Source organism: Homalodisca vitripennis, chromosome 3 (assembly GCF_021130785.1).
Source record: "Homalodisca vitripennis isolate AUS2020 chromosome 3, UT_GWSS_2.1, whole genome shotgun sequence".
In the NCBI taxonomy this organism is placed as follows: domain Eukaryota; kingdom Metazoa; phylum Arthropoda; class Insecta; order Hemiptera; family Cicadellidae; genus Homalodisca; species Homalodisca vitripennis.
Window position 1 is genome coordinate 9291687 of NC_060209.1, and position 72089 is coordinate 9363775.

At 34.1% G+C, this 72089-nt stretch overlaps 1 protein-coding gene across 1 annotated transcript; it reads left to right on the plus strand.

The window, feature by feature from the left end:
* The first annotated feature begins 27841 nt into the window (after positions 1 to 27841).
* On the plus strand, positions 27842 to 48138 carry LOC124358605 (gremlin-1-like). Its single transcript, XM_046810910.1, has 5 exons — positions 27842 to 27950; positions 41989 to 42096; positions 44791 to 44987; positions 46253 to 46487; positions 47142 to 48138. Exons 3-5 carry the CDS (start codon positions 44791 to 44793, stop codon positions 47322 to 47324), a joined length of 615 nt encoding a protein of 204 aa, XP_046666866.1. The 5' UTR covers positions 27842 to 27950; positions 41989 to 42096; the 3' UTR covers positions 47325 to 48138.
* The last annotated feature ends 23951 nt before the right edge of the window (positions 48139 to 72089 follow it).

Genomic DNA, 72089 nt, shown 5'->3' on the forward strand with positions numbered 1-72089 from the left:
TTAAGTACTTACAGTTAACAAAGAAGAGATCATGAACAATCGTTATATGAACATTAGGGGTTATATCCATTATCAGTTTATCCAACTTGTTAACGATGGTCACGTTTCACTATTGCTATTTCAAATCCTTAAACATATCGACTAAAGTGGATGTAACTTATTACTGTTTTAAAGTCGGTATACATGAAGATGTGAAGATCAAGGTGTCAAGGTGAAGATGTTAACAACATATTCTGTAGCTAGAGATATATCATAGTTTAATATATTGACTGCGGTGGACACAACTTACTACTAATCTGCCTGTCCGAAAGTCAGTACATGACTCGTGTCGAAGTGAAGATGTTAACAACATATTCTGTAGCTAGAGATATATTATAGTTTAATACAATGACTGCGGTGGACACAACTTACTACTAATCTGCCTGTCCGAAAGTCAGTACATGACTCGTGTCGAAGTGAAGATGTTAACAACATATTCTGTAGCTAGAGATATATCATAGTTTAATACAATGACTGCGGTGGACACAACTTACTACTAATCTGCCTGTCCTAAAGTCAGTACATGACTCGTGTCGAAGTGAAGATGTTAACAACATATTCTGTAGCTAGAGATATATCATAGTTTAATACATTGACTGCGGTGGACACAACTTACTACTAATCTGCCTGTCCAAAAGTCAGTACATGACTCGTGTCGAAGTGAAGATGTTAACAACATATTCTGTAGCTAGAGATATATTATAGTTTAATACAATGACTGCGGTGGACACAACTTACTACTAATCTGCCTGTCCAAAAGTCAGTACATGACTCGTGTCGAAGTGAAGATGTTAACAACATATTCTGTAGCTAGAGATATATCATAGTTTAATACATCAACTGCGGTGGACACAACTTACTACTAATCTGCCTGTTCTAAAGTCAGTACATGACTCGTGTCGAAGTGAAGATGTTAACATCATATTCTGTAGCTAGAGGTATATCATAGTTTAATACATTGACTGCGGTGGACACGACTAATTACTATTCTGCCTGTCCTAAAGTCAGTACATGACTCGTGTCGAAGTGAAGATGTTATCATCATATTCTGTAGCTAGAGGTATATCATAGTTTAATACATTGACTGCGGTGGACACGACTAATTACTATTCTGCCTGTCCTAAAGTCTGTATATGACTTGTGTCACCGTGAAGATGTTAAACATATTTTACCTCTCATCTTTGTTGCTGACAGAGTCCTATAGTGTAGCCTATAATTATGTCCAAATTATTACATTTACCATTTGATATAATAGCCTAATCTAGCTATTATTATACAGCTACGTTGTTCTATTTCAGATGTTTAAAGTACAAAATGTATACATATATTTATTCAATATTTTATTATTACTCTAAGAAACCCATAATAAAATCGGTTTTTACAATTTAACAAATAATATGGCTTAATACAATCATCGGTATAATTAGGTAATACTGATTATTTCATCCGAACAGTTATCTTAAATTATCTGTAGGCCTATCAACTGTAAAGTATATAAATTTTCAAATTCTGTATGTAATATTTGATTTTAAAGTGATTTCATCTAAATAAAAAAGACAGTTAACGTTTAGAGAAATATAAAACATAGTCTTAGTTGTTTGGGTTAAAGCTGTTTCCTTTATTATTTATATGAGATTTTTCATATACCCTGTCTAAATTGTTTGCTTAATAGTTATGGTTCCTTTGTTATTTATGTAACACTTACGATAATCAGATTTATCTTGTGACAAAAAATAAATTTAATTAACAAATTTATAGGCTTGTTCACACTAAACCTTACTTACAATTCAAATAATTTAGTCATATGGCTTATTTACATTCAGTAGTCTTCAAAGACATACATATTAATGTTTTGTAGGCTATACAATATATAATGAGAAATTTACAGCAGTGAAATAATTCAGACCACAGTAGTTATAAACACAGTACTGTAATAAATAACATTATTGCTTTTATTGACACTGACCACAGTAACTGTGCATAATAATAGACTTCATAATGTAAACATAACCTCACTCCACATGTAAACAGAATTCTGTTATGTCAACTTATGGGTCAGAACATATATCTTAAGATACACACTACACTGCATAACATTATTTTTAACTTCCAATTCCATAATACAACAATAAAGTTAAAATAAATCATCATTTGATTAAATTTTAAGAATATGAATTAGGCCTACATTATTTTCATACCTCAACTTTATTGTAATTGACTTTTCATCCACTTTAACTGATATTTTAAAGCTACCTGAAAATCAAACAAATCTAGGTTAATATGTTGATTTCCTATAAATAAAACTCCCGAGTGTCGTAGTTTATTTAATAGGCTAATAGCAGCTGATAGAAGGTGAATCAACGTATCAACGTCAAAAACTTAAGTATTTGTCATGAATTCAAGGATGGAAAAAGCAGTAAATATGTACTAAAAAGTGTGTAAAGGTGAGTAATTAAAATAGACTATAAATAATTATAAGTTGATCCCACCTTATCATCTCTTGAAGACTGCAGATAGTACACTATGACAAACATCCAGGTGATGGAAAATAACAAGAGCATTTTCACGTTTCGCCGCATGATTTAAAACCTATTTAAAACAAACTAATAAAACTAAAAATATGAAACAACAGTCACCACACCTATCTCATAATACAATAAACACACTTAACCAACAACCACCGGACACTCCACCGTTGATTACCGATAGCAGAAGCTAACTGGACAGACTTTGACAGCAGCTCGAAGTACCAGCTGATTTTAGTATTAAAGCATCCCGCTAGGTCGCAGCACTAGGTGGGTCCTCACCAGTTGGCGTTTGGGTAAATCTAACAGCCAATTACTTATAACCTATATTATTACGTGCGTTGGTATATATGTCCAAATTTTAAACTCATTTCCTTAAGCTATTACATATGAATACTGTGTCTCAATTTCCAATGTAACTCGAAGGGAAAAATACGACTGGCGCTATTTTTATATTACATTTGTTTTACGTTTTTACGATCAGCCAACATTCAGTCACTGTGTGTTAAACATTACAAACTCAATACTAATCCATAGCAAAACCAATACATACGTACGTAGTATGTTGAAGATATATCGGTTGATAAAGTTCAACAGATTACTATTCTTACTTAAACACAATGTATACATTTAACTTCACATTAACAATACTATATCCTCCATTTGTGTAAACAATGTTTAAGATGTGAATTCCCATGTAACATATTCCACTAAGCCATTGGGGTGTGAAGGGTAAAATATTACCCAGCAGCAATGATGCTTCATGAATAATGGCTTCGTCGTCAATAAACTCCACTCACGAAAAATGTTAGACAATTATCTTCTAGAAATTATAAATTTCTTATTACCTATTTCAATTGTGAATTGAGTTTAAGTTCTCATATTTGGGAAAGAAAATGCCCTTGGAGTTTTACTCCCAGCTACCTACTTATACTCTTAAGATAAGACTTTGTTTGAACCTAAACCTAACCTAAAATACTGAATCAACTTTTCTTTTGATTTTAGTAGGCTACGGGTAGGTATACCCTGACCGAAGAGAAAATGGATCACTTATATTAGCCTTTACATTGAGCGATTTACAATGTATGTTATCACAAGTCACATGCGTTTAGAAATTAAATAGTTTAATGTTTGTGTTTCTAACCCTTTTAATGCATGCACCGAACACTCGAGGAGACGCGGAAATACACTGTTAAAAGTGGGCCTAATGATATGGCGAACTCGGTTACGCTGAACTGTGACCACCTATCATCCTGTCATACATTTCTTGACTTAGTGTTCCCGAACAAGCTCCTCCCCCTCGCGACTAGAGTACTGTGCTTTTTTTACGTCTCAAACTACGATGTCATCTAATAGCTTCACTAAATAGCCGGCATTGTTTGAAGCTTTGCTTCTCATCCGAGGTTGATGCCTCCACACTCTTCCGAAGTTTCGACTCGAAGAAAGGCTCAAATGAGGATTTCAATGGTGTCTCTCTTGCCCCGTGATCGAACTTTGAAAGAGAGACAGTATCTCTCTGAATTGCGAAACACTCTTAAAACCCGTACGGAATCTGGTGAGCAGGACCTGACCATAAAGTATATAAATGGAATCCCTAAGATCGTGCAAAAAAAACTAATACTTTTCAACGGCAATAACCACTTAAATTTATACTTTCAAAATGTAAATGGGCCTCCGAACCAAACTGCTGGATTTAAAAAATGCTTTGGCTTGCAACACATATGATGTACTATTACTTTGTGAAACAAACTTATCCTCGGATATATTCAGCTCAGAACTTCAGGCAAACAATAACTATACGATCTATAGGAAGGATAGAAGCATTCTTTCAAGTAGCAAAACGTCTGGTGGGGGTGTTTTAGTTGCAATCAAAAATAGTATACAGTCGCATGAAATTCATTCATGACTCTTTCATTTGAGAGCCTCTTCATCTCCTTGCCCACTTACAAAATGGTGCTGAATTGTGTCTACATTCCTCCAGGACAACCTATCACCATATATAAAGCATATTGTGAGTTGGTGGATGAAGTAGTATCTTCTTTACCTCCATCATCTTCCTTGCTGCTGTCTGGTGACTTTAACATCGCCTCCTATGACTGCACTACCTCCGAACGTTCCATCACTGATCGACCAAGAAGGAACTCCTAGAAAGCCTCGCTGAACTCCACTCCTTGGACCAAATAAATCACGTCAGGAACTTTAGACAAGTAACATTGGACCTTGGTCTTCTGCAGCCTAAAGGTCGGTCCCCCGTCCATGCTGCAGATGAGTATCTGGTTCAAGCCTATCCCCATCATCCTCCTCTATCTTTCTCGCTGCCAGTTACTCGAGGTATCCCTCCTGCTAGATTTTACACCTGTCCTAATCTTCGTAAGTGTAACCTATGTGCTGCTTTTGAGATGCTCTCAGCAGTAGATCTTTCTTTTGTACGTGATTTGTCTGACGTCCAGGAGGGCTTTGGAAGAATGATCTCATTGCTTGGTGAAATTTGCGTTAAATGCAGTCCCATTAAAACGGATCGGCATTTCACCCTTCCCTAAGTGGTTTTCTGTGGAGCTTATCAATCGGGTCATTCAGAAGAAGATAGCCCACAAACGTTACAAGCAAACATTTCCTTCCTGCACACTACACAAGGTTTTGTGGGTTGCGTAATATCTGCAGGAATCTTAGTCGCACTTGTTATAGAAACTATCTGAAGCACATAGAGGACTCAATTCCGCACAACCCTAAAAGCTTCTGGAGTTTTGTTCGTTCCTCTGGCGAATCTCCTGTTATTCCATCTATTATTAGTTTTAATGGCCACTCCTCATAAATGATCCACAAGAGAGAGCTAATATGTTTTCAGCATTCTTTTCTTCTGTTTTCTCGGAGCCCGTAGTTTCACCACCACCATTTAACTTTAATACCAACTCCTCCCTGTCGATGATCTCGTTCTCTGTATTAGAGGTCTTGGAAGTCCTCAGGAATAATTGATGTCAGGAAGGGTGCTGGCCCAGATAATGTATCTCCGTCCTTCTTGCAGCACTGCAGTGACACCCTGGCCCAACCTCTGGCTTAAACTATTCAACTTGTCCATTTCAAAAGGAATATATCCTGAAAATTCTCAAGATGGGGCATATTGTTCCTATTCATAAAGCGGGCTCTCTATCGAAAGTCGAGAACTACCGTCCTATTACACAATCCTATCAGCGGTAGGGAAGGTGTTCGAAATGCAAGTGCTCTCTCGTCTTAAAGCCTTTCTGAAACCCCCTAATCTGTCCTAGTCAACATGGCTTCACCACCTCCAGATCTACCGTCACCAACCTAATGATATTCGTAGAGAGTATATTATCTGCACTGGGAATCACGTAAACAGCTGGACGTTGCCTTTATTGACTTTGCCAAAGGCCTTTGACAAGGTTGACCACTCCATCCTCACCAATAAGTTAGAGGGATATGGAATCAATGGCCCGTTACTCTCCTGGTTCCGCGACTATCTGCTTGGCCGGCACTTAAGGGTAAAATTACCTGATGCGCTCTCCCAGGAATTTCTGCAAACTTCCGGTGTACCTCAAGGATCGCTTCTTGGCCCATACCTCTTCATCATTTTCATTAATGGACATAACCTCCGTTCTTCTGGTGGATGCTCTACTCTTTGCTGATGATGTGAAGATTTACACCGTGGTCTCCAGCGATGAGGACTTTGCACGTCTACAGACAAGTCTTCATAATGTATTGGATTGGTGCGTTTCCAATAACATGAAGTTAAACTCTTCAAAGTGTTTTGTCATGACCTTTGGTCGTTCGCACAACCTGCACCATTTTCAGTACAGTATTGAGCAGGATCACCCCTGGGAAGAGTGTCCTCGATAAAGGATCTGGGTGTTACATTTTCATCTGACTTCTCATTCAATGAGCATGTTGACGACCTATGTAGAAGAGCGTACAGGATGCTGGGCTTCATCACTAGGTCAACCGCGGTATGACAAGTCCCCTTGTCTTGAAGACTCTCTATTCATCCTTTGTGCGTCAACTCCTGGAGTATGCTAGCCCAGTCTGGTCTCCCTACCAGCTGGGTCTTATTGAGAAACTGGAAGCTGTGCAGAGGAAGTTCGTTAAGAATGGTGGGGCGTTCGACAGGGGCTGCTCTACAGGGAAATCCCTATTGCTGGACTGCAGGCTGATCTTCTTCTCCCTGATCTTCAAGCGAGGCGGTGCGTCGCGGATGTTCTGTTCCTACGAGACTGGTTAGTGGACAACTGGATTGTCCGTTGCTCCTATCACAAGTGGACTTCCGTATTCCCTTGGCAAGACTCGATCACGCGACTTGTTTAGTAGACGCCATTTCCAGCGTTCCTACGTCTTCCACGGTCCACTCGCCAGAATGGTCAGGCTCGGAAATGGTTTCTGCGACAGGTTCGACGTCTTCAATGATAGGGCAGCAATTATTAGAGGGACGTGTGCTGGCTGCTTTCCAGTATACAGTAGAATAGATAGGGGACTTGTTGAGTGGATGTGGGCATGGCATAAATATGTTTTTCTTTTTTTTAAGAACTAATTAATTTATTTCATAGCGCTATGTAGTTGTCACTTTTGCCATAATTGTAGCTGTTCGTATTTATTATTTATATGCTTTGTGCATTTGTTATTTATTTATTCATTATTATATTTGGCATTTGTTTTGTATGTGTTTTTTCACTCGTTACTGTTAAGGATGGTAGTTTGTGTTGTGAAATGTTTTATTTATTTTTTTTTTTTACTTTGTTGGTGTTTATGGATCTTGTTACTTGTTATTCATTCTTAGTTTTTTTTGCATTGTCACTTATTTAAAACTTTTTTATTAACATTGTTGTTTATTTATTATATTTCTTTTTTTTTTGTTCTTGTTATCCACTTATAGTTTTCTGCATTGTTACTTTTTATGGATAGATTGTTTTTGCACTGTTATTTATTTCTAGGTTTCTTATCTGCTCAACAATTATTATCATTACTGTTTATTATTTATTATAATATATACTTATTATGTACACTGTCAATCATGTCTAGGAGTATAGAGTCCAATCGCATGTTTGGCTTGTCCCTGTCATGTCTGGGCACTATAATGGTAATGAGCTACCTTGCACTATGTGTATTGTTATAAAGTGGTCGTTGACCGTTGAAAGGAAATAAAATAAAATAAAGTGTACAGAAAATCATAATCTCTCATCATGTTCTATATGTTTTGTAGGCGAAATACTTACCCATTTTAGTAGAGGACGTACACCTATAGTCTTCTAGTCCACAGGTTAGATGAGATAAGGTTTTGGACTCAACTGAATTGTCCGATGGACAATTTATTCTGCTCAACGAATGCTTTATGATTAAAAGCCTTACTTTGGAAAAGGATGTTTTCTAACAGGTATTAGGACATAAATAGTCACAGTCACCTTTAAAAAGGGAGACACCTCTTAAAGAATTACCACCCAATACCGATTCTGCGTCTTTTTAGTAAAGTGTTTGAAGTTATATCTTGTTATTTCCCGAACATTTTACATTCCGAAACAGTTATTGAATGTGACTTTAGATATGTCCAAAGCTTTGACTGCGTCTATCATGGAAAAGACATTGTTTATATACTTCCACATTAAATTTAATGTGGAAGTATATAAAAAATGTCTTTTCCATTAAAACCTACTCACTTCCACCAAGGATACAAAGCAGAAAATGGGTCTATCATGTAGTGTTTACAGGATCTTGAGATGTGTGGTGAACGTGGACTACCACAAAAGTGGATAAGGTCTTAACTTATTCATTCTTTAAAAAAATCAAGTGCTGCTGGTAACAGCTAGCTATTAGTGAACCCAAATCAAGCAGAACCTGTCCCAAAAACTCAAATGTATTATAGTGTCCCAAAGAATTCTATTTTTGGCCAAATTGAATAAAACTATTCATAATGGATAATATGGTGCAATATGCGGACGACAAAACTCTAAGAAACCAATCGAAGGTTGAATTTGATACCGAGGCGTTTAAAAATCTAAATGTATGCGTCTAATTCTCTGTTAAGAAAATAATTTGTCGACGAACAGTCTCGTATCATCAATTTAAATTTAAAACTCCAGATTCATTTAAAACGATCAGATAATTGCATACCCTTATTGTACATTTTCGTCGACTGATATTGCTGTCTTGTATTACACTTTCAAATTTATTTCCGAGAAACAGTATTACCTTAGTTTATAATAAAAGTCTAATTTGTCTCCGTTCATGTCAGTAACTTGCAGAACAATACTTACGATATAACTTTGTGGCTGATCGTTAACATAGGTATTCTCATCTAGCCTATAACAGGTTTATTCGTCATCATACAATTGGAAGATACCAACTCACCAACTCAGTGTCCAAAACCAGAAAAACTATTATATTTTCAGGTTTATTTAGAAAATGGTGCTTGAGAAACAAGGAAAAATGGTTAGAACTTGATCGCTCTTTTTTTATATAAAGTTTTCCTATGGCGAATTAAAAGGAGTGCGTTAAAAGTAGCATTTTGGGTAACTGCTAGTAGTTGTAGAACAATATTAAGTTATAACACTGGTGAGCAGTTCATTCGAAATCAATGAATGGAGGGTGCTCATCCTACACGCATTATCTGTATTAATTATACTTTACTTATTCAAGATATTACAGTACCGTCCATTCAAAGGGCAACCAAATCCGATGCTATTTATGAAAATTCAGCACGCACAAGACAGTGTTGGTATTTATATAAAATGCAATTTTATTGTGACCGTAATAACGAATGAAACGAGGCTGTGATAATGAATTCTCAGTTACATGTTATTATTTGTCGACTGTTTGTTGTTATTACGTTAGTTATTTATTGTTATTTGTTGATTAATACTAGATACAATTTATATAAAGAATAATGTCGTAATTTATTTAAATGAAAAAACAGATAAAACTATTTATATATACTCGTATGAGGATATAAACTTGTTTATACTAAACAATTTATTTGAAACCATTTATATAAGTTATGTTATGGAAAGTGTTGAATGTATATTCTGGAATAGATATAAACAAGGCAAATATATTGAATCTTTTTACATTCTTAAGTAAAGTACATTACAATAAACAAAGTATTTATATTAATATAAAACTGTTTATATCACGAATTTGTTTGAAACAATTTATACATTTTATTATGAAAAGACTTTTGGATAACAGTTTGACTTAAAAATAAACGGTGTTAACGTTATTAAGTCTTTTTAGCGATCCTGAATTAATTAAATAATTTATTAAACAAATTAAAAAACTTCTGTTATATGTTTGAGAGATAAAGAACATGACATACCAAAGTCGGCATAGGTAAGAATGGATCGATATTGTTGAACCGCTGCACAAGTTTTTGTCCCACAACGAAGATATCATGATGGCTGTGTCCGACTACTTGAACTTCACTATTGATTGCACTCGAAATATTTAATTCATGTAAAGTTTTACAATATTTAGTAGAGGGTAATATTGTTTTTTATTTGGACTGTGTGAAAAGTGTGACGGACTACTAACTCCAGTTGTGAACTTTTATTAAATTACAAACCATGTAATGAATTGGAGTTGAAATGGGGACTTAGTGACATTTACAGCATACAACTCAGCATTAATGAACAATTTGACTGATGTATTGTTATATTTTAGGAAGCAACGTAATCGGAATTCAAAATTAAAAGGATACTATAGGAACCATAAAGTATTCAAAGTAGAAGATATTGTGTATTGTAGAATCCCACGACACAGACACTACAGAATAAATATGAAGGACAATTTTAACATTGTGGAGGTGATATCTGGTTGGAGGATGAAATAAAACTTTTAAATAAAATAAATTATAAATGAATCCATAACTTACAAGATATCAAACCAAGCCCCATTATTGTGTTTTTATTACTAATAATGTAAAATAAATAACATAAGGTGGATATCACGAATACGTGAAGAGGAATATGGGGCTCAGGAATATAGTTTAATATTTGCATAATAATGTTGTGTTCCAATGAGATCAATGTTTGTTTAAGAGACAAAATTCTTACTGTGTTATAGATTACAGTATATATTTCTTACATTGTTGGGTCATGTTGTGGATAGTAATTGAAGAAATGTCTATGAAGAAGTGTCGAATAAATTTTAAATTATTTTGTAACAATTTTTGTTACAGGTGTAACAAAAGTATTTAAAAATATTTGAGCTTTGGTCAGGCAACAAATTTCAAAGAATAGATTTGTACGGTTTTAATGGTAGGGGGTAAATGTTACATGTACGACATAATGACGATCAGACTTAACCAAACCATTGCTCAACGAACAATATGCAGCGAGACACAGAAACATTGTCGGGGCACTCCCGTCGGACAGGACCTGGACCTTGGTCTTATCAGCTGTTCTAGGAAAATCAATAACTGGTGGATAAGGGTCAACCGTTTATCGCTCTGAACATTGTAGTGGTTAAGGTAGAATTGTTAGGCTATATTGCAGGGACGTGGTATTGAAACATCAGATAATGGACAACAGTCTTCAACACGTTTTATTTTCTTAGTTTTTGCTTAATAATTTGTTAAGGATAGGTTTCTGAATTGGGTTTTCTTTTCTAAATGATGTTATTTAATATCTAACTTATAATCCAATAAACTTATAAATTCGAGCGCTATCATGTAAGTGGAGTAGAAGTACATTACTTTGCCTCTCTGTTATTTTGTTTTTAAATAAGGCTATAGTAAGAGTTATTCGGAAAATCGGTGTGATTTTTTTGTCTGTGCGAGGATCTTATCAAACAGAATAAGGGGAAGAGTCGATACAGTACAAGGTCGATGGTACTGATAAAAAGTGCTTCGGTCACAGACAGGATTTGGACCTGTGCTATCTCTAACTCGGACTCAAAAGTCCAACGTCTTAGACCGCTCGGCCATCACGCTCATCTATCTATCACTTTTGAAGTTGATATAGTGCTTAATTCTTTCTAAGATAGATAACTCACATTTAGTCAGACATCGCAACATTGAAATCTGATATTGGTGCAATTAAATAGGACAATAAGGAGTTTAAGTATGATGTAACAAGGACTTTAGATTTTTATTTGGAACAATTAAGTTAAATGAAGAATGATTTGTATCAAACTAAAAACAAAAGTACATCCCCAAGATAATAAAATAGATGAATTGCAAAGTGAGAAACATTTTCTTTAGTATGATTTGATCAGTTTGAAGAATAAGCTTAACGCTAGTTCCCAATATTTGAAGAGTAACTGCCTAGAGATCCAGGGTATTCCCCTGAAAGAATGCAAATGTGACTGATTTGGTGATAGCGGTTACTCGGGTGTCAGGGTTTGAGTGGTACCGACAATGATTGTTGCTGCGCATCGTCTTATTGCCATCCCTGGGACTTCTGGACCGCGTAACATCATTGTTAAGTTCTAGCGCAAAATGTTATTATTTCTAGCGCAAAATGTTATTATTTTTTACTATTTATTAGATAACTTTGTTTTGTCAGTTCGGTTTGATTTTAAAGATTTGGGTATATTATACGATAGTACTGTATCATTTTCTAGTCATATCATCGAGGTATGCAAAACCTCTTACAAAATATTTGGGTTTTTATATACATCTAGCAATTTTCTTTTACAGATACTTCAACTTGTATTTTATTTTATGTTTTTTAGCAAGATCGAAACTAGTTTTGATTCATGATTTTGTATCCATTCCATTGAAATTTGATTGAAATGATTGAAGCAATGGAAGTTGATTTTTATCTGTTTTGCAGCATGTGAAATTATGTAAATAAATAAATAAAACAAAGGAGGGAGGGGAGAAATGTAGAATTTGCTATATAGGTAATTTAAAATTCATTTACTAAGTATTGATGGGAGAAATAACATGCGAAAAATTTTTGAATGAATAAATGACTCACGTTTTCAAGAGATTACAATATGTCGTTGCAAGTATTGTTCAAAGTAAAGTCTTCAATTGTAATATTTTATAAAAGTTACTGGTAATAACGATTTAGTATACAACGGTCGGAATTTCTATACATCAAGGTACAGAGCTTTTAATAAGTATTTCGGGGTGAAACATAGCTAAATTACAGTTTGAACTTTAACAGGCGTTCTAAATTTTATTTGAAATTTAGAAGAAAGTTACATTTTTAGTTTTATTTTATTTTTTAAATCAAACATTTAACAATTATTTTATTTATTTTATTTGAAAGAAGAAACCCTTCCATTCAGAAAACCTTTACAACATAATATGTGGTTGTATACACTTTTGGGAATTAAATTAATTAAATATCTAACAAGTACAAGTATTGTGATTTTAAGTCCAAATTAATGAACTACTAATTAATAAACAGTTTTAAAATGGTTTAAGAAAGTATTCTCCTGTCTATCTACCCTAATAAAATAATTAATTTCTAAACTATCTAGTTTAGTGCAGTTAACTAATCGAAAATTTATGTAAAGATATTTTGTGAAACCTGCGGATCTCTCTACAGCTATCACAAAACACACACAATTATTTGTTTTCCATGTAATGGCATCTGGTCCAGCACAAGTTCTACGAAATAATAATAACTTCGACACGTCCTATCCATTGTACAGTGCGCGGTACAATCACAAAGTTTGATACAACGTTTAGACGTTTTAGATAGGAATCTAAAGGAATCATGCTTTTCAGTGCGCGCACAATTTGATTTTTTCACAATTGATTTTTTTAGCGAGCCTTATATCACAAGAAAGATATTTTCAGTAGGAAAATATCACAAGAAATTCCTTTACAATTTTTTATGAAATATTCTCAAGGACTGTATTGTTAGTATAATTAGTAAAATTGAACCTCCACTGTTTACTTGAATAAAATTAGTTGCACAACTTACTTAACTCTTAGAAAAGAATTTAATGTGGGCAAAGTTTCTCTACACATTATTTAATTGGTTAACTAGCAACTTAATGCATGTTCCCTCAATCTATTGACCTAGTAAATCTATCATGTTGTTTAGGCTCAAAAGTTATTAAATAAATGTATTGAATATTTATAAAAAAAACTGTTGAAGAGTTAAAACATTTTCCATCACTACTGCCTTTAAAATGGTTGAGTAGGTGCCGCTGAACTATGTAACTACATACTGTTTTTCTTAGAACAAGAAACTGAGAAACGCCTCGTAGCACATAGTCTATAATTACCTTTGTACTTGCTTCCGGAGTGACAGGATATTCAGGATAGGTGACTGGTGGTGGGTGTTGTCTCCTGCCTCGGAAGAAGATAAGGCCAGCTGTGTTGGTGTCTCCAGTAAAAATGGGCGAAGTCTCAGTACTCTTTTACGCCAAGACCAGCTCCAGCCTTTAACATAAAGCAACTTCATACACTTCCGTCAGCCATTCTCCGCAATAGCCTAGACCTATCGATACACCCTTGCACACAAATATCTCTCAACATTCGTGGTTAGTGATGTGCTGCTCCTGGAAACGCACAGGGTTGCCCAAATATGTATGAAACATCGTTTTTGGTGCACCCTGTGCAGATTCAACCGGAACGTATAAAAGCATTCAGAAGTTACAAAAGCCCTCCTGGGGAAGTTACATGTCATAAAATAGACTCAACCCGAGATAATTCTGGTCTATTAACAGGTTTGAAAACTAATATATATATATATATATATATATATATATATATATATATATATATATATATATTAATGCTGGATTAGTTTTTGGAAAGTTTGACTCAAAAAATCAAATTACAAATATTTTTTATTTTGCTAATGTTCAAGAAACGTTAAAATGGGATAGTTTACTTGGATTTATACTTAGAATTAAAACCATTGGCCTAGGGGTGCAGAAGTTATTAAAAAAAACCAGGAAATGTCCATACCAGTAGGAAATATAACAATGCAAATAATGGGGTAAATGAAGAAGAGAAAAACATCCAAAACAGAATTTGGTAAATTAACTCTAGAGCGTTATCCACTCCGTTTTAGCTCCTGCCTCAAAGTATTTGTAAACTATGTTGCCGTGGCTTATAACGTGTGGTTTCAGTTTTTTACTATGGTATAAAAAATAGACAACTTTTTCACGGCACCTACACATGGTTGGGCTGAAAATTGCGTTTTAACCAAACGTTTACATTTTGGGAAACAGGTGGAAAAGTAGGTTAGAAGCGATATCGAAATTTAATGTTGTCAAATGATAATAAGAAAGAATATCAGAATTCCCACAGTGAATAGCCTATCAAGTTGCGTACCCAAACTAATGTGTGTTTAATAAAAACACATGTTTGCATATTGGAATTACTTATAATACACTGTAATAGTGTTTCGTACAAATAAAGTTTCTTTTGTAATTAAAATTTGATGGAATGTCAATGACCTTTCTCATATTTGAAAGACAAGGGGTGCAAGTGGTGGTAATTATCACCATGTTAACTATTAGCCATAAAAACAAAACAAAATTAATTCTTAAAACTTATTACAAAGCTAGATTTAGTGTACAAAAATCTAAGAACGAATAGTTTAGTGTTGTAAAAAAATTGTATATAATTTTCAATAGCGTCTAAACTTTAAATATGATTTACTCAAACTGTACATCTATATATCTTAAATCAACCTTACTTACGATGATGTAGAACTTTGCTGCAATGCATCATCTACCCCTAGGAAGGTTAACTTTAGCTGGTATATAACTGTAAATAGCATTTATACTGCATACATTAAAGACCGATGTGTCACCTACATCTAGACTAGACAACCCATTGGATGTCCATGATCGGTAAGTCACTAACCACAATTTCGAAAGGGTTGTTTGAGAGGGAAGCGAAGGCCTAGCTCGTTCTCGCGACCACGACCGAGCGGACAATAAATAGGTTGCAGGTGTGCAGTTACTACGTCATTCCTCTTCCAGGTGCGTTCTTATCTCTTGATTTATCAGCTCACGATAAGATATACTTTCTAAGAATATTTAAAAAAATACAATGCGATCTAAACGGAAGTTCATCGTTTTAAATAATACTCGAGTCTTGCTGTACGAAATATTTATAAACCTAACATCGTAATGTTTGTTTTTCGTATGTTCCTATTTACTATGTTGTTTGTGCGTGTGTTGTTTTTTTTTTTTTAATTACTTTGACAACCCCATGTGGAACATGTTAGCTCTTTTTTAACCCCTTGATGATTGTTGATCTTTCGTTCCGAATAATGTAATGAAAATCCACAACATTTGGAACTGTTTTAATAAGGAACAGTAACACATTTTAGTTAATTGTACAATTTTGGGGCTATAGATAATGAATTTTTATGTTTACAAGACTAAATATGAACGAATATCATCTTTCCTACCCATCTTGACGGACGTACGCTGGAACTATTCTCCTCTTTTTTCCAAGGTTATAAGTTGATATGACGGAGATAGTGCAGTATTACATATAGTAGATGTAATATGGAATTTCCACAGGAGGCGGCTTATCCCTAAATACCCTGTCACTCCGGGGGTAGCACACATGTCCTTTTAGGAAGTGAAAGGAAGGTTTCTCAGATTCCTGTTTTAAGTGAACAGAACGGAACATAATACCATCAGATCAAACGAGAACTCTGTTGGTTCGGTAAACATTTTGAGAAGCTCCACAAGCGTACGTGTATCCTTACTTATTGCTTTCATAAAATAATCTGATATTTCCCCAAAAATCATCCAAACGTCTAACACAGATCTGAAAGTACAAAGAGATTGTTTAGGTTTTTAGCTCTCTTGGGAGAATGACGACAAACAACCTGCATTGGATAAAGGACTCTCAAGGATTTTAACTATTTACTACTGACCTGATTGTAACTACTATTGACACATCTAATAATTTAATATTACTGCTGCACACTATACGGATTAGATATACAGATTGTAACTGAAATACACCGACAAACTTTACAAGGTTGTTCCTGTAGTTAAAAAAAAAACAAAAAATTTCTTATAAATGTATGTCCTGAAATGCATTGTTTTCCGTACGTCCGTCTATTTGTGTTTTCTATTATAACTTTTTTTCTAAACAACCATTAAAGGTAGAAAGATAAAATTTTCAACATATGCTAATCTAGTAAAGATCGTCAGTTTTTAAAAATTTTTAGTCAACAAAATAGAAAATGGCGGCTTTTAAAAATCTTTAATGATAAATTTCTTAAAAAATACTTCCTGTATAAAAAGTTTTGAACCCATGAAAGTTGAGTCGTTTTTCAAATTTACTAATAATTATCGTTTTAACCCAAAATAACCTTTTTATTTTAATAATGCCTAAATACTTACATTAACTTCTGAAACTTACAAATATGATATGTTACTAGATTAAGGAAAATGTCACAACTTTTTTATCTTATGAGCGATTTCAATAAATAAGGTACCATTTGTTTTAGAATAAAATTTATAATTTCATGATTCTAGTACAGGAAGTAGTTTAAGAAAAATTCATCATCAAAGATTTTAACAAGCCGCCGTTTTGAATTTTGTTGAGTAAACATTTTCAATTTTTTTTTTTAAATTGGCGATCTTTACTGAATTAGCATATGTTGAAAATTTTAACTTTCTACCTTTAATAGTTATTTAGAACCGTGTTAATGTAAAAAAAAAACAAACATACGGACAGACGGGAAACGATGCATTGTAGAACATACATTTATAAGAACTGTTTGGTTTGTTTATCCTCCTGAAGTTTGTCGGTGTATTTCAGTTACACCCTGTACATCTAATCCGTATAGTGTGTAGCAGTAATTTAGTTCCGGTGTTGTGTATTGAGATGTCAAGATTCATATGATACTTTAATAATATTTGAAACTTTGGAAACCACCTGAGTAAAATTATAACGTTATTTTTACTGCAAAAACAGTTTTTACTCGTAAGTTTTTAAAGATAGCTGAAAATGTACTAAATTTCTTATATTTATTGAATGTAAGGTTGCAATATTCTTTATGTTATTTTGAATGATACACGGCGTTAATATTTCTTGTGTTATGTACTGTTATTTACACATCACATATGAATTAGGTGCCGATATACTTGTTTCACGTTATATATGGAACCCGCGGGAGCGCTAGGGTCGCTAGGAGGGTGGCAGCGGCAGTCACACCCCCATCTTTGTGCTCAGTGCGACCCGATACATCGTCACAGTGGGTGAGTTTTTACACTTCTTCCACAACATAGGTTAATGTATCGAAGTTTACAAACAGTTACAAAGTAGTTATAAATGTAATAATAAACAAATCACTAATGGCATATCCCTTAAGTTTTCACTTAAAAATTTAATACACTCATATTTTTTAGGTGGATATCTCAATTACATTTAGTAAGAATAAGAGTTTATTTTAAGTGCAGTCTACTGAATTCGATATTCTTAGTTCCCAATGCCACACTATCCTTATGCTAAGAAAATTAGCATTTTATTATTAGCCTATTAACAAAATTGTTTCCTTTGTTACTTTTAGTGGCTGTAATAGCAAACCCTACAATACCCATAACCCCATGTGATGTTATGTGTGTAATGTGTTACATATATTAATTTCTGTAAATAAGACAATGGGATTTTAAGCCTAGTGATATTCCGTTCTTTATTTTAAATGGAACGCATGTGGGTCATTTTAGAGACAATAGTTTCTGAAATAATATTTTCATGCTTGAAGTTAAGAGGATGAAAAAAGTAAAGTCTTATTCAATTAAATGACCTTTAAACTCACAGTTATGTTCCATTCCCACTTATTTTACTGTAGTATACAATTGCAAACAAATCAAAACAAACACATTTAGGTTTGTTATCATTTACTTCATATTTTATTTACTTTTAACTTATGTTGTCAGAAACAGTACTGAAATATTTATTCCTCTGAATGAATACTGTTACTAGTATACAAAATATACGAAATAATAATGAGGTAAATGAAGGTTTGTAATTTATTTAAAGTACATTTATTAATTTAGGTTTGTCTAAGTAGTTTATTATTATCGTACAGTAGTAGTACGTGTATTCTGTCCTTGACAGTCTCTTTTTTAAGTAAATATATTAAAATTTTAATTATTCTGTAGCTAACCAACGAAATTCAAAATTTGTAATATAAGAATTAAATACTTTAGGTTCCTTTGTAGTTTGATTTTATCGACTCATGTGTATATGAAGGAAACAGGATTTTTCCGGACATTTGCCATCGTTCAGTGAAACAATAAATCAGTAACACTACGTTTCGAGATCTGCAATCTGATCTCTTCTTCAGGTAAAGAACTAACCTAATACATAATATTACAAACTAGGTTAAAACAGTTCCCAATACAGTAGAACCCTTCATATCCGGCCTCGGTTTTACCGCACCTCGGTTTATCCGGCCACTTCCCGGAAGCCAATATCGAAATTTATTTACCACGGCTTGCAGACGCGCAGTTGCACGCACTAGTCTCCCACGACTTTTGCGTTATTTTGGTGTATCTATTTGGTTACATTTTCCTGTGTTGTCCTCAGTTGAGCTAATAGGTTTAACTTGTAAACAGTTCGTTGATTATTTCCAGTGCGGTTAGTACAGTACAGTACAATTGTTTTGTTTCGTCAAGTGCTGTGTACTGTAGGTTGGTTTATCCGGCCGAATCGTTATCCGGCTAGGGGCTCGGTCCCGTGGTGGCCGGATATGAGGGGTTCTACTGTATTAGGTTAGTCGTAGGTGGTTAGTAGACGAATGAAGACGCATTGTGACCTGTATTCCGTAGTTCAGTTTTAATGATTAGTGTTTTGTATAGTTTTTTATTAAGTGCATGTTCATAGAGTTAGTGAAGTTGACAAACAACATGTAGGTTGTGATTCCTGACTTAGGCGTGCCACAACGCTTTGGTAAGATTTGTTTATTTTAACCTAGTTTGTAATATTATGTATTAGGTTAGTTCTTTACCTGAAGAAGAGATCAGATTGCAGATCTCGAAACGTAGTGTTACTGATTTATTGTTTCACTGAACGATGGCAAATGTCCGGAAAAATCCTGTTTCCTTCACAATCCTTCCATCGTCAAAAATAACCTTCAAACATGTGTATATGATTCTTCAAAATACGTAGTCTAAAAAAAAATAAAGTAGTCTAACAATATTTAATAAACTAACGAAATTAAATACATTGAAGTAAGGAAAATGCGTTACGCCAAACTGGACTCACTTTGTATTGGTTATAACTCTTAAACTACAAAATCTCCATCAGTCGCTTGGATGAACTATTTTTATCTCCGAGGCAATTGTATAAACTTCAGTTAGTGGAATAAAATTATCGCAGTTCCAGGAACTCTACAGCGTAGTCTTACCACAGATCTGCCATGTGTGGAGTACGATCTCATGCCTTGATAACCTTTGCGATATGTTAAATTTGCAGTATAATAGTTTATTTTTATGAATTTTCCAGATATGAAAGTCTGCAGTTCGGCTGGTGAAGTAACCGATTTTGAGTATTTTTATAGAGAGACTTCATCATACGAGGATTATTCGTAATTTAAGCTTTAATTTTTTAAGCACTAAAACACCAATAATTAAAGAACTTAAAATAACCTTTTAGAGTACCCTACCTCCAAAAATTGTTTAGGTATATTTCATAGAAGTCTGCTAATTGCAATGTATTTATTGGAGTTTCCAAGATATTTTTTTATTTTCTTTGATCATAATCTCCAGAAACAAAACCACCATAATCTGATGTATGGGATTATGCAATACGAGTGCATTAGCTGTCGTCATTTTAAAAATATCTAGATTTAAATAGGTACAAAGGCGATATCTGGTAGGGTTACAAGATGGCGGCTGCTCAAAGTTTGACAAAGGAATGTTTATATATTAGTTATTATGCATGATTATTAAAACAAGAAAAGAAACAGGATTTTCCTGGACATTTGCCATCGTTCAGTGATACAAAAAATCTGTAAAACTACGTTTCGAGGATCTGCAATCTGAGCTCTTCTTCAATTAAATAACTAATCTAACATATAATTAAAAAATATGTTAAAATAAACAAATCATACCAGAGCGTTGTGATATGCGTAAGTCAGGAATCACAACCACCATGTTGTGTGTCAACTTCACTAACTCTAAAACTTGCACTTGATAAAAACTAAACACAACACAAATTATTAAAACTAAACTACAAAATACAGGTCACAATAGGCCTGCATTCGTCTACCAACCACCTACAACCAACCACATTTTGGTCTCTGGTCAGTCGTGTCAAAGCGCTCTGGTATGATTTGTTTATTTTAAAACATTTTTTAATTATATGTTAGATAGTTATTTACCTGAAGAAGAGATCAGATAGCAGATCTCAAAACGTATTGTTACTGAGTTCTTGTATCACTGAACGATGGCAAATGCCCGGAAAAAATCATGTTTCCTTCACAATCATCCCATTGTTAGACACAAACTTCAAATAAAGAAAACAAGAAAGTTTTAGAATTTTCAGGTCATTTACAACAATTTTTAGTTTTACGTGTTTTGTTATATCACGCATTATTTTCAGATAGTGGGCATACAAAGTTTTAGCCTAACTAGTATACAACATTGCAGGAATAACTATGAGCACGATAACTATCTTAGTTCTTAATACAAACAGACTAAACTTCGTATATTTATTTAGTTCCGATAACATTAGGCAGTCTTAACTAATAAAACATTTCAAGACGGCTGTCATTCGTATTTGGTCAAAATTTTATCTAGAATATATAAAAAAAATATAACAGAATTTTTACTTTTCGTAAAACTTTCAACTAATTCCAAGCAAATGTTGTCCTACTTATTTTTCAGAAACTGTCAAGGACTAGATCGTGACCATTTAAAGTGATAGAAGTACGAGTTTTATGTTATTACAAGACGCACGATGTTGTATGGTTATAACAATTTTTGTCATTTAAGGTTTCAAGATTATGAAATTTCTAAATGTTCGAAAATGTTACTATTATATTAATGTGCCAACATTGAGGGTCACTATCCCGTCACTGTTGAGCAAATCGAACATCTAACCTAATAACGCATCTTCAGTTTCACTTTTAAAGATGCCTGACGTGAAATCTATCTTTCTTCTGCCTAAAGGCCTTTTCACACTGCAATCCACAGCGTCCATGGACGCCGTTGACGTGCCATTTCACACTGCTTGTGGACATATTTGTAGTAGACGTGTCATTTCCCCCGTCTACTCTTACAAACGTCAGTCTTCGACAAAGAGATGTCTTCTTCTGACGTGCCGTGGTGTAGTGATGGGTTTTGTGAAGACGTACCGTGGCTTGATTGTGAAAGTAGCAGTAGTGACGAAGTACTGTTGTACAGTCTTACAAATAGATCTAAATGGGTTCACCCAATAAACAAAAAACGAGAAACGTTTGGTGAGTACCACCATTTAATACGCGATCTCAAGTTGGATGACGACAGGTTCAAGACCTATTTTAGATTAAATAAGGACGAGTTCGAAGAAGTTTTGTCAATTATTGATGAAGACACCTCGAAAAAGGATACAAACTGCCGGAAAGCGATTAGTAGTCGAGAACGCCTTGCCTTGTGGGTCGACTGCGCATGCGCGTCCACTCGGATGTTCCAAGCTGATCGCTCCGAGAGCGATCTATGTGGACGCGTCCAAGACGTCCTGTACGTGGATGTCCATGTACGCCAGTTTGAATGGTCCCATTAAAATACATGTTAAGCAATTTTTTTCCATTCCCGTCCGTGGATGTCCATGGATGCCAGTGTGAAATGGCCTTAAGCCGGAAGGGATATAAATGTTTGTACGTCGATGCCGTGGAAGTCTTCAACTTCTCTTTACCTATTCATCAGTACAGAAGCGCTTAACGCAGACCCTTCTTTTGGTAATGTGGCAACTGGAAATCGCTCAGCGTCATCTATGCATGGTCTGGTAATTCATTAATAGTGATAGTAATAAAATTATTTTCTTTTTATATGATCTTACTAATTCTGATAGAACATCCAGAATCTCTGGGATTAGAAAAACCACAGAAGTTGAAAGGTGAATGGAAAGCTCCGTGGGGCTGCACAGCTATTTTACTCCAATGGATTTCACTACTTATCAGTTAATTGAACAAACAGCATGCAAAACGTTTCGTTCATATGTAGCCTCAACAAACAACGTCACATGTTCGGACAGCCCATACCGATCACAGTACCTGAAGAGATACAATTTTTGTTCAACAGTAACAGCCTGATTGCTGGTAGGCGTGAATTCTCTACAGTTATACTTTACATCAATCATACATATAGAGCTACGATTCCCTACCCCCCCGGATTGGAATTGCCCCAGCATTAGGACAATTACATTTTTATTACAGAGTTACCCTTTACTAGCAAGTAACGTTTGGTGTCTTCGAAGAACCTGTGTAACTGATTTATGTTTCACTGAACGATGGCAAATGTCCGGAAAAATCCTGTTTCCTTCACAATCCTTCCATCGTCAAAAATAACCTTCAAACAAAGAATTGATTTATGTTGGTACTACAATCCTGCAATATGACGCTACTCACTGTTGAAAGAAATGTTTTTGGCTCTGTATGGAGAGTAACAATTTTCACCTGCTTCATCAGTCCCCAACTGAAGACACTGCCGCGTTACATTCATATCGTACCTAACATCAAGTGCAGAAGTGGGGGGGGGGGGTAAACAAAGAAGAACTTATTTGGGTTGCAAACAAGGCTGCTTCCGTGATATCCTGACAGGATTTAGATTCACAAACATTTTTGGAATTTTATATCGTTGTGAAAATCATAGAAAGCTGGGCTGAAGTGTTCTGTTCCATGCAAATAGTGTTGGGTGGAGATAATCCATATGCAACAGTTGAAATTGAAGAGAGCGACGAAAGACATTACATTTTTGAATGTGTCATTTAGCAAACAACAGTGGTTGAGTGAGGATGCCCTTATCTATCAGGCACTCTGTGATTTCCTTTTTTCTGATTAGCAGGTATGAACGGGTTTTTGTTTGTTTTGAATCATGAATTGTTGCATATGTAAGGAAGATATTTTGGAAAGTAAAGATGGAATTGAGTGTTCTTATTTGCTTTGTAATACAAATTTCCATTTTTACTTTGTAGGTCTGAGAGAAACTGTTTTTACAAAAATGCCCGAAATTAAGCTGGCTCCGGCTAGAATACAAAAGTTCTATAAATAGGAAAATTACAACAAATTGAAATCAATCATTAAATTATTCAGTAAATGTGGAGTTAGTAATTTAAATTTTATTTACGGAAAACAATCCTGTGCTTGGAAAATAACAGGATAGTAAGCGACCAAAACACTTGGATAACATGAGATATTAAAACTATTTTTATTTACACAAGATAGATTCATCTTTTATATGCACAATTGACCAAAAGTACAAAAACCCCAGTGGTTTGTCTGCACTTAAAAACTTAGCGATATTTTTTTACATTCTGTTACATAAGGATGTACATTATTTTCGGTAATTCTTACTTTTTAGAAATTTATATAATAATTTGAAAAATAACTCACATTTCTAACAATTGATATATTACATACAGAAAGCAGTATAGCAGTACAGAGTGAGGAAGTAACCAACACTAACTGCTTACTTCAACTTTAGTTCAAATTTATAACTAAAGTAGAGGTACAAACAGATCAGCAAAAACAGAATTAGGTAATATAGATATTAAGATTTTTAACAGCTAAAACAATAAAATATATATATATATATATATATATATATATATATATATATATATATATATATATATCCACTGATTAACAATTACAATAAAACAGAGCAATAAAATACCAACAACAACAGTAAAAAAGCAAAACAAAAACAACAGAGTAAATTAGCGCATAGAATCGAAAAAACACACACATACACACCCAATTTTATATTTTTACAGCTGTTTTTACTGCCATATTTGCTATGAAATCTAGAAACAATATAAAGGTTACACCTAACACTGTAATGATGTTAGTTTACAACTTTGTACTTATTATTACATAAATGATCATTAAAGATCAGGTACATACAAGGTGTTTGAAAAGTATGGGTACGGCTTAATATTTTAAAAACCATAGGAGATAACATCTATAAACATTGCACAGTGTCATATGGCTATGTAAAGTATTTTTCCTTGCTATTACCATGACATGCCAACCATGGGGGACGGCCCACAGAGGAAAACATGGAAATCTTAAATGAGAGCATGGTTCGAGTAAAACGCCGCTTACTGCATCAGAACACGACGATCCAGTCAGAAATGGTAGTGCATAATGTACTTCACAATGTGTACCTAAAACAACCCGCCTTTTCTGATTGGATAAACCTTTTGAGATGCGGTTTGTGGCATTCAACTCTACTAAGTGAGCTCTTTCAAATGAGGTATCACTCGACCCATGCTCTCATTTAAGATTTCCATGTTTTCCTCTGTGGGCCGTCCCCCCATGGTTGGCATGTCATGGTAATAGCAAGAAAAAATAGTTTACATAGCCATACGACACTGTGCAAAGTTTATAGACGTTATCTCCTATGGTTTTTAAAATATTAAGCCGTACCCATACTTTTCAAACACCTTGTATATAGTTTCTTTATTGGAAGAAAATTTGTAAGTTGAAAAATTCCAAATCACTGTTTAATTTAATATTTCTAAGAGTTTCAATTTGCAAATGTTCTATTAATTTGAGGTGGCAAGTAGAAGCATTACCCCAGGCTTTCACCATACCACATAACTGATTCAAATAAGGCTCCATAAGTTACAAGTAAAACATTGCATGGCAATAGGTTTTTGAAATGATGTAGTTTGTATAAACATATTTTTATTTCTTTACAGAAATGATCTATGTGGTTATCCATCTCAGTGTATGGTCTACCAGAACCCTAAATATTTCAAACAAACTATTTTCGTAAATAAAACATAAGTTTTTAACTAACAAAATACATTTCATTACATACAAATTATTATCAGATACAGTGTCCCAATTGAAGCTTTCAAAATTAGTTTTTACAATTTGTCATTTAAGTATTTATATTTACAAACGGTTGATAAAATCATTAGCTTTCAGGGATTTGTAAGTTGAAGGCACGGGGGTAGTGGTCAGAGCAGATCTAGTTCTTATCTTATCTCCTCTTAGATAAATATTATCAATCAGAGAACAATACATTGCGCTCTACCTATCTCCTCCTTGGTGTTATAAGCTCAATCTGTTTAGTACAAAAAGATAATTCAATGAAACTTTTATATTTTAAATCCATACTGTTCTGTCCTGGTATAGGTACAGAGTTTAATATATGTGCGCGCACATGCTTACAAAGTATTTTTATACAAATTTTACTACTTTTATACAAAGCATCCCGTAAAAACCTTCATTACTTCTTCATAACAATTTACTACCCGTTTATGTTCTCATAGCCACAGCACACATCTTGAGTATAATCGAACGACAACAATATGTCTCGGCGTCTTAGTGGTGTGAAGGGGGGAGGTGGGGAAGGGTGAGGGTCGGAAAGGGGAAGTCTAGACATTTAGTTCACCGTTAGTCAAACCAACTCGTCTCCTCTTCACTCACAACTAACTATCAGAATGCTGCTGATGGATTGCGACATAACAAACATCGTGTTTTCTCAGCATTGTTGACTCCATTTATTCCGGCTATGTTCGAGTGTTTGGATCTCCAGCGTATTCAGACTGTAAGCATATCAAGTAACGACTTCCGCGTACTCCTGTATAATGCAACTTTGTTTTCATAAACACGCTATTGAATGTTACAGTTTTTGAAAACGTGAATTTATGGTTTTATATTGAACTGAAAATAGGGTTGTAAATTATTCTTCGCTCTGTTTAATGGCAAGTTTTACACCGTTCGAAAGTTTGAATTTTCAATTCTGCAACCTCAATCTCAGTCTGCATAGACTAAAAAAATTACTGTTAACGTTGGAAATGCAATTCTAGTAGTCTAAGAAGACATCTTCGGAAATATATATTCATGTATCCACCTCACTTTTATACGTTGGTATGTACTGTAGTAACTTCCCAAAAACACCGGAATGTATTTCGAAATTAGTGATTCATCTCAATGGTGATGTAACATGTTCTTATTTTGACATGAACAGAATCAACAATTTGACAGCCGTGACAATCATCAATGATACATCCACGGATGGAATGTTAGTGACAACGTTGTCAATCGCGGTCGCAGTGGTAGCTGTCACCCTTGTTGGCGAGTCCATGGACCAGTGTAGGTTGTACGTTTTCAACGTATTCCCAAATCTCCTTGTTTTATGTAATGTCGGTTACATTAAGTATATCTATGTTAAATCTTTCATGAGAAAGCCTGAGAGGCCTGGTACAGAATTTTGTATGTTTATGGAATTTTTTGTGTTTTGACGGTTTGACGGAGGGGTTACCGGCATCCCACACTTGCGTCTTATTTTACAATGTTGGTTACTGTTTGTTCTACCTAAAAAACTTCTTTTTAGGAATTTCGTCATCACGCTCCCACGTTGACACTCGCATGCCGCAGATCATTTGGCGTGGGTCTCCGCTCTTCACGTCACCAACAACTTGAGGTGAACGTTCTAACAGCTGCGTCTCATCGTTCTACGACCGTCTCAAACTGTCACTCCTCACAACGTCCGCATAGCTGTCAAACTGAGAGCTTGTTGAGAAGAACCGGGAGTTGGAAATGCGTATGTTTTCGCTAAGTATGGAAATCGAAAAAGCTAACCAGTACAGTCACAACCATAACACACTGATATAGGGTGTTACAGTGGAGAGATAAGAGAACGTTATGAACTTGATTAATAAATTAGCAGCAGCTATAGATGAGACGATCGTTGTTAACACTGACGAGCAGGCAGCGCACCGTGTGCTGTCGATGCACTCGAAGAGGCCGAGGCCTAACGTGGTGCAGTTCACCAATCGACATAAACGCGACTCTGTTCTCAAGTAGGCAAGAAAGGAACGTCCTCAGAGCGTGGATATCGTCACCGGAGTGCCGACCACAGATGATTAATCTATGTTGTATGTGTTGGTGTTATAATATGTTGTCAATGAAAATATAACGCCTTATAAAAATACTGTATTATTTTATTAGGTGAAACAGAATTAAAAAGTCTTATCAGTACATGTGGATATCTAATTCTAAGATATTAATGAGAAAAAGTCAGGACGATAACCCGGTGAGAATATCGAGTTTAGCAGACGTGGGCAGGCTTTAACTCGAATATAAAGAACACGACTAAACGTGAACGTGGTGCGTGATACGGGCGGGACAATAGCCAACATCTTCTTATCTTTCATCACAACATCAGGAGCCTGCGTAAACATTACTATGAGCTGCTCTGTTATCTCCAAGGTCTTTCTTAGCCTTATCAGATAATTGTCCTGCCGTCCTGCCCGACATTTGGATTTACAACAACGAGGTAAACAAATACATTATTCCCGACTATTTCTATAATCTCGACTCTTAAATCAATCTGAAGGTATTGCGGTTTATGTTTCTAAATGTGTTTTTGTCATGCATAAATATTTTTTATTAAAACATACAGAAATAATTAAACTAGAAATAAAATTTCTTTGTATTTCTGTTAATTTGAAATTACAATTATATTGTATCTATAATGAGTCAAACAGATATAGTTTAACAATTTTAAGTCTGATTTAGAAAATGTTAATTTAAGCAATAGTGGAAATTTATGCACAAAATAATAGGTGATTTAAACATTAACACGGTTTATAGATACCCGGACCAGGCTCGTTTTACCGAATAGGCACGGTAGGCACGTGCCTAGGGCGTTAGGCAATTGGCATTTTGGGCGGGCGCAAAAAATGGAAAAACACATTGCCGTGGTTGTATCTGCACTCATAATCATCAAACGGACTTTTTCTAGGCTGTCTTGAGCTGATAAGTGAATATGAATTGCAAGGGCTGTATGCTTTTTTTCTCGGCATCCATTAAAAAAAGTCACATTGAAAAGAGTTACGAAGGAAAATCAAAGAAAGATTAGAGAAAGCTAATGGTAAAACCTCTGAGCGACACAAGATGGTCTGCTAGGGTAGACGCTCTTCGAGCTTTAACAATAAGTCGACGTGAATTAATAGATGCTCTTGAAGAGCTAAATAAAGCCGTTACTCAGACACTATAAACACAATGCACAGCCGCTGAGTTTTTAAAAACACTTGGGAATTTCTAAACCACATTATTAACTGTGATCTGGGACGAAATTCTCGAGACAGTTGATAAAAAAAGTAACAAGTTTGACTCTTCAAAATCAAGATTTTGGTTCTACAAAGGAACTTGAAACACTATCCTCATTTATGAGGGAAAATAGAGATTTATTTGATGATGTCGAGTCCAAAGCATTGAAACTTGCAGAAAATGAAGAAGCTGTATATGACAAAGTAAGAAAAAGAAAGCTATTGCCCGATGAAAAGGACAGAAGCATGGAAGAAACATCTCCGCGAGAAAGATTTCGCACTGGGGTGTTTATTGTCATTGTTGACAACATAGCTTCGCAGCTCAAAAAAGAAGGGAGGCCAATAAAATCTCGACACAAGATTTAAGATCTTACAAAATCTAGAAGAGAAAAATTCCAAAGAGGTGGCTTGTGAAGCTAAACTGTTAGGAAAAGTATACAAGAACGATATTGATCGACAAGGCTTTGCCCAGGAATGTAACCATTTCAAACAACGCATTGTCTTGGAGAACCTTTCTAAGATCAAAGATATGTACGCCTACATAAAATCAAACGGATTGGAGAAAATATTCCCCAATTTGGAGGTCGCTCTTGGGATATTTCTAACCTTACCTGTGACGAACTGCACAGCTGAACGTAGCGTTTCAGCTTTGCAAAGAGTGAAGTCAGATATAAGATCATCAATGGTTGATGAAAGGATTAATGGCTTATTGTTGCTGTGCATCCAAAACGACATTACTTTAAAATTAGACTAATAAACATTATTGACGACTTTGCAATACGGAAAACCAGAAAAAAGCTATTGCATGAATCTCTAGTCAGTCTAGTGGTAAGCCAACAAACCAAAAATAATCCAAAGAAAATTTGATTAAACGAATATTATAAATAACTAGCTGACCCGGCGAACTTTGTCCCGCCTTAAAGGCAATATCACATGATCACATTTTTTACTTTTTAAATTAGGATAATTGTAAATAAAAAAATATAATTATTCAATGATTATTTATTTGCCATTTATTGTAGCACCTTGTGATAAACTACATTTTTTGTTTTTTTATTAGGCGCGAAAACAAATAACGCGGATGGTCTTCCGACCCGTGGACATGTCACATTTAATTGGCCATGGGAAAAAACATGGATGTTTGAGATTAAGACCACAAACTTTCAACGATTGGCCTTGTGACTTATTTACAGTCATGACGGATCGGAAATTGAAACCGTTTAAACTCAAATGGCATGTCGGGTGGGATCATCGGGATCCTCGGGATGAGAATTTCCTCACCTTTGAGTATTGTGGTGTAAATCAAATTGTTCATCAATTTACTTACCACCAAACTTGTTCCGTTGCACAGTTTTGGTTGGTATAAGTTTCGAAGCATGATTACTACAGAACCAATATTTAATTGTAAATTGTGCCAGGTACATCCAAGGAGTTTAAACATTCAATTGGATAGTTGGTGGCATCATCTTCATTTGTTACACAGTCAACAGATTTGAAAGAATGTAGTGTACTAATGATCTCATTCTGAATTATGTAGTTTAAGTCATCTACATCTTTATTCTTAGCTGCCAAAATTGCTCGCTCACTCAACCATTCATTATTTTTGAGGTTAGTAATGATGTTTGGGAATACTTTGTTGATGAGTTCGTCTTTCGATGAGACAAAGTTACAGATATTCCGAGGAAATGAAATCAATCCGCTCGATTCGTCGACAGGTACTCGACCATTACCGATAGTCAACAATTACTCAGAGAAATCTTCAGCAGATGTATCGTTCAGCAATGCAACTCTCATGTTTGTTGTCAGCTGAAGTTTCCTAACATAGCGCCATAGATTCGATGATTTGAGGCAAGTGTTTATTTTGTCGGCAGCAGTCGATCTGGGAATTACTGGCAATGTTTGGCGGAAATCGCCAGACAGTAAAATAGTTGCGCCTCCAAAACATTTTGAGCCATTACGTAGATCTTGCAATGTTAGGTTAACTGCTTCCAATGCACGTTTATGCGCTATTGTGCATTCGTCCCAGATGATGATCTTCGATTCTGATAAAACTTTCGCCATAGCGGAGCGCTTTGTAATGTTGCACGTTGGTTCTTCAATATATTGAAGATTTAACGGCAATTTTAATGCAGAATGTGCCGTACGACATCCTTCTAGCAATGTGGCTGCTATTCCAGAAGAAGCAACTGAAACTGCAATGTTGAATCTTGCACGAACAGTGGCTAAAACTACTGACATGAGGAATGTCTTACCAGTTCCACCATGTAAATATAAACCACCGTTTCCATCATCAATTGCCTTCATTAATGTATCATAAACTTCTTTTTGTTGGGGGTTCATCAGGGGCACATTTGTTTGAACTACTAAATCTAATTCCTGGTGATCATATTCACGTTCCCATTCCAATTCTCGATTAAATGCGTCATTCATTTTACGATTTAGCGCTGGCATTCCTAACCTGACTAATAAACTACCACACATGAGATAACTCATGTCTTCGATCAAGAGCAAGGCCCGATTATGTATCTCCTCATTCATTTCAAGATCGTAATTTATTGAACTGACACGAATTTGATGTAAAATATCTTCTGCCATATTATCCTTGTATTTGTGCCACAGGTTAGATGGGTTCGATGGAAAGCATGTCGAAATGATGATAGCAAATAATGTATGTATCTGACTTGGAGATGCAGAGATAACTGCTTTGAATTGTAAAAAATTAAATTTTGATTTGTATTATCTGGATAGCAAAGTATATGCTTAACAGTTATTGCAGAAACAGTTGAAACAAAATTTGCTGTTTCTCTTAAGCTTACTCTATGCTTTAAAACTATAAATGTAAAGAAATTTAAAATGGTAATTAAATGATATAAACATATATTTCTTTTGTTGCATTATATATGTTTACAAAGAACAGCTGATTCAATTTGAACAGGCCCTTTCACTTAATAACATATGTTTGCTGTAATGCATTTCTTACGGGTATTTCCGTAACTTTTAGAGACCAGTGGGGCGGAATCCTGAATCGGGAACGTTATAAAAAGTATCCTATGTGTTTCTCCCAGTTCTTAGCTACCTCCCTACCAATTTTCAGCCAAATCGGATCAGCCGTTCTTGACTTATAAATAGTGTAACTAACACGACTTTCTTTTATATATATAGATGTAAATACTTTAAATGTAAAGAAGAGAGAATGGGTGTAACAGGTATGTTACACACATTCCCACCAGAGGCCAGTAGAAACCTCACGGCTACCAGTCCATGACACGGCGGGTCCATAAGTGGTGGATAATGGGAAGGCTCTCGAAAAGAATCAGGATAATTTGTAAAGGAAAGTTAAGGGACATTAAGTCTAAAGTCCCTACCGAACCAAAACTGGCATTTCAGACTAAATCTAAATTTACGGGGTACAGGCGTTATGGTTGGTATATGGCTGCGGGGGGGGGCGTAGTCAGCTGGCAGGGGGTATAAAAAGGGGCGCAACTCTTCGTTGTGCCTAGGGCGCTGGCAGGGTGTAAAACGGGCCTGACCCAGATAGTCACAATATGAATCGCTTGTGGCAGGTTATGGATTTCAAAATTATGTACATGACCCGATTCGTAAAGTTGGTATATCAGCAAGCTGTTTAGACAATGTAATCAAAAAAAATAGCACTTCGGTTGAAATACTTGCTTCTTCTGTTGAGAAACTGAGTTTGACGGACCATTACGCAAATCATGTTTAGTTGGTCCAGTACTTTGCCTGAATCACGAATATCTAAATTTTAAAAATTTATTGATTACACTTTGCTTAAGCGTAAAATATCGCTTGGCAAATATAGTATCAAACAGATTAGACATTTGTGATAAACCAACGCGGAGTCACAGTATGGTCCTAATAAATTAATTTAGCATGAACCAATAGTAAAAAAGGGCCCAATCCTGTCCCCCTACATTTCTATTTCCGCCATCTTGTTTACTGCCGTGACGATCGCCATTTACTATTGGACTCTGGTCAGACGTAGGTGGTTGGTCGACGAATGCAGACGTGACCTGTATGCTGTAGTTTAGTTTTAATTATTAGTATTGTGTTTTGTTTTTTATTAAGTGCACGTTTTAGAGTTAGTGAAGTTGACACACAACATGGTGGTTGTGATTCCTGACTTACACGTGTCACCACCCTCTGGTATGGTTTGTTTATTTTAGCCTAGTTTGTAATTATGTGTTAGGTTTGTTATTTACCAGAAGAAGAGATCAGATTGCAGATCTCGAAACGTAGTGTTACTGATTTTTTGTTTCTCTGAACGACAGGAAATGTCCGGAGAAATCCTGTTTCCTTCACATATTTATACTGTCGATGAATCTTTAAATACATTTTATGATCTGTATGGGTAGTGTTTTCTAAATACAAATAAACGTAGGTCTCCTTGGATTACAGATTCTTTAGTAAGCAAAGTGAATTTCAAGAATATATTGTAGGCCTACAAATCTGTAAAAAAACATTAAGATGACATTGAGCTTTTCACAAGACGCGTCCAATTCTAATATTATTCTCGAAAAATAGAAGCTGCTAGAGGCAATAGTAAAGAATGTTGGCACGTAGTTCGATCCGTCAAAGAATAATTTGATGTATTTAGCATCTCCTATAAAGCATATTTTTATAATTTGTCCGTCAGTTGTGGGATATTTCCGACAAAATCAAAATTGGCTTATGAGATACCTATCCATAAGTCGAGTGATTTACAGTCTATGAATAACTATAGGCCTTTTTGTATGTTATTATAATATGTTAAAACCTTGTCTAAAATATTTGAAACATGTTTTCAGTTGCAATTGGTTAAATATGTACTTCAATACAAAGAATCTTATTTTCTCTATCTCAGTTTGGATTTTTGAAGGAGGAAATGCACTGACTACGCAGTTGATAGCCTTATCAGAAGTATAGTAACATTGTTTGATTTAAAGAAACCTACAATAGCTACCTAAATTGATTTTAGTAAAGTGTTTATTTATTTACACACGGTATACACCATTTCACATTTGATATAGGTATTATGAAAATACAAGAGGCTTGATAAAAACAACTTACATAAATAGTTTACATGCATACATGCTAAAGCAAACAAAAGCAAAAATAAGCAAAACCAGTGCCAAATAACATCAACATCGTGAATAAAAAGAAAAATTACAACAGCAATATATGTAGTTCATAAACAAGTGCAACAGGAAGGTGGATCCGTAAAAAAACTTAATTAAAGTAGCGTATAAATTATAGAGTTACTTGTATACTACTGAGACATACATATGCATATGAGCAAATACAATATGAAAGAAAAAAAAGATTAGCGTAGCCTATGTTCATTGATATATAAAAAAAATCTCAAGAAACCATTTCCATTTTGCAAAATATAAAACATGCTACAATACATGCAAATTTTGATGCCAATATAATAATATCTAAACAAAAGTGTTAAGAAAACAGCAAACAATATATACCATTCACAAGAAACCATTTCTATTTAGCGAAATATAAAATACGCGACAATACATTGTAACGGATACGTTACATTATAATAAATAGTAAAAAGATAGGTTTTGTGAAAAATATATTAGCTTTAGACTCTTTGTCTTTACAGGGTCGTTTTACAATGGGTGCGGCGTAGGGCAGCTATGTGTGGTAAAATGAAAATAAAATTTTGATAGAAACAAATTTTAGATTTATTGAATAAAAACTAATACTAATGAAACATGATTTTGATGAAATGAAATTATGGCTATGCTTAAAATAACATCCTACAACACAAAATCCAATTAGCTTGAAATAATTAATTAGAAAATACCCCTACTCCCTAGCAGTTAAAATTTAGAGTCTGATTAGTTAAAAATGTTGATCAAAAAGGTTTAAATACTCTTAAACATATTCACCAAATCCCATGATGGCGACACGGCGGTCCTCACAGATAATTGAAAAATTTAAATTTGGATCACATTGAAAAAAGACTGATTAATAATTGAAAAATTTTGAAAACTATTTCACAACGTACTACATCATCAAGAGGTCGAGGAAGAAGACTCTCTCTTTTCCAAACTCCGAGTCAGTAGCGCAGAGAGGGAAAAATGATACCCTTCAAAACGGAAATTTTCCGTTTTTCTGGTCGAAAAATGATCCGCTTTTACTTCTGCTGACAACCCACTCGAATTCGGTGCGCAGAAAACGAGTTTGCGTTCCCGCGGGGTCGCTACCCTCCAATGAGAATAATCCTTACGTTAGCCAATCGTGGCACGCGTTTTGCCGTGTTTAGTTTTGTTCTTTGATGTTGATGAGAAACTATCGAGTTTTATTAAATATGGCCGCTTTACCATTTGAGATTTATGTTTGAGGTTACAAAACTGTCAGTGACGGGCTATGTCACCATGCACGTAACTAAGCTTCATAATGAATTGAAATTTGATTATTCTCAAATATGAGAATGATAACATTAACTAAGCAATTATTAAATTGTCGGTTTGGATTCCTATTCATTTAGATTTATTATTAATAGAAAAATATTATTTATTGTATTATATTATTCTCGAATTTATTATTAATTGTAAAAGTTGATTTAGGTTACAGGCTAGGCCTATACCCGTTACAACATGCAGGGTTTGATGCCATTAAATATAAACAAAAGTGTTAAAAAAAAAACAAAAAAACCCAGCAAGCAAAATATAACGTTCAGTGTCAGAGTTTCACGTGTGGCCAGAGAGATATTTAGTGACCTCCCTCCTGAATGATGTGTCGGACATGCTGAACAAATCAATATGCGCAGGAAGACCATTTACTAACCTGTGAATTCTCGGTATTGTACTGTTGTACGCATAGTTCGTAGCGAGGAATTCCCTCTCGAAAAGCTGCACAGATCTTGAAGATGGTCGAGGACAACGAAGACTGATCCTCTCTAAAAGTCTCGGGGAATCACAAGACGACGACAAAATCATCAGGTCAGCAATTTGGCGTCTGGTGCTTAAGGGTAGGAGCCCAAAGTGGCGTTGCAGATCTTCAACAGGAACCCCGTCGTAGGCAAATCCAAGTCTCAACCCAATCAGCCTGATGAATCTTCTCTGAATTCTTTCAACGAGTTCCACCTGACCCAACAGGTAGAGGGAGACCATACCGGCGAACAGTATTCCAATATTGGTCGAACCAACTGGACGTACAGGGCCCGAAGTGTCCATGGTGAAAACCCATCTCGAGAAGTCCTAAATATAAGACCGAGGGCAATAGTGGCTTTCCTAGTAATTGCAGACAGATGCTGTTCAGGGCTCAGTGACGAGGACAAGATAACTCCCAAATCCTTAACTGTACTTGAGCGATTCAGTAAGGTTCCTTCCATCTCGTAGTTGAAGACTATGACCCTAGCTGAGCGATGGAATGAGACCACAGAGCACTTTGCGAAATTTATATCCATGCCATCCCGCACACACCAGGAGGCGACACTTTCCAAGTCGGATTGCAGAGAGGCGCAGTCTACAACTGTTTGACGTTGTAGATAGAGATATCTTGCTGCATAAGTTGAAGCATTGTGGAATAAACGGTGCAGCTTACAGGTGGATTGAATTATTTTTGACAGATGGGAACAGGTTGTTAGAATAAAGGGAATCAGGAGCAATGCCTCCTGATATTTCTATTGTTGTTAGTATATATATACTTAGATTATTTACTGATGTTAGTCCTTTTTATATAGTTTATTTACTGTTTTTTCTTCATAGTATTTAATTAATTGTTGTTGTTTCTTATTTTAATAGCTCTTCTTAGGCTCTATGTTCTATGTCCTATTGCTATAAAGTGTCCTAGTCCTAGTACTAGCCTTAAAATTTCCAGTCTTGTACAGTTGTTGCCTGTGTGTTGTTTGCTGGTCATGCCTCCTTGTTGTATGTTACTATTTGCTCTCTGTCTTGTTAGCTCCTAAGAAAACATTAGTACATCTTGTCCATAATTATTTTTTGTTATTTCTGTAAATTGGCGTTTGCCGTTGAAATAAATAAATGCCAAGACAACCTATGGAGTTCCATAGCGCAGCCTAACGATGCCATTGAGGTGCTGGCTGTGTCTAGTGAACGATCTATGGGCCAAACTGGAGACATCAACAATTCGCACGCCTTCTTTCTGAAGTCTTTGAAGCTGACTATTCGTTTGTTTGATTTCTTTATTGATAGGATAACATTTTAAGGCACATCATGGCGTTGAAACAGATTTACTACGACATAGGATTTGTTTTGCCGGGACTTTAGTTCTACAAAACCAACATAGTTTAAACTGTTATTTTCTTTGGCTCCAATATCATTGTTTCCAGCTATGATAATGACCGGATCTTTTTTCCATAATTTTTGGTCATATCCGTACTATTTTTTAGTACGTACTCCAATCGTGCTCCTGAATTTGCACAAACAAAAATACATTATTACCATTAGTCATTTGATTTTGCATAAATATGCACAGGCATGGCTATTACCAAAAATAGCAATATTAAATCTGGTTTTGCTTGATGTGTTAGACGACGACAGATAATTACAATACTGTAGATTCTTCTTGTCAGTTTGCTTAGTACTATTTCTTCGTTTGCGCCTTCTTTTAACAGTTTTTAATTCGCTGTGTCAATGTTCCTTTCGCAGATCTTGTCCATCATTACACAGTCTCCTTCTTCAAGAACAGAGAAACTATTTCTAACGTTGGGATTTTCAGGATAAACGGAGTCACGGGCTTCTCTTTTGATCTTCTTCCATCATACGTATTGTTTCAAACGTTTTATTTCATCTACGAGTAGTAATATTTCATATTTGTTACATATAAATTGTTAGAACAAATTGTTACATATAAATATGCGCATTCCGTTTTTGTTGGAATTTATTTATGTTTCTTCCCTATTTGTTTGATTTCCTGCACATTCATTTTTTGTTGAAAACTTTTCTTTTTTAGCTTCCTCCAATTGTCTCTCAAGTTTTGTATCTTGTCCACTAAATTAGATTGAAGAAAAGTTCATTCTTTTACTAGAGCGACTAGCTCGTCCTTGCTTTTTTTTAAATGGTCGTCTTCGGTCTGACATGCCGTATCGTAGGTCTCTGTGACAGAAGAGGCGAGTCCCCGAGTGAGAATAGAGCGGGTGACGGAGGGCGTTGTAGTCGCGGGAGTTACGCGGCCGCTCGTGGATGGGGAACGCGAACTTGCCGCTTTACTCAGAGCTCGCATTGTGACTGGGTGATCTCCGGTATGTTTCTCATTTGGAACTGTAATAATCTTTGTTTTGCCAGCGTCAGTTCTAAATGACACATTACATGAGCGGCCTAGACAGCGCCAGTTAACATCCCCATTGGCATGCGTTCTTTGCTCTCTGTATTTAGAGCAATCCATAATAATGCAATCTTTGCCATTTTTGCTGTTTTCAAACGTAAAGGACGTCTTATGAATCAAATTTAGTGCTACCATTTTGCACTGAAGAGCAGGTGGTCGGAGTTAGACAAGAGTGCTCCCCTCCCCTTATCACAGAGTGAAGGTCGTTTATAAATACTTCCTTATTATTATTTCTTCCGATAAGCACGGAGCGTGCACCAGGCATTTCGAAGGCCTTTTGTGAGCTAAAAAACTAGAGACATAATCTATAATATCGAATATAACTGTATTTGGCGTTTTTGGTCAAATTCTACGATTCTAATATATCCGTCTACGGCGTGGGAAGGAAAAACGAAATAGTATACACTTAAGTTTTATTGGTACTTTAGAATTATAGACTAATTGTAAAGATGAAATAGGGGTTGGTTCTAATTCATGCGTAGGTAAAGCAAGCGGCCGTACAAAATTAGAATGCAGGGTTAATATTGCATATACACATTGAAGGCGTATCAATATTTCAGATTTCGGCAAGTTGAGTAGCACCGCTTATCAGTGTGCATAATCGTGTAATGTGGAATAGATCAATCTTAGAGTTGTCTGCTGGCATAATTGGGGCAGAGTGGGCCTGTGCCAACGATTAAATCTGTGGCGTAGCCTCCTTCTTCTTTGATATCGAAGCCTAGTTCTCCGAATTGATAACGTTATCCAAGTAAATTCCGACTCACAGTGTATCGAGTTGATCGATGTATTCTATTGTAAATTACGATAGTCGCGCACTCATACGTTCCAAGAGTTTAGAAGTAAGCAACAATCGCCGAAAAAAGTATTTTAAGTTAATTTACGGAGAATTCAAATTTTGATTAAACCATTTAGGCCAGGCCTACCAACCTCTTTTACATTTATATTACACCATATAATTTATAGGTACATCGATCAGGAAAGAATTCAAGTTGACGATAATTAAGTATTTTCAAGTTAACATGGTGTTTTACAGAAATAAAATAAAAGTTGAAACAATAACTACGATGAAGTATTTAAAATTTTTACTACAACAAAAGTCAAGATATTTATACTCCCTCTTTAAAAATGTTTGATCGTTAGTTTCTTTATAATTATAAAATGTCAAAGTGGCTTGTTCTAACAAAAAAGACTTATTTAGATATGATAAAATATTAGTTGTATCACGCATATAAGCTGCATTATTATTGACATACCTTTGTCAAATATTGATATGTCAAAATGAATATTTACTGAAAAATTTCTCGTATTTTTTTAAAATAGGTTGGGAGTCCAATTTATATAACCATTTTGCGCAAATACGTAGTATGTCATAACAAGATAGTAGTACACCACACCACATAACAGGGTTCGCTAATGTTGCATGCAAAAGTCATTTTGGAAGTGTCTTGCAGACAGATAAGCTGGCTGATAATCATACACAAAATAAATGTTTCTATCCCTCACCAGACGAAAGAGAAACTGTGTCACGCCTACGGACTCATTGGCCGGTTTCTACACGGGATGAAAACAAATTTTAGATTGACACAAGAAACTTGTACTTTTTGTTAATCCATTTTGAGGTTATCTCAAGCATCCTTCACCTTATGTAGACAAATTAGTTATATTAGTAACCCATTAATCTTTAAAAACTGTTCTAATAAAGTAAATTTACAGGTTGTAAAGTGTATATTCTCAGACTACAACTTGTGAGTAATAATAAACTTCATTTTTTACATAACAAGAAGACCCTAACAACTTTAACGTCGAACTGTCCTGAACTGTGAAGTTCCGGGTAATATATCATCGACCACAACCGCCGCGGCGACTCGCCCTGTGCTTCTCAAGACAAATAGCTAATGTGACCGCTTTTAACTCACTAAATATTTGCTGTTTTATCATGTTTCCTAGCGCTATAAATATGTTTTCTTTGCTTGCTAATGTTATAGCTACTCTTCCAACGCCAGTGGTTTCTTTGCTGTTTGATTTGCAATAATTTTAAAACCGTGGTTTTAAATTTTATATTATTTGTCCCCTTTCTGTGGTATAATATTAATCATTTATTCATTTTGTGGTAAATCTCCAGAGTATAATATTAATATATTAGTGTGGTGGTCTACATGGCGTGTATCGATCAGTTTTCTCTGCCTTTTTTCTGGTGAGTTGAATATCAGTCTGGGCCTATACTTACTTATCTGTAATTTCGAATTCAAATTCAAATGACTTTATTTGTATCATATATACATACAAAGGGTGAATTTATGACCATGAAGATGACCATGATTGGTGATTTGGGTCTCTTACGATTAACCCAACGGAATTGTCTTAATTTCGTGTTTGTTTTTTAAGAACGATCAAACAGATTTGCTAATAAACCAGTAGAGATCTGAAACCTGACAATACCAAATATTAAAAATCAGAACACTGATACATTGCGTGTAACCCACTTTACTACAATATTAATTGTTTAATACTTTGGGTCTTGATTACCAACTTGCTCATTTACATTTTTAATGGAGAAAAACTACAGCTACTGGTTTGACCCAAACCGCCGCCGCCCAATGAAAACAACAAAACAACACAACAGTTTGAAAGTTTCAAGTTTTAAAGACATAGTCGGCTAATCAGACCACTAACAACTGTTGTTCGAGTTTTAAAGAAAACAACGGTTGATTTGTTTCGACTGGATCTTCTCCAACTAACTGTTGGAGTACAAAGGCTAATCCAGCCAGATGTATTTGTTCGTGATTGAAAGATAGGAATTTTCAAGAAAGGTCTCCAGTCTGGACTGTAGGGCGCCGACCCCACCCCTTCCCAACGCCCCCCCCCCCCCCCATCCTCGCCAGTTCCCGATATTCCAAACTTACTTGCATATTGTTTGCCGGACCTCTTACCCAAAATTGCGCCAATAAACTATTGTTGCAGCACCTTTATGCGCAATTGATTTTATTGGGCTGATTTACCGTATCGTAGCTTTGTCCGTATGAATAGTGAAGTCGTCGTGTGTGTTGAATGCAGCATATAACTAATGCCTCACTCACGTCGCCAGTAAATGGGCCAACGGGCGAATTCAGTACGTCATTATGTTTTATTTCCCTAGATTCTTTGTCATCTGTTATTTGTGTTATTCTCAGACACTGTACGCTTTTGAAACAAGGAAATAGTACTTTAATGTACGTGGTAATACCTATTTATAATGAGGTAAACTAAAAACTTATCTGTTTGTAATGAAATATAATGGACTTGGATTTTCACCAGAATAGTTATATGATTTAGTCTGGATGTGGATTTTATAAAACCACTTTAGGAGTAAAAGAATTATAAGAAATTATACATAGCAAATTCAAGTTCAAAAACTTATTGTGGGATTTTAAACTTAATATTTATAAAATATGATGTATAACACACTGTATGATTTTTACTAGCATTTATTTTTAAATTTGTTATTAGAGAAATTACGAGAAATTTACTCGTACAATTCATATTTCACTCATATTATTTTAACATATATAGGTTTTACACCGGTTTCATAAGAAATATGTTTTTATGTTTTTTAATATCAGAAATGATAGAGTCCATGGATAATAAAAACCAATTACCATTAATAGCTACAAAAACTTTTATTTAACAGTTTTAAATTATACTGCCAACATTTATTTATATAGAAATATTATACCGCGATTAATTTTTTTCGATGACAGCAATTTTAAAATCGATAGGATTAGACTTATACTATCTGGAGACTAATGCTCTTCGATATTGATCAAAAGGTTAAACATGGTTTTCCGTATAATCTTATATTCAAGGAAACAACGATGATAAAATTAGGTAAGGTTCATAAAATGTAAAGAAGAAATTATTATTTAAGAGATTGTTTTATTCACTTTCAAATGTGACTTTCATAAACCTGGAATGTTGCAGAATGAAATATTGGAAGCAAAGGAATGGAGTTCGTGGAGGCGCCTAACTGCCAGCTGACATTTGGCGCCAAAATGACCTTCAAATAGAACAGTTGACCTTCATCGCGAGGTATTGTCACCAGACGACATTTCTCCACAATGTTCACAGTAATTGTAGCAAACAAAGCACGTTTATAGGCCTACGTGTGTACATAATTCTATCTCGTATACTATATACCAAGCGACTCGGGAAGCTGACAACAATTGATTTTGGGCATAGAGGGTTGACGTCAAAAGTTTAAATAAATATAATCATCTCAAACTTTAAAAATATATTTTCCTGTCCTAGTGTGTAAATAGCACAGTACAACCTGGACACATTTCCAGATATCTAAATTCTAGAATGTAAAGTTGTTGTATTATGTATGTTCAAAATATTGTAGTTTTCGCCAAAGCTTCTCATGTTTTTAATATTAAATTATAAGAATAATAATTTTTGGTCTCATAAGTGGATAACAGTAAACGGATAAGAATAATAGATCTAAACAGGTTTCCTTGTAGCTTAAAACGAATAAATAAAATAATCTATTATTTATATGGGTTATTATTACATATTTCAGACAAAACACCCACCTTCTCGACAAAAATATGTTAGTCAACGCCTATGAAATATTTTTTTAGATATAAAACATTTTAAAACTAAGAACATTTTTGAAAAGATATCTTGTAAAGTGTTGTTTGAAATATTATTTCATTTTAATAGTGTACAAGTAAGTGTTAGTGAATATATTAAGGATTGGATTATGAGCATAGAAGAAGTAGAGCAAGTTTTCTTTTCTATTATGCTTTAAATGCTGTATCCTAGCAAATTCGAGTAAGTTAGTTTCTAGGTTAAGTTTTTAAATAGTAACATACCTTGATACAGTATTCCAATTACATACATATTGGAATACTGTGTATTCCAACTCCCACCAACACAACTACATGTCTTATAGATCACAATAAATAAAGTACAAATATAAACACCAACACACACATACGCGCGCGCGCTCACACAAACCGAAGAACAGGCACGCACTGAAGGCTTTTCAACGAAATACATTTTTATTGGTTTGTATTGTTGTTACTCAATTAATCTAGGTCAGCGACCTCCCCTCCCTGCCCCGCCAGAGCTTATCTATCAGCTGTTCTGTCTGCTGTAGCGGGGGGGGGAGGTCTCTGCAAACTGTATTTATAGCCCAATTCATGAATGTCTTTATTATTTTGTTATCTTTATAATATTTTATTTTATTAGCATTATTTACTGACATAGCTAGTATACTTTGAATGTACACACATTACTAAATTTGGTTTTCAATGTACTAGTTTTACAATTTTACCCTTAGTCAAGTTTAGAGTGGTTGTATATTTTAAGTGTATATTATTCTGCCAGCCGTTAAAATAAGTTTAGATTTTGTCCCCCAATCAGGCTAGGCCTGGGAGATTCCTCTATATTCTATTTATTGTTGGAAATTTGACAGTGAATGTACTTCTTTGAGTTATTATGTAAGATTTTATTTGTATGTACGCAGTGGTACTTCGGGATTATATTAAATTGTAAATTTTCATGTATATATGTAAAAAATTAGAGGAATAAAGAAAGATTATTATTATTTTAATTATTACAACCGAGACTGATTAGTTTTCCATAAAATTAAAAAAAAATCAGCATGCTTCTCGTATTATAGACGAAAATGATAGTGTGACCTTTAACACAATAATTTAATTTTAGATTTTTATGTGTATTATTTTGGTGCAGGTCGGTACACTTTTTTACACACAGGCTAATTTCAATGTAGAGATAAATTACTAGAACGTTTTGGATTTATGTTTGTTACTTTGTGTGTAAATAAACTCAGTCAATTAATCAATGTAAAACACAAACCAGCCTTAGGTTTACAATTCTTAAATTCAAACTTGAGGCCGTCAGATTGTTTGGCCAAAACTGTTACAGTTGGGAGTTATCAGTGGTTTGTTGCTCCTGGCTTGTACAAGCCAACCTTTTAAGTGGCCGTGCTCGCTTATGCATGGACAGATTTCTTTTAAATAAGTACCATTGGAATTGTTATAACATTGGTTAAATACTTAGTGTATAGTACATTTTTATAACATACGGGTTTTTTGTTATTTCTCTTTAAATATTTTCAATAGAGGCCATTTTGTTAATATAAAAGAAAATAAGACAATTACTTTTTTATTTTCGTCTTATCAATTCAAATCTAAATGCCAAGTTTGGTTTCCATAGCTTAAATAGTTCTAGAGACATTAACTTTTGTATTAAAAAAAACACACAAAATGGTGGTCAGCGGCTCTAAACGATACATTTTTTTACCTATACGGCTATTTATTGGAAAGTTTTTGCTTGAAATGAAGAATACTATCACTCACAGAAGTTTGTGAAACTCGATCTTGTAGCTTAGTTAATTCTTTTAGTTTTTGTGAAAATGCTACTCAATATCTCGATAATATGTTTGAACACTGCAAAATGTCATGCTGATGCTACATATTGCATTCCTTGTGTAATATTTGGGAACTTTAATTTAATTTTCACTTTATCCGTAAAATTATTTGGAATAGAATGGCGTATATTTATTATGACGTATTATAATAATAGCTACATAATTGGTGAAAATACACTTTACTTAATTTAGATATATTTTCATCACATACCAGCTCTAAAATCATATTTGTCTGGTTCACCTACAATAACCACGCCAGGTTGAAGCAACAGTAGTTTATCGATAACCATCTTCATCTGGCTGTGACAACTGCAGTTTGACCACAGATGGCAGCCTGCTTATGGCTGCTGGCAGCTCTCACAATGGCAGTCGCCGCATCGGACTCCATCCTGGACATCATCGACACCGAGGAGGTAAAGCGGCTGATTGCCCAGAGGAAGACAAACCATTCCAGGGATCCGGGGCTGGAGCGGAATAAGCTGGAGGATGAAGAAGAGGATGACTACCCAGAACCACGACTCAGGTAATACAACATTTAAATGCGTAAAATGCCCCATATGTATACTCGTATAGCAGTTCTAGTGCAAAAACTGGTTAAAACTAAAGTTGAATAAGGATAAATTGGATTCGTACAAATCTATAATGTTTGTTGAATACGATTGATTATCATGCTTCTTTTTTTGAATTTTTTTTGACGATGGAAGGATTGTGAAGGAAACAGGATTTTCCGGACATTTGCCATATTTCAGTGATAAAAGAATCAGTAATACTACGTTTCGAGATCTGCAATCTGATCTCTTCCTCAGGTAAATAATTAACCTAACACATAGTTACAAAGAAGAGCAGAAGATTACAAACTGAAGAAGAGATCAGATTGTAGATCTTGAAACGTAGTGTTACTGACTGTATCACTGAACGATGGCAAATGCCCGGAAAAATCCTGTTTCCTTGATTAGCATATTTAGAATCGAATCACTCGAGTTTTGTTTGGCTATTTTGATAACACTGATATCACTGTCTGCTAGATTGATTTGATACATTATTATTTTGAATGGTAAACACAAGATAGTTAATTTTGTTAGAGTTAGAAATTTTACTGTGCACCTTTATCAGCCAACAGATTTTAGTATATAATAATCTGTTTAATTGGCCCAGCAGGGATCACTTCTGGCTGGATTATATCTTCCAGTTGAACCTACCATTGGGCACAGCAAACACCGATGTGTCACTTCAATCTGGGCAACCTTATGAATATCCAGGAGCGGCACATCACTAACCGCAAATTTAGAGATTCTGGGGTGCAAGGGCAATTCGATAAGTCTAGTCTACTGCGGGAGGTGACTGTTGGGAGTTTTGCGGGGTTTGTTCTCAATCAGAGGTTCTTGCTAGCCTCAACAAGGGTGTGCCACCCCCTGCCTTGGCTGGAGAGAGTGGTTCAGAGCCGGCCTTCCTTCTTCCGGGGGGGCATGACTTTGAGATGAATGCTCTGATTCTTTCTCATGGATCTCGATAGGAGGCGGCCCCTACCCCCTAACCTTACCCATCCGGAATATCCTGTCACTACGGAAGCAGCGCTAAGGGTTTTTATAGTACTAAGTGTAATTTATGAGCTTCTTGTCCTAAGAGAACAACAACAAAACACTGTTTAATTCTGCTTTCATAAGATCATTTACTGTTTATTCTCTTTGCAACAGTCAGTAGCTTCCTCACCATACATTTCTTCTTGTTTAGTTTAAATGTATCAAAGAGAAGAAACATTTAAAAATTACTGAGAATTATATTTTTCAGGAAAAACCTAACTGAAGAGTTGCAGGAGATATCGCGACAAGGACAGAAGCTGTTGCAGTCCAGCAAGAGTGCTCTGCTAGTCACTAAGAAAGAGTACCTCAAGAAAGACTGGTGCAAGACAGAGCCTCTGATTCAAGTGATTCGTGAGGAGGGTTGCTCTTCTGTCACCATCCTCAACCGTTTCTGCTACGGACAGTGTAACTCCTTCTACATACCCAAGAGTCCTCGCCGAAAGGTACGAATTTATGAGAATTTCAAATAATTTTATGTAAAAATTAACTGAATAATTGAATTAAAATACGTCCCAGACCTGTAAAAACTGTTCTGTCTTATTTTTCGTATTTGTTGATTTCATTAAGAATTAATATTTTTAAACTTTGTGTTCGTTTATTATTAGGATATTTTGCATTTTCTCTGCGAAATTAAATTCTCTAAAAGTTTTTGTTAAAAAAAGTTGCGTGTTTATTACCTATTTAAAAGAAGTTAATGCACTTCAAATCTAAATAAAGCACGTTTTTCGAGACCGAATGTTGCATATTTTGTCTGACATCTCATAAATGGGTGGTCTTTACAGGTCTGGGACGTATTTTATTCAATTTTTCCTTTAATTTAACATAAAATCAAATAAATGTTATAATTATCTTTACGCCATAAAAACATCAGATTCGCTTTATTTCTGCCCTTTCCTAGAAAATCGGGCAAAATCTTTCGCTAGCCGTAGCTTGCTAACGAAGCATTCTTGGACATATATTTACATGAACTTTTTCTATTATTTGATGAGAGGAAACCACTTGAGAAGTTTGTCGGGTTACTCGGGGGGGGCACCCTGTATATTCTAACATAGGTTAAAATGCGTCAATACTGTAAGTAACCAACATGATGTTTCAAGGGAAAGGCAGTCAAGATTGACTCTGATGGATCGTCTTTCAAGTCTTGCGCCTTCTGCAAGCCGAAGCAGATGTCCTGGATGACCGTGACCTTGAGGTGCCGCAAGAAGAAGAAGCCCAGTTTGCGTCGCAAGAGAGTCCTGAGGGTGAAGCAGTGCAAATGTATTACCCAGATCCTGGATTAGATCATGGAGTATCAGGCATATAATTGTTGGCGGTATTTTTGTGACACCCTGTATGGTCAAATCAACCGAATACACCCATACAATATTGGGGAGGAGAAGGGAGTAAGGCCTGGAGGGTTGTAGTCAGGTTATATTCCAGATAAAAGTATGAATAGCTTGTTACATTGAAGTCATGAAGTTTTAAATTTCTCTACATATTATACGTATTATTAAATATAGAGGTCTATTTTATCAATTAAATATTTTATTTTGTTTTTGTTTTATCAGGCCAATTCTCTTGTCTGGTTTGATAAGTATAATTTATGAATTGAAAGAATTTTTATTTACTGTTATTTGACTAATGTTTACACAGTTTCTACATTTATTTATTTAGCTATTTAAAATTTAAGGTAAGGTATTTTATTACCGGTCTCATAATATATAATAAGATAAGTCATTATTTGTAAATGTTTGTTTGTACTCCTGCTGAGATATATTTGTGATTCTTTTCATCACAAAACGAGGTGTAATTTATAAAGAAACAATATTAGTTTGTTTTCAATAACTTCGTTTTTCTATAATCTGTTCCAGATGAATATTAAAACTATTTACGTTTTTTCTAAAGGACTACGGTGCACAAAAAGCAGACTAAAATAGAATAACAATAGACATACTCCTAAGTCATCAAGCCAATATATAACGCTGCTAATCGTATTAGATTACACGTTGTTATAGACGATGGAAGATTTGAAAGGATAACAGGATTTCGGACATTTGCCATCGTTATAATATTATTACGTGTATAACTAAGTAGGTGTTATACATAAAACGTATGACGATGGAAAATATCCAAAATCATGTACCCCCCCACCCCCCCCCCCCCCCACCCCCCCCCCCCCCCACCCCCCCCCCCCCCCACCCCCCCCCCCCCCCACCCCCCCCCCCCCCCACCCCCCCCCCCCCAATGTCATATAATTTAGGAAATATACAGTAAAAATTAGCGCAATACTAGTATTAACTGAGCTTTAAGCTCAAAACCTGGCACTCAAAGGGTTGCTAAAATGTAATTTCTGTGCGCCAGTCTGTCCGCACAGCATATCAAAATGGAACCGATTGAAAACTGCATGAATCTTTATTTCTATATAGGCAACATCGAGTTCTGTTTCTAATATTTATTTATTTATTTTGAGCTGCATTGATTAAATTATGTTTTTGCGTTTCCTTAATTATCTTACCAATTCCATCTGTTGATTAATTATTAGTGATGTAAGGAGGATTAGCCCCTTTCGACAGTTCTTCATTTTGATTTTAACCTATTGTGGAACATTCTGTTATGTATCGTCTTTCAATTTATTTATATATAAGCGAAGTTAAAGCTACATGGAGTGTCCTACATTTAACCTGAATAATTGTGTATTTGTATAACTAAAAACAGTACACTCGTAATGCCAAATTTTATCTAAACATTACTTTTAAATTTAGAATTTTTATTGCTTTTTAAATTTGTTTCTGTCCAGACTATTCGTGTTTGGTGACCACTTGTCAGAGTGTTTCCCGTCGGTAGTGTCAGTCACGATCACCCTGATGACCAAGAAGGTCTCTTTCGCCTTCTTTTTATTTTTTTAAAATCGACCTTACAAGCTGTGAATGATAAATCTGACGGTTATATGCTGCTGTTTCTCCGGGGAGCCGAGGAGTAAGCAAGATTAAAGCGGCTGTTATCTCCCACAGTATACCTGATACAACCTGCACCTTGCCCATGTCCTCTACTCCCCCCCCCTTATCTTGCAGGCGGAAATTATTGTGCTTTTGGTCCAACTCGTCATCACGCTTAGCCCTTCCATGGGTAACTTAAGAATGCTGTTTGTCTCAGGTCTGCTACCTCTGTTTTTAACAATGCAACTTTTGATAATGCATTTTGGGTGGTATTGTTGAACGTTGCACACACAATTTCCATAACGTTGGTCACCACGAGCCGATTAAGTCCAATCATTAGTTTCTTTCGATTTTGGGTAAACGTTGGCCCAGTACCTAGCTTCCACCACAACCCCTAAACTTGTTGTATATCTTCCCTTATTTAAAACAGATACCTTTACTCTTCTATAAGGGCCATGGCAATGCATCTAGATATGGCAAAAAACCAAAGCACTAGAAATAATCGCGACCTATACTTTTCATAGGATTGTACATTTTACTTATCTGATCTGTACATAAGCGTTCTTCAGAATTCTATGTGACTTACCATATTTAGTAGATATAATAAATGAAAATGCAATCAAGGAGGCCGGATAGTGAATACATTGTGAGCAAGCAGATTATAACTGTTATTTATTAATGTAAAGGAGTTTTAAGTTTAAAATATCCTTTCTACCGTGGTTAAATTATCGTCAAGAATGATGCAAGGGGGGTGGTCTGACAAAGCGATAAGTTATCAGCCCTGTGTTAACACTGATAGTGGCGTCTGGCGGTAATAGACTGCCATTTGTTACCTGCAGTGTTTTATATCGTTCGAACAGATACGGCTTTTGATTTACGTCTATTTTAATTCGATATACTTGATCTTGTTCAAACCTCTATTATAATTAGCTCCAATGCTTATAGTATAGCTTTTATGCCATAAAGGCAAATAACAATAAACCATATATAACATTAACAAAACTTGATTGTAAAAACATTATTGACTAAAATATCTGTAAAAACTGCAAATTGTATGATTGGATACCTAATTTTATTCGAAAACAAAACTATCACTTTAAAGGGTGCATATAAATAATCAGAGGGTAGGTTGCAGATACTTACTGAGATTGAAAGATCTTTTTATGTGTTGTGTCTGTGTTTTAAATTCATAACCACACCAAAACAACTTAGCCAGAATTCCAGTTGTTTTAGTAGTAGATAATATTAATCAACTTAACAATAAAGTAGATACAAACAACTTAGCGCCTGTCTATGCTGACGAAATAAAATCTATACTAGCTACAATAATTTTTTTAAATTGTGTGTTTTAAATTATTTTTTTTATGGTCGCTTAATTCGTACTTGAATTAAATGGCGTAGTACAAATTTTGTTTCTAAAAGTTATAGAAAATTTATCTTAGTAATTGCTGAATCATTTTAAAAAACTCCATACAACTTTAGCAAATCAGGTAATTGAAAATTGTATGGAAAAAAATTAAAACTACAAATATACTGCCACTGGGTTGTGATAGAAAGCTCTAGTTTCCACTGTTCTTCTTGTTTTATCAAGACCTTTTATAAGACGTGTCACCTAATGGGTCTTTAAATTTAAAAAATCATGATCTCCCCTTCCCAAAATCCCATTTTGGGGAATTGGGCAATGTTGTAACAGTGACTAAAAAGTTCATTTCTATTTTCTAGAAAGGGTCCCGAGTTCCATCAATCCATCTTTATCCATCAAAAACTAAACAAAGTGTATCCATACTTTTAACTGACACTGTATATTGATATTTATCGTCCTTTTTGTGATAGTGTAACGAGAGATGGAGTGGAGTTGGGTTGTGATACATTCATCAGCTGGCACTAAAGTGGTCACTGTCAACATCTGGTTGATGCCAACACTACATCATAAATACTCGTATGTCTAACATCAATACTCGTATGTCTAACATCAATACCAGCGTTGTCAATTCCTGCCATATGAAACGTTTTGTCACTCAACTATGGATTCTCCAACTCCTTTTATTAAATCGTAATGTGAGTCCATATTACAAAGCATTACAAGAAAGCACTCGAATTATATCAAACAATAATGATTAACCAAGTTATCGGTTATTATTTCAAAATAGACTGAAAATTCTTGTAAGCATATGCTTTAGTAGTCATTGAAATTCCTTTTTCAATATGATATATAGATATCTTTAGCCTTCTGTGGTCTTTGTTATCATGGGTAAACCACACAAACACCCTCAAATAGTGTAGAGTTTATCAGTCAATTCTCTGAAACTGTTATACACCTCATTTTTACATTTACATTTACATTAATCAAATTATCCTGGACCTATCACCACCCAAGTTGCATAGAAAATACTGGTAACTGTAACGCAATCTTTCAGCGTTATGTCGGAGTGTACTTCGTTAACCCTTTATAAAACACACATTTAATGGAAATTGATAGTGAAGAATAAATCCCAATGTTTAAATTGTGTTTAATACATATAAATAAAAGCATTTCTATTGTGTTTCTCTTTAAGAGTAAGTAGGGAAGCATTACATTTTCGTGCGTGGAAATACCGAACCATATTACTAATACTTTAACAATGTTAGATTTTTAACTCTTAGTTTACTTTCTATTATGGCTTGTACAAGCAACTGTATTAGCTTGTATTAGCAACTGTAAGGAAATCAATCCAGAGAATATACTTTTCCGCATACATATATTTGTAATAGTAATAATGAATCTCTATATAGCAACAAAAATAATTAAACACATTATATAGCATCCGTAAGTTTAATAATACTTATATGTTTAAAGGATAAAGATAAATTTAATATCAATTTTAAATATATAAAGGTAACGTGATTAATATTTCAATGAAGTATGAAAACTACGATGTCAAATTAGACTTAACAATGTTGACTAGAAAATTATCAGGTTTGTGTAATTAATAACTGTACATTAAACAAACTGAAATATAAATGTTAACCTCTTAACTCCCTTTCCCCGGTCTGCCACCTCAGGAACGCTGTAAAAGGACTCATTTGCTACCATAAAAAAATTTCTTTTTAAAAGGTGTTTCCCTACGTTCGTCACGTATACCGAAGGACAAGCAAATTGACCAATTTGGCTCCGACCTCACGGGGTAGAGCTTCATAAGCCCGGAGCTTGTGCTGTGCTGCCCTTAACACGTCCCTCCCTCTAATGTAATACCCACGCACGTCCCTGCTACGCGTGGTTATACATTTGTACCGATAGTAACAGCCTTGTATATTTAGAGGGATGGGGTGAGTGTCAATATCCGAAGCCTTCTAAGACTCCCCTTGCGTGACTCTTTAAAACCAAGTTTTGATATTATTTGTATTCTTCTTTTTTGGCCCACAAAACATAAGGACAAATTGTGGTGTAAAGAAATGTATGGTTATATCATGCCGTGAAATTTAGTTTTTAATGTACCCTTATTATAAAATGTTGCATATTTATATGCGGAAAAGCACATATCTGGTTGAAAAACAAATATACAGATCATTTAGCGGCCACGTGTATAACCACAAAAATGTCAGAGGATATTTTTACAACAACCAAATGAATGTCCCGAACAAGCATTCTATGAATATGCATTCACCGGAATTTTGTCTCATTGACCTCATGAATTACTGTTTCATTTAATATTATAGAAAGACTGCACTCTTGGAATGATTCCTTTTACAAAAAAAGAAATAAAATTACATTTTAAGACATTATCACGCAAATCTTTTCAAAAAGAAATTCTAAGAACGAATTGGAACTTTATACGAATTGCTTTTCTAACGCTTTCTTACATTGAGAGAGTAGTGATGTCCGCATATAGAATACTCTAGACGGAGAAAAAACGATGACCTGAGGCCATAAATACTTTTAAAATCTTAATAAACTCAATTCCTGCGGTACTTCACATTTAATAGCCACATGTTATACTAATTTTCATTTAGCTGAACATATAGAGTTCTTTCATGTAGATTGTAGGTTGGTTTGTTATGCAACAGAGCAAAAGCATGGATGTAGTAATAGCTATGCGTTGTAAAAACCAATTGTGCGCGGCACATTGATTTTGCATGCGTACATAACAACGTTGATTGGTCAGAGAAAACTTTGCGCTCACTGAGTAAACACTCTAATGGTCGTAATTAGTGGCTGGAAGCTGGAATGGCGACTGATTTGAAAGTGAAAACTGGATGTGGAGAAGGAGAGCTGGCAGACGGGTTGTCGACAGATGTAACGGAAATTGATGAGGGGCTGTCTTGAATAATCAAGCAACCGAAGGAAGACCTATCATTTCCGTATTGGTTCTGTAGTTTCTGTATACACTATGCTTAAATTATGAAAAATGTCTGAAAGCGAGTAATTTTAAACGCTTGTTACAACTTTTCTAGACGCAAAATATGTGAAATTAATTTGACCACTTAAAATACTATTTGTGGTTAAATTACTTATGACAACAAAATAGTTCATCACAAATAGTACTCTCTAGAATAGAAATAAGCACATATCTGTTTTCTCAACCAATATTGCTGCTCACTCAGCAAATATACAGATCATTTAGTGGGTAAAATGTAGAGCTTTTTATTGAAGGTGTAAAAGAGAGAAGTGGTGTGATAATGGGGCCGATAATTCTGCCATTGTAATTTACTTGACTAACCTGTCCGGGAAAACTTACCTCTGCTCTGATCGGGAAAAGAAACTTTCACTCCCGGTATAACCAAATACGTTCTGAAACATAATGGCTAGTACACTTTGTAAGGAATTCAATATAAGGAAATGGTAGCTTTATGTGTAGTGTTATGTTACCTTATTTATTAATTTAAATAAATTATTGATAAATAACATAATTGACAATATGATAAACAAGAAACTTTCACTCCCGGTATAACTAAATACGTTCTGAAACACAATGGCTAGTACACTTTGTAAGGAATTCAATATAAGGAATTGGTAGCTTTATGTGTAGTGTTATGTTACCTTATTTATTAATTTAAATAAATTATTGATAAATAACATAATTGACAATATGATAAACAAGAAACTTTCACTCCCGGTATAACTAAATACGTTCTGAAACATAATGGCTAGTACACTTTGTAAGGAATTCAATATAAGGAAATGGTAGCTTTATGTGTAGTGTTATGTTACCTTATTTATTAATTTAAATAAATTATTGATAAATAACATAATTGACAATATGATAAACAAGAAACTTTCACTCCCGGTATAACTAAATACGTTCTGAAACATAATGGCTAGTACACTTTGTAAGGAATTCAATATAAGGAAATGGTAGCTTTATGTGTAGTGTTATGTTACCTTATTTATTAATTTAAATAAATTATTGATAAATAACATAATTGACAATATGATAAACAAGAAACTTTCACTCCCGGTATAACCAAATACGTTCTGAAACATAATGGCTAGTACACTTTGTAAGGAATTCAATATAAGGAAATTGGTAGCTTTATGTGTAGTGTTATGTTACCTTATGTATTAATTTAAATAAATTATTGATAAATAACATAATTGACAATATGATAAACAAGAAACTTTCACTCCCGGTATAACCAAATACGTTCTGAAACATAATGGCTAGTACACTTTGTAAGGAATTCAATATAAGGAAATTGGTAGCTTTATGTGTAGTGTTATGTTACCTTATGTATTAATTTAAATAAATTATTGATAAATAACATAATTGACAATATGATAAACAAGAAACTTTCACTCCCGGTATAACCAAATACGTTCTGAAACATAATGGCTAGTACACTTTGTAAGGAATTCAATATAAGGAATTGGTAGCTTTATGTGTAGTGTTATGTTACCTTATTTATTAATTTAAATAAATTATTGATAAATAACATAATTGACAATATGATAAACAAGAAACTTTCACTCCCGGTATAACCAAATACGTTCTGAAACACAATGGCTAGTACACTTTGTAAGGAATTCAATATAAGGAAATTGGTAGCTTTATGTGTAGTGTTATGTTACCTTATTTATTAATTTAAATAAATTATTGATAAATAACATAATTGACAATATGATAAACAAGAAACTTTCACTCCCGGTATAACCAAATACGTTCTGAAACACAATGGCTAGTACACTTTGTAAGGAATTCAATATAAGGAATTGGTAGCTTTATGTGTAGTGTTATGTTACCTTATTTATTAATTTAAATAAATTATTGATAAATAACATAATTGACAATATGATAAACAAGAAACTTTCACTCCCGGTATAACCAAATACGTTCTGAAACATAATGGCTAGTACACTTTGTAAGGAATTCAATATAAGGAAATTGGTAGCTTTATGTGTAGTGTTATGTTACCTTATTTATTAATTTAAATAAATTATTGATAAATAACATAATTGACAATATGATAAACAAGAAACTTTCACTCCCGGTATAACCAAATACGTTCTGAAACACAATGGCTAGTACACTTTGTAAGGAATTCAATATAAGGAATTGGTAGCTTTATGTGTAGTGTTATGTTACCTTATTTATTAATTTAAATAAATTATTGATAAATAACATAATTGACAATATGATAAACAAGAAACTTTCACTCCCGGTATAACCAAATACGTTCTGAAACATAATGGCTAGTACACTTTGTAAGGAATTCAATATAAGGAAATGGTAGCTTTATGTGTAGTGTTATGTTACCTTATTTATTAATTTAAATAAATTATTGATAAATAACATAATTGACAATATGATAAACAAGAAACTTTCACTCCCGGTATAACTAAATACGTTCTGAAACATAATGGCTAGTACACTTTGTAAGGAATTCAATATAAGGAAATTGGTAGCTTTATGTGTAGTGTTATGTTACCTTATTTATTAATTTAAATAAATTATTGATAAATAACATAATTGACAATATGATAAACAAGAAACTTTCACTCCCGGTATAACCAAATACGTTCTGAAAAATAATGGCTAGTACACTTTGTAAGGAATTCAATATAAGGAATTGGTAGCTTTATGTGTAGTGTTATGTTACCTTATTTATTAATTTAAATAAATTATTGATAAATAACATAATTGACAATATGATAAACAAGAAACTTTCACTCCCGGTATAACCAAATACGTTCTGAAACATAATGGCTAGTACACTTTGTAAGGAATTCAATATAAGGAAATTGGTAGCTTTATGTGTAGTGTTATGTTACCTTATTTATTAATTTAAATAAATTATTGATAAATAACATAATTGACAATATGATAAACAAGAAACTTTCACTCCCGGTATAACCTAAATACGTTCTGAAACATAATGGCTAGTACACTTTGTAAGGAATTCAATATAAGGAAATTGGTAGCTTTATGTGTAGTGTTATGTTACCTTATTTATTAATTTAAATAAATTATTGATAAATAACATAATTGACAATATGATAAACAAGAAACTTTCACTCCCGGTATAACCAAATACGTTCTGAAAAATAATGGCTAGTACACTTTGTAAGGAATTCAATATAAGGAATTGGTAGCTTTATGTGTAGTGTTATGTTACCTTATTTATTAATTTAAATAAATTATTGATAAATAACATAATTGACAATATGATAAACAAGAAACTTTCACTCCCGGTATAACCAAATACGTTCTGAAAAATAATGGCTAGTACACTTTGTAAGGAATTCAATATAAGGAATTGGTAGCTTTATGTGTAGTGTTATGTTACCTTATTTATTAATTTAAATAAATTATTGATAAATAACATAATTGACAATATGATAAACAAGAAACTTTCACTCCCGGTATAACCAAATACGTTCTGAAAAATAATGGCTAGTACACTTTGTAAGGAATTCAATATAAGGAAATGGTAGCTTTATGTGTAGTGTTATGTTACCTTATTTATTAATTTAAATAAATTATTGATAAATAACATAATTGACAATATGATAAACAAGAAACTTTCACTCCCGGTATAACCAAATACGTTCTGAAACATAATGGCTAGTACACTTTGTAAGGAATTCAATATAAGGAAATGGTAGCTTTATGTGTAGTGTTATGTTACCTTATTTATTAATTTAAATAAATTATTGATAAATAACATAATTGACAATATGATAAACAAGAAACTTTCACTCCCGGTATAACCAAATACGTTCTGAAAAATAATGGCTAGTACACTTTGTAAGGAATTCAATATAAGGAAATTGGTAGCTTTATGTGTAGTGTTATGTTACCTTATTTATTAATTTAAATAAATTATTGATAAATAACATAATTGACAATATGATAAACAAGAAACTTTCACTCCCGGTATAACCAAATACGTTCTGAAAAATAACGGCTAGTACACTTTGTAAGGAATTCAATATAAGGAAATTGGTAGCTTTATGTGTAGTGTTATGTTACCTTATTTATTAATTTAAATAAATTATTGATAAATAACATAATTGACAATATGATAAACAAGAAACTTTCACTCCCGGTATAACCAAATACGTTCTGAAAAATAACGGCTAGTACACTTTGTAAGGAATTCAATATAAGGAATTGGTAGCTTTATGTGTAGTGTTATGTTACCTTATTTATTAATTTAAATAAATTATTGATAAATAACATAATTGACAATATGATAAACAAGAAACTTTCACTCCCGGTATAACCAAATACGTTCTGAAAAATAATGGCTAGTACACTTTGTAAGGAATTCAATATAAGGAAATGGTAGCTTTATGTGTAGTGTTATGTTACCTTATTTATTAATTTAAATAAATTATTGATAAATAACATAATTGACAATATGATAAACAAGAAACTTTCACTCCCGGTATAACCAAATACGTTCTGAAACACAATGGCTAGTACACTTTGTAAGGAATTCAATATAAGGAAATGGTAGCTTTATGTGTAGTGTTATGTTACCTTATTTATTAATTTAAATAAATTATTGATAAATAACATAATTGACAATATGATAAACAAGAAACTTTCACTCCCGGTATAACCAAATACGTTCTGAAAAATAATGGCTAGTACACTTTGTAAGGAATTCAATATAAGGAAATGGTAGCTTTATGTGTAGTGTTATGTTACCTTATTTATTAATTTAAATAAATTATTGATAAATAACATAATTGACAATATGATAAACAAGAAAAAGAAAATTATTTAAAGAAATTCGAGAACAACTTTATATCAAATCAAAAGTAAAGAACCTGAAAATGGATATCTGTTTCCTACGACAATCTATCTACAGATATTAATAAAAGTTTTAAGAAACATGCCAATATTAATGTATCTACAAATTCCAAAATTAAATTAAAGAATGTATTAGGAAATCCCAAGAATAAAATTAATGAAGAAGAAAAATCTGGAATTTATCAAATTAATTGTGACAATTGTGATTTAAAATACATTGGCCAAACAAAAAGAAAGTTAAAATAGAGAGCTAAGGAACATAGGGCATGTTTAAAATACCAACAGGAAGAAAGATCAGCCATGGCAAAACATGCACTTAAACTGGACACTCTTTTTCAAATGCAAAATTAATAAAAAAAAGTACAAAATAAAAAATTCCTTGTTGCATATGAAACAATTTTTATAAAAAAGAACCAAAATAATCTGGTAAACAACGAACCTGGGCCTTTTCAAAATTCACCGTTACTCTATTTGATATAACTAAATATCAACTTTATTTTTTTATATATACATATAACATACTATGCTGTCATAGAATATTATCTCTTTGTATTTTTAATGACATATGTTTTTATTTAGTACAAAATTGTTTATGTTACTATTGTTATTATTACTTTTATTCAGTTGTGTGAGTCCGAAGATGTTCTCATTGAGTACGAAAGTCCTGACAAAAATAAAAACTTTATATTATTGGAGAGTTTGTTTAAATTAATATATAATTTCCAATAAGGAAAGAGCTTCAAGAATGTATATGTTACATTGTTCTTAAAAGATTAATAATGGTTTCCACATTGTGGCATCTGCTACATAAGCAATTTAAAATGTATTTATTAAATATTTATGGGGGAAAATATATGCGAAGATGTTTTAGAATTAAGTTAGTAATGTCAGAGTATAGGTAAATTGAATTATGTAATTTCTTAAGAAAGGGTCTGAAGATGTAGGACGATACATGGAGATAGCAGGTTTTTCTGGTAGTCTAGTTTGTTAACGTGATTACAATAGAGGTAGTTTGAAGATTACTTTGTTCTCTCTGACCTTGTGATTTGGATAGTTGGAGGCCAATCAAAGGCTTGGTGTTTAGTTAGCTGGTTTACTGGAAGGGAATGTATAAATAGTTACGAGACGCGATTCTTGGCGTCTTTTTGGAGTGTTATTTGCGGGTAATGTATACATAAGTTAAATTTTAAGTAACTTTATAATTAACGCAAGTTTTCAAAAGAGCACATGTCGTTGCAAGTATAGTTCAGAGTAAGTTTTTCAATTTTAATAGTATTTAAAAGTTACTGGTAATAACCATTTAGTAGTCGTTAGTCAGAATAATTTTTATACATCAAGATATAAAGCAACCTTTTTATTTTCATACTATGTATAATATAATATAAAATGTACAATGTCTAAACAAAAATATTAAATATAGACTGACAATAGAAAAACCTGTATCATTTTTAAATTATAAAAAAACATTCCTGAAAAGATTTTTTTAAATTTTTTTTAGATTTGTGTAGTTATATAATGAACTACAATCCAATTTTTACTTATTCAATCTAGTGATTTAAAAACTTAAATTAGTAACGTACATCGTTTTTTTTATTTTTGTAACGAAGGAAATGATAGTAACATTTCGTAAGGTAATAGACCGGAGAACTGGAAAGATATTGCATTTGCATTGCAACATGCCTGTCAAAATGAGATGCACACCCTTTCCTTTTCATTCTCTATAATTAGGTTATAATACCTCTCATTTTGGGTAGGTTCTGAAGTAGTAGTATTCAAGTAGTATGAAAACACCGTTTCTTATTAAATTAGTATTGATCGGGAAGTATTCGAAGTTATCAGTTCGTTTTATACATTAACCAGAAACAACACGCGAGTACTTCTAATACTTACGGAACCACTCACACTTCAAAAACGTAAAGATATAATATAAAATTTAATAAAAATGTCGACGTATTTAATATACACGATGAAGTCATGAGGAGGAGTGGTAGCACCTCAAATTTCAGCATAAAACTGCTGTTATTATTAAATCTCGTAGCTAACATTTCTCGCTTGAGTGTCACAGCGTCCAAGAAATCTTGAAATCTACTAAAACTGTTTTTATTTCAATGCGTTGTAGTTTTATTTTGTTTGCACACAATGGGACTGTAACCTTCAAACAATCATGGCATAAGTTACATCCGAAGAAACGTACAGAGAGCGATTAGCTTTTAATAAAAAAATACTGGTTTTAATACAGTAAAACTATAAGCAAACGACCCGTTAATTTTATTCCGTGGAAGGATTAATAAAAACTAGACTGAATTCCGGAATATTCATAAATAATTTGTAATATATGTGTATATTTGCATACGAGTTAAACGTCTAAAATCAGAGAGGGAAAAGACGGAGACTGTAATAATTGCAATAAAATCAACTAGGGGTCTCTGAAGCTTGAGAACCTCCTCTTCTTCCTTGTATAATATAACATCATTGTCCTACAATATTGAAGATATAAATATACTTAAAGGTCTAGGTTTCAAGATGGTTGTGGAGGGGGGGAGGGCAGAAATATTAATCCAGGCCTATCCAGGGCAGAAGGAAGTTGATCGTTGAGTTTTGGTTTTCATAAAACACTGAAATAGAAAGATATTTAATATGAAAGATCATCTTTTCCAAGGTTTGTTAATTATTTAACGTTAATTATAAAAGGCATTCCTATAAAGTAATAACGTTCAGGGTAGGTAAAAATATCAAAAGAGCAAATTTATCGATAAAGGCTTTGCTGAGATTCATTCAGTAGTAGATGATTATTTATTTGTATTTTTCAATTATGCGTTTTCGTTGATAAAATTTTACAACTCTTGCAGCAAATCATCTTATAAATAAAATTGAACCACAAAATTTGTTGTTAGGGGCTAATCTCAAGAATGGGTGCACCAAATTCGGCTCATTATTTTTGTTAAAAATTCGCTTAATTCTGAAGGTCATATAAAGAAGAGTGGAAAATTTCCCTGGGATATTTTGGATTTTGGATACAAATCATGATATTTATGTTTCGTAAAATAAATTTTACTGACACTAAACAGCTGTAAACACTTTCAACTAAAGCTGAACAAGGTGACTGAAACATCTGTTTTCGTTAAAATTGTATTAAATATTAGGTATACAGTGCTTGATCAGTAGTGTAATGCAGATAGCAAAGACAAAGTTAATATCAACCTTTTATTCCACATTGCGCCAGTGACGAATTAAAAACATCTAATGCATTGTAAATACTATTTAAATACTGTTATATAAAACTAATAAAGAAAGGTGTTGATGTTTTCTCATAAGGTACTCCTAACTGGTGGGGTCCCTTGGCATTGTAATGCGGCATTTTAACAGTGGCTTACAATACGACAATGACATGAACAATAACATACCCTTGATAATATACCCTGACTACAGGCCGAAAAATTTCTATGACGCAAATTTAAAAAACGATTATTTTTGAAGTTGCATGAACTGAACAATGATTCCCCTCCTTATACCGAAAATAGATAGGAGTTAGTTACTATTTGCCTCTAGACCGTAATCTGCTTTAATAACGCCTACGTATGCATATTTTCTTCAACGGGATAATAAGGCAAACTCAACCAAAGCACTGGAAATATATTATCGAAAGTATATGGCAAGGGCTAAAAGTAAGGTTTTTTGGGCGAAGTAGGTTTCCTAGACCAGTATATTTGTATTTTCTTTGAACGAGGCAACAAGGTAGACTCAGCTATGGCGACGAAAATAAAATTAATTTGAATATGAAACTCTCCTGAGCGTGCAAACATGATATAAAAGTCATGTTCAACTATGATCTTCTTAACAATAATTACTGAAATAATAAGTACCTGGTGTACAACTACTCACATTTACAAAATGTTATAGTACTCCATCGTATTACGAATATTTCATAAGCGGTTTTAATATGTAGGATAAGAACTTCGATCTTGAAATTGCGTACCAACCTGGGGGTGGAGGCAGCTAGTTATAAAAAAATCCATGTTATTAATTATTTCACTTACGTTTTTTCAACTATCGGCTTATTAATAACAATAAAACCACGCATAGTTAATATATGTGGCGGTGATAGTTTTTTTATTTCTGGTTAAAATTTACTCTACATGTGTTATTTAAACATTAATGTTATGAATTATTGTGGATATTCAAGTGAAAATAAGATCTCTCTTTCATGATCTCGTATTTATAATTTCTTTCGCTTAGCTCTACTTGTCCACATTTTTTTGTACAACTTTAAGGAATTGAATGTTTTTATAAAATTAAAATTCTGATAATTAGTAAAAACTGTACCACTTAAATGATTTATCACTATGGAAACAAAATCGTTTAAAATACAATTTAAATTTCATAATTTATTTCTCAAAAGTTAATAACTTCTCCTTAATCGTTCCTGTTTTATTTTTATTCAGTGAACAAGTGCAGCGTGTAAAACTACTTTTAACACGATGCTCGTGAACCCACAGAACACACTAGCGGGCTTATTGCCATGCAAATGCAATACCTACCGCACCCCGCGATATGGAAAATATATTGTGTATTATATGACTTTGTGAGAGATATAAAAAAATCAAGCTGTCTTCATCTCCATGTTTCATCTCTGTACCATTGTTTGAGAATGAAATAGCAATCTTGAAGTTATTACAACTCTAAAAACTATCCTTTCATTACCTTAAAGCTACTTAATTTACACAGAAATTATTCTTAAGGTTTGTTCTACAAAATGTAAGGAATTATGTTTTGATTGAGTAACCTTTTTTATTTCCTAGTCAGAAACTTTAAGATACCGTTTCTGAAAACAGAACCTTAAATAATAAACAGGATTTTTCATTACTCCACGACGAATTTTAGGCACTTAAAATATTAGTTTCAGCTATGTTAGAATCAGGTTGAAGATAAAAATGGGATTTAAGGAAACTATGTATATGAAATATGAAGAATGATATATTTTTTATAAAATCAAAATATAGATTTCCTAAGTAATAACTCACGAAAATATAACATATATGAAATCATATTTCTTGGATATAAAAAAACTATATTTTATTTAAAATATACTATTCCATTTTGCCATGACAGAGCATCAGCAAAGCATAATACTTGAGGGGCAGGAATATTTAATTTTTGTCTGTCCATCTGTCCACACAATATTAAAAAAAAGTGAATTATAGACTTCTTTGTAAGTAACATTATGCGAACACAATGTTGCCTAGATATGATGGCTCTAAATTACGGTGCATGACACCCCATGAAATTTGGCTGAGCGTTAGTGAACATTTTTTTTTATTGGTTAACCATAATGGGAATGAGAACATCACAGAATAAATCATTTTGTAAACTCAGCACAATCAGGTGATATTTTGGGAAGTGACAGAGCAGAGTACCTTATTATTTACATACACAATGCGAACAATTTTGAGTATATATATAACTAACTGAGAGATCACGGGTTCTAATCTCGGGGAAGTCCTATCATGTGAAGTCCTATCCTAGTTTTTTGTGTTACAAAGCCGAGAGCTGAGGCTTTAAATAGATAAACAACATTTTTGTAACTGAGGTAACTATATATATAGTGTATAAAAACCAATCATACGCAACCCCGTGCTGTCTTATGCGATCCTCCCACAACCTGTGTTCCATGGCGATGTACATAATAATTTAAAATATTGATACCGGCCTTTCCATGACACCTTAAAATCTCATCTAATTACTTACAGGTGATATGATCATTTGCATTACTTAGTTACAGTCCTGAGTTTACATAATTACAGCTGATACAGAGCATACGTTAAACCTGTAAACAATGTAAGGTTTTTGTATTAAGTATAGTTACTTAAATATATACTTAAATTAGAGAAAATATCTTCGTTCGACAGCACACATCTAATAATCCATTAGATAATGACACATTTATCAGGAAATAAATTCTTTTTTTTTGTGTTAAATTCGAAGATTGTGTCCGTATTATAGTTATTATGAAATATGACTTTCTATTTTTATTCTTAAAAATTCACTTAGATTATTTATTTGAATTAATGAATAGTTAATATATGTATTTGTTACTAAATGTCTATTTTAAAATAGTAAAGATGATCTGTATTTGTGAATGTATTGTATGAAGGATCTTGGAATGAAATAAATATTCCATCGAAGCCACGAAGTGATGGCGTGTACTTGGTTTCCGTAGTCAAAAACGGCCGTACATTTTACAGCATATCAGGTCAGAGATGAGGTTTAAAACAAGTGGCTTTGTCGGTTGGTACACATAATTGATTCTGTTACCATTATTTTGTTGCACAATTTACTTACAAATTTGGTTTTTTTTATAAGAAATAAAGATTATATCATTAAATTTTTTGCAAAAATATATATACTGTAATAAGCGCACTTATTACTTTTCTCCTTACAAAAGATGTTCCAGTAATTCCTGATTCTATGCTAATAATGCCTGATACCACTTGTAATGCCCTATTTTTTAAAGGGGTTATTCTAATTAATGTATTAATGTTTTGACTTAATTAATTAAATTAATTAATTAATGTAAAGACTTTAACGCGTCGTATCCGTGCTCCACAACTTCCAAAATAGCAATGACTACAAACAAAGCATCGGTTCAGGCCCTGCCCTCCTTTTAAAATGAACAAACAAAGTACCCTTTTACAGCGCCTTCACAGGTCAGAAAAAGCTATTAAAGCCTTTGAGTTATTGGAATTGAGTAATTTCGATGGAATGATGGTTCACCTTGAATATTCCACACAGATAAATCTGCTGCCATTTTGGCAACTTCAAAAACAAGATATAAAAGTTTTAATTGTTAGTAAATATGAATCATCATTGTAAGGTTAACAATTCTTGATAAATATAAGTCTGCTTAAGACAATAAAAACTCTAATTCTTCATAATGGTCTACGAGTATAAGTAATTGGATAGTAACTATTACATTAAAAACTACGCAGAGTTACAATTTCCGTTATAATTTAATATTTCATGTTACTGGTTATGTATGATCTTACACTGTGTTATAAAAGTATTATTTTAAAAATAATGTAGATTTGTATCAGTGCAATTTTATTCTTAGTGAATAAAGCCAAACCGTACTAAATTTTACAATTTCAGCTTACACAGCAGAGAGAGCAAGATCGTTGTTCATATAATTCTCGTTCTCCTGCAAGAGTCCAACAAATGCTTCCTCTCAATCTCTCTAAAGGGTTTGTTGTGTTCTAAGGGAGTAAATGATGGAGGGGAGTGCCTGAAACAACTGGAGCACACATTTCCCCTTGACTGCACACAACCAATACAATCTCAGGAGGTGACGTACATTATCGGGAAATACGCGGTTAACATTGCTGATCCCAGTTTGCTGAACCAATGTAAATCCGTTCAGTTGGGATCTACGGAGGTTTAGGGGCAAGCCAATATGGACCTTAGTTCTGCTGTTACTCAGTCATGTACCGACTAGCATATAGTGTTGTTGAAATTGGCTTTAAATAAAGTAGGTATAAAAAAATCAATATTACAATCCTATCTAGTTCTTGTAAAACATAGAAATAGAATGGTAAATTTTTAAGTATTGTTTTCGCTGAATTTATACAAAACAAAACTAGCTGTTACCCCGAATTCTTGTGCAATTTACTATTGAATAGCGGGACATGAATTTTGAAATACAAAAAACATGGTCACTGGAAGATAATCAAATTTCCTAATCCATTTTGTTAATAATTTTAAATTAAATAGCAGTGCTTCGAGGCCCTAAAACTGGCGAGTAAAAATTTCGTAATAAATATACTATTGAAACACTAATAAATATATTATATGTATATATTTCATACAAATATGTAATAATATGGACATGGCGATGTGGGCCTAAGCTTTAAATTATATACTTTAGTACACGTAAATTACAATGTTGTTATTGTAACGCATGTGTTCTATTTCCAATGTTCTATTATGTTACATAGTTTACTTGTCAGTCAGTCTGTTATTTGACTACTCCGCAGCTTGAACTGTAACAATCCTTTGGTCCGGTAGAAAATTTCTATTATCTACTAATTTTATTTCACTATTTTTATAAATTGAAAAGAACTTAATTACAAATTTGACAACGCGTAATTTGTCACTCATCCAAATATATACTGTATCTTGACTGTTTGAAAACTTAAAATTGTTTGCGAATGATAAATGGTAGTTTTAAGTTAATATGGACACAAGAGCTGGTCTGCTGCCAAATACATAGCACAAAGCTCCAGTCCGTTCAGCTATAAATGAATTTGCAAGTACTCTGACTTCTGGGAACTGTTGGGATGAAGGCCCACACCTTTCGGCTGAATACACAAAGCATTTTCCCTTTGTTATACTGAACTTTTGTACGTAGTCACACACCTTGTATTTATAAGAAGGAATAAGTCTCACCACATGTCGAGTAGAGTAAAGGTTCAATGCACAATTTCAAGTTTACTGCTCATTTCATTAGGCTACATGTTACTAGTCACATGTTTACATGTCATATTATTGTACTCAGTTTGCTTTATACATTTACTTATCCTGTGATTTACTCCTTGCAGTTATGATAATAATAAAACTAATGTAAATATTGTCGCTACATCTCATCCTATTATTATCCCATAACATGACTTGCACCGTCGTCGACGCCAATTATACTTTTGTAGAAATGAAATTTTATCTAAAACTTCAAGTGCGTAGGTTAGTTCGTTGTCTAGCTACCTTGTGGACGTACAGACAGACAGACAGACAGACATGATTTTTCCAGTCCGTCTGGTGGTAAATAAAAAATGCTCAGCAAAAAATAAATAAACCAAAGCTCTATGTGAACTGAAGTACATTCTCTATCTGTTATATCAGTTTGTCGCCTAAATACACAAAAGTTGTATTACGTAATACATTATATAATGTGGTAAAATACTATCCTTGAATTTAAGGTAATAAATAGTGTACGTACACGAAAGTCGTTAATGGCACAGTGGGTAATGGCACGGATAGGAAATCCTTAAACAAATGGCTTATACATCGTACTCCTGCAGATACAATGAATATCGAACCTATTTTAAAACTCAATAGATAAAACTTACTACAATATGCACCCTGTTGTAGCACTACATACAGTATTGTATTATAAATCTATAATGAGTCATATATTTCGAAAGTTAAATGAGTTGTTAAAATTATATTTAATGCAAATATGCGTGTCACTTAAATTTAAGCTTTACAAAGTTTTTGAGAATTTCATTTTTAAAGCAATAGCAATCCTCTTATTTTCGAAACATAAAGATATAAAAATTTCTTCTTTAAGATTGCTTACAGTAAAATAACAGTGTTTATCCGTGATGTAAACTGTTCCATTGATCCGAGTTGCTATCAGCAGGATAAACAAGAGGGCTCATATTTTCGAGTGGTTGCGCTTGTTTTAATATGATCTGCTCTCAGAAATAAACAACGTTACAGCCCCAGTAAATAGGACTTCAAGAAGGCTTATTGTTAGGGTTCTGAATGTTCCTGCAAATATACTTTCATACATCAGAATTTACTGTACTTGACGCCGGTGCGGAATCTGAAATAGTGTATTAAAAATATCAGTGCACGAGTATAAACACGTATTAACTATCAAATTTAAAATATTCACAAGTTGCGAAATGTCAACATACGAGTACATGGACCCTTATGGCATCTAAGATTCCTTACTTAGTTGATTGTCTAACTAAATTAATAATCGCTTCCTTCAGTAAAACTTTCATAGACCGGTTTATACTTCTTTCTCCGTCGTTAACAGCGTACCTCAGAGTGCACACCTGGGACCGACATTATTTAGGTACTTTACGTTTTGTGCTTGGATATCGTATTATACGAATACAGTCAGGCGCATAAAATAAATTATCATCGTATGGATCTGCTGCACTCTAATCCTGGAATTATAGAGTAAACTGAACTGCTATGAACATTTATAAATAAGATTATGAACACAGTTTCTTGACTACATAATTGATAAACTCGTATGAGTAAAGTTAAGGTCCTGGAACGGTTATTCTCCCCCCCCCCTCACATTGAACTCATATTATCACGTAAATTACTTTTTAAGACACCTAATCCAACAATTAATTGGTTTTATTATGAAATGCTGTTAAGACCTTGAAATACCTCTCAACTCTTTAAGACTGTTTTTTCACCACCTACTTTATTACTGTGTGATTTGATCACTCTTTCAGAAGGGGGTACGTTGTAACATCAAATAAAATCAAATAAAAATTATAGCTTTGTTTGAAAAACAAATAAAAGGCTAACAAGTCGTTTCTATGAGTGAGCATCTGCAAACAGTACAAAAACACTCTTCCTTTATTTAATTAGCCGATCATTAATACGAATAACTAAGCAACCTGAAATACAAGTGTATATGTTATAACTTAATTGTACAAATATAGTATTAAATTGTTCTACCCAAAGCTCGAGTATAAAATTATATTCGTGGATCTTATTACTTGCAAATAAAATAAAACAAAACTCCACTTGATTTGATAATAAAGGACTTTATTAAAGTAAAATGAAACTAAAAATGTTAACATTTCTCACGAAGATCTTTTAATGGAATAAATAAATAGAAATTAAAAGTCACTTGTAATACATTTATTCTAAACAAATATAAAAATACTTTAAGATTTTATAAAATTAAGCTTTTGTTTAAAGTTTCTGCTCTTCTCAACTTACTGGTTCTCTTTTTTAATATATTTGTTGCAATAATACATTTGATAAATTGGCTCTTTACTATGTGAGTATATATATAATATATTTTTGTTTAATTAAGAGAGCAACTATGGTCAAAAACAACAAATTACAAAAGGTTTCGACATTCTTACGCGATTTAGAGCAGATTTTAATATGCAAAAACTATAACTTTAGTTTGGCTAAATCACAATAAATAATTGGAGGATCTAAAATAATCATAAGGAGAGAATCAATACAAATAAAATTAGCAATGATAATCAGTAGTTGACTTACTCGGTACTACCCAGTCGCGGTCAAGGTCGCTCAGGCAGCTCAGTTGCAGCCCCCGTATGTCCTATCACTTGTTACGTTCAAGTCAGACTGGCCCCAGCAGCGTAGTATCACCGAGCAAGTTCCAACTCGTGTTACAGATAAGTAAGTAGCTCAGCTCAGTTGCAGCCCCCGTATGTCCTATCACTCGGTACGTTCAAGTCAGACTGGCCCCAGCAGCGTAGTATCGCCGAGCAAGTTCCAACTCGTGTTACAGATAAGTAAGTCGCTCAGCTCAGTTGCAGCACTCGTATGTCCTATCACTCGGTACGTTCAAGTCAGACTGGCACTAGCAGCGTAGTATCGCCGAGCAAGTTCCAACTCGTGTTACAGATAAGTAAGTAGCTCAGCTCAGTTGCAGCCCCCGTATGTCCTATCACTCGGTACGTTCAAGTCAGACTGGCCATAGAAGCGTAGTATCGCCGAGCAAGTTCCAACTCGTGTTACAGATAAGTAAGTCGCTCAGCTCAGTTGCAGCCCCCGTATGTCCTATCACTCGGTACGTTCAAGTCAGACTGGCACTAGCAGCGTAGTATCGCCGAGCAAGTTCCAACTCGTGTTACAGATAAGTAAGTCGCTCAGCTCTGTTGCAGCCCTCGTATGTCCTATCACTTGGTACGTTCAAGTCAGACTGGCCCTAGAAGCGTAGTATCGCCGAGCAAGTTCCAACTCGTGTTACAGATAAGTAAGTCGCTCAGCTCGTTCACCCCGACCCCGGACAGCCGCGACCACCGAAAGTCCGGATGCGAACAAAAACATATCACTCAATTTGTACATTGCCTCTGCGAGCCTATCTTCCAAGGATAATTGCAGGCGCATAAAATAAATTATCAGATGGATCTGCTGCACTCTAATCCTGGAATTATAGAGTAAACTGAACTGCTATGAACATTTATAAATAAGATTATGAACACAGTTTCTTGACTACATAATTGATAAACTCGTATGAGTAAAGTTAAGGTCCTGGAACGGTTATTCTCCCCCCCCCTCACATTGAACTCATATTATCACGTAAATTACTTTTTAAGACACCTAATCCAACAATTAATTGGTTTTATTATGAAATGCTGTTAAGACCTTGAAATACCTCTCAACTCTTTAAGACTGTTTTTTCACCACCTACTTTATTACTGTGTGATTTGATCACTCTTTCAGAAGGGGGTACGTTGTAACATCAAATAAAATCAAATAAAAATTATAGCTTTGTTTGAAAAACAAATAAAAGGCTAACAAGTCGTTTCTATGAGTGAGCATCTGCAAACAGTACAAAAACACTCTTCCTTTATTTAATTAGCCGATCATTAATACGAATAACTAAGCAACCTGAAATACAAGTGTATATGTTATAACTTAATTGTACAAATATAGTATTAAATTGTTCTACCCAAAGCTCGAGTATAAAATTATATTCGTGGATCTTATTACTTGCAAATAAAATAAAACAAAACTCCACTTGATTTGATAATAAAGGACTTTATTAAAGTAAAATGAAACTAAAAATGTTAACATTTCTCACGAAGATCTTTTAATGGAATAAATAAATAGAAATTAAAAGTCACTTGTAATACATTTATTCTAAACAAATATAAAAATACTTTAAGATTTTATAAAATTAAGCTTTTGTTTAAAGTTTCTGCTCTTCTCAACTTACTGGTTCTCTTTTTTAATATATTTGTTGCAATAATACATTTGATAAATTGGCTCTTTACTATGTGAGTATATATATAATATATTTTTGTTTAATTAAGAGAGCAACTATGGTCAAAAACAACAAATTACAAAAGGTTTCGACATTCTTACGCGATTTAGAGCAGATTTTAATATGCAAAAACTATAACTTTAGTTTGGCTAAATCACAATAAATAATTGGAGGATCTAAAATAATCATAAGGAGAGAATCAATACAAATAAAATTAGCAATGATAATCAGTAGTTGACTTACTCGGTACTACCCAGTCGCGGTCAAGGTCGCTCAGGCAGCTCAGTTGCAGCCCCCGTATGTCCTATCACTTGTTACGTTCAAGTCAGACTGGCCCCAGCAGCGTAGTATCACCGAGCAAGTTCCAACTCGTGTTACAGATAAGTAAGTAGCTCAGCTCAGTTGCAGCCCCCGTATGTCCTATCACTCGGTACGTTCAAGTCAGACTGGCCCCAGCAGCGTAGTATCGCCGAGCAAGTTCCAACTCGTGTTACAGATAAGTAAGTCGCTCAGCTCAGTTGCAGCCCCCGTATGTCCTATCACTCGGTACGTTGAAGTCAGACTGGCACTAGCAGCGTAGTATCGCCGAGCAAGTTCCAACTCGTGTTACAGATAAGTAAGTCGCTCAGCTCAGTTGCAGCCCCCGTATGTCCTATCACTCGGTACGTTCAAGTCAGACTGGCACTAGCAGCGTAGTATCGCCGAGCAAGTTCCAACTCGTGTTACAGATAAGTAAGTAGCTCAGCTCAGTTGCAGCCCCCGTATGTCCTATCACTCGGTACGTTGAAGTCAGACTGGCCCTAGCAGCGTAGTATCGCCGAGCAAGTTCCAACTCGTGTTACAGATAAGTAAGTAGCTCAGCTCAGTTGCAGCCCCCGTATGTCCTATCACTCGGTACGTTCAAGTCAGACTGGCACTAGCAGCGTAGTATCGCCGAGCAAGTTCCAACTCGTGTTACAGATAAGTAAGTAGCTCAGCTCAGTTGCAGCGCTCGTATGTCCTATCACTCGGTACGTTCAAGTCAGACTGGCCCTAGAAGCGTAGTATCGCCGAGCAAGTTCCAACTCGTGTTACAGATAAGTAAGTCGCTCAGCTCAGTTGCAGCCCCCGTATGTCCTATCACTC

Bases quoted from the DNA above. Each gene is read 5' to 3' on its own strand.
- LOC124358605 (XM_046810910.1), top strand. From the start codon at position 44,791: ATGGCAGCCTGCTTATGGCTGCTGGCAGCTCTCACAATGGCAGTCGCC. The intron at 44,988-46,252 runs GTAATACAACAT...TATATTTTTCAG, and splicing joins TACCCAGAACCACGACTCAG to GAAAAACCTAACTGAAGAGT. The intron at 46,488-47,141 runs GTACGAATTTAT...TGATGTTTCAAG, and splicing joins CCAAGAGTCCTCGCCGAAAG to GGAAAGGCAGTCAAGATTGA.